The sequence below is a fragment of the Hibiscus syriacus genome, unplaced genomic scaffold (assembly GCF_006381635.1).
Source record: "Hibiscus syriacus cultivar Baekdansim isolate YM2019G1 unplaced genomic scaffold, ASM638163v2 tig00020138_pilon, whole genome shotgun sequence".
Lineage (NCBI taxonomy): Eukaryota > Viridiplantae > Streptophyta > Magnoliopsida > Malvales > Malvaceae > Hibiscus > Hibiscus syriacus.
The window spans coordinates 251,701-323,789 of NW_024062483.1; the positions used below are offsets into that span (position 1 = coordinate 251,701).

At 33.5% G+C, this 72,089-nt stretch overlaps 2 protein-coding genes and 1 pseudogene across 2 annotated transcripts; 2 read left to right on the top strand and 1 right to left on the bottom strand.

Moving 5' to 3' along the window:
• The first annotated feature begins 772 nt into the window (after positions 1-772).
• On the top strand, positions 773-2,541 carry LOC120209763 (annotated as a pseudogene).
• Positions 2,542-13,505: 10,964 nt separating this feature from the next.
• Positions 13,506-14,370, bottom strand: LOC120209765 (senescence-specific cysteine protease SAG12-like). Its single transcript, XM_039208684.1, has 2 exons — positions 13,938-14,370; positions 13,506-13,594 (listed from the first exon to the last, which is right to left on the bottom strand). Exons 1-2 carry the CDS (start codon positions 14,368-14,370, stop codon positions 13,506-13,508), a joined length of 522 nt encoding a protein of 173 aa, XP_039064615.1.
• Positions 14,371-52,308: 37,938 nt separating this feature from the next.
• On the top strand, positions 52,309-54,211 carry LOC120209760 (zingipain-2-like). Its single transcript, XM_039208682.1, has 2 exons — positions 52,309-52,804; positions 53,565-54,211. The coding sequence occupies exons 1-2, from the start codon at positions 52,369-52,371 to the stop codon at positions 54,155-54,157; spliced, it is 1,029 nt and encodes a 342-aa protein (XP_039064613.1). The 5' UTR covers positions 52,309-52,368; the 3' UTR covers positions 54,158-54,211.
• Positions 54,212-72,089: the final 17,878 nt, after the last annotated feature.

Consider the following 72,089-nt stretch of genomic DNA (forward strand, 5'->3'; position numbering starts at 1 on the left):
ATATAATATGTTAATTTGTTTTATTAATCTAAGGCAATTAAGTGATATTATTTGTTCTAGAAACTCTAGATCATTTGACAATGAATGCTGAAATACCCTGCAGTCATTTGTGCTCGAACCTGAGATCTCTAGAAATAATAACCATCCTTCTAACCACTGAGGTAGTTTCATTCGTGTTAATATATTAAATTTTTAATTTTTAAATTAAATTATTAATAATAATAATATTTTATATGTTTATTTTATAAAAAAAAGATGCAATATGAGGTTTTCATGTGCTTAAAATTTATGTTCGAGCTTGAGTTCGAGTTGGATCGAGATCATGTTCAAGTTTCAATCGAGTTAAGATTGAGAATATTTAGAGTTCAAAGTTTTTGAATTCGAGTCGAGCTTCAATTTTTTTATTTCCAGTTAGAGTCAAATTTAAAAATTTAAAATCGCGAACTTTCAAAAAGAACCAAACTCAATTTTAAACATTTCTAGTCGAGTCTAACTCGGCAATATTCCAACTCGGTTCTTCTTTTTTACATCCCTACACCCACGTTAGAGAGGACAACTCACATATTTCAAAACGTTTTTGCTTTATAACATTTATCGTCAATTATATTTACTAGACTTCTATTTTTCAATTTTGGATTTTACCAAGACAAAAAAGTGAACTTTTCTCTCAAAGAAATGACTTGACTTGAGATATTTCAAAGAAATGCTTCAATTAAAAATATTTTTAAATCAACTTTTTTGTAGTATATATATGCATGCATCCAATGCTAGCTCTTCACAACTTAGCAATTGGCAAAGAAAAAGATACCCGAACAGCTTCTTTTATCTTTGCATGTACTGCAAAACAATGAGTTCAATCCATGTCCTTCTGCTTTTAACTTTTGGGACATTGGCATCTCTTGTCATGTCCCGAGCAATCCATGAAACCGCCGTTGTTGAACAATACGAGCAATGGATGGCCGATTACAGTTGAAAATATGCTAGCAGCTCGGAGAAGGAGAGGCGTCTTGATATATTCAAGGAGAACTTGGAATATATTGAGAGCTTCAACAATGACGGGAACAGGACTTTTAAGTTGGGGATCAATGAATTTGCTGACATGACACACGAGATTCTTAGAGTCTTACACAGGATACAACATGCAAGACAACCTCACAGTGTCAACCTCAACATCGTTTTTGTATGAAAAGTTTTCGGATTCTCCCACAAGCTTCGATTGGAGGGACAAAGATGCCGTCACTCCTGTTAAGAATCAGGGCAGATGCGGTAAGTCTTAATTTGTATCTAAAATAATCAGATTATATAAATTTACGAGTAGACTACACCAAATATTTCAATACCATTGAACTGCATGCAAATATCTTATTCCACTTAACTTTTAATTTATCCAATTATAATAACTTTTATTTAACTTCAATTATGTCATTGGGCATTTATAATCTAAACGGTGTGATGGTAATGAAAAAACGACATCGTTTTGGTGCAGCTATTGATGCCCAAAATGATGTCGTTTTAGACACTGATTTAAAGGTACATCGATTTTTCTACTAAACTTTTAAATATTTTTGGCACAATCTTCACTTTTTAATGATTTTCGATATCTTGTCAAAGATGATTGGTAATAGGTGATGATTGGCCCCAAGATGATTTCTTTTTGTCGACATCATACTAGGACCAAAAGATTTATCCACATCATCGCACTGTTAAAATTTAACTACCCTGTTGTAGAAATTGAAAGTTGAACCGTATAAACAATAAAAGACCTATTATTCAGTGATATTTGATTTAGTTTACCCTAAATTTAAAATGTAATAAAACTTCTTATATAATTTATATTTTAATATTACCCTCCTTTGATTTTAATGAAACTTCCACCATATATACGTTTGCAGGATGTTGTTGGGCATTCTCAGCAGTGGCAGCCGTTGAAAGGATTATCAAAATCAAAAACGGTGAACTAATCTCATTATCAGAGCAACAACTGTTGGATTGCAGCACAGACGGAGGAAACCAGGGTTGCAATGGTGGATGGATGATTAGCGCTTTCGGTTACATAAAAAAAAAAACCAAGGGATAACCACAGAAGAAAGCTACCCATACGAAGAAATGCAAGAAACATGCGACCTCGAGAAACAGACAACAAAAGCCGCCACCATCAGTGAATACCAAATGGTGCCCGAAAACAATGAAGATGAACTGCTTAAGGCGGTCGCAAATCAACCCGTGTCAGTCGCACTCGACGGCAGTGGGCCGGACTTTAAGTTTTACAACGGTGGAGTGTTTACGGGAGAATGTAGCAGTAGGCTCACACATGCAGTCACTATTGTTGGATATGGAACGGATGAGAGTGGTCTGGACTATTGGGTGATTAAGAATTCATGGGGAAACACGTGGGGTGAAAATGGGTTTATGAGAATCCAAAGGGGTGCCGATACACCGGGTGGCTTATGTGGTATCGCCATGAAAGCTTCTTTTCCGGTTGCATAACTCCACATCTCTCTACCTGCAAAATAAAATTACTTGTACTACTATCTAGTTTTATTTTCAAGGATCTTGATAGATATGTTACCATAGGTCCATGATCGACATTTCCTGTGTCTTGCGTATATGGTTACACTTTGGTTAGCTGTTATTAAGGCATAATCGGCTACATAAGCCTCCTATTGTAACGGTTAAAGCAAAATCTATTTGTAATTGATTTTCTACGGTTGATAAAGAAACCTAATACTCTTCCATTTACTCGTTGTCACTGATTGTCTTTCACTTCTCTATTAAGAACTGTTGTTCAACAATGTCCGGTCATTGTGCCGGAGTCTCAAGATTTCATCATGGGATCATTCGTTAAATGATGTTGGCGTTGTTTCTCTTCCACCGTTGCGCCGACGATTGAGTCCTTTACTCTCACGTCGTTGCTATTGCAGAGTTTGTAGATTTTTCCGATCTCCAGTTTTGTTCTTGTTGTTCTGTTGCTTCTGCTACTAGTTGTTTCCATTCTCATCTATCTCATTACTTTTTCCGTGGTTCTCTTCGTTTTTCGTCGTCAACACTATTTTTTCTTGATGATTCTCATGCCCAGATTCATTTGCACTATCGATTCGCATTAATGATCTCTATCGTGAGTTCAGCACCAAAGCATGGTTGTCGAGACGTTTCTCAGTCCTGGCGACGGAGAGTGCAAATAGTACACCCCAGACGGTGTAACTAGTCTCGAAAAGGTAAGTGCTTATCCTCCATGAATCAGATTAAATACCAAATTGTAGAGTTGCCACCAATCTTTTATATGGTGAGATTGGTCACCAAAATGTCTATATTATTTTAATAAAGATTCCTCAGAATAATATTAAAATAATACAACTCGGGTATGCTTACCAGAAAAATGAGTTCGGGAGTCGGTTACATATGGGAAAGAATTAGCATTCCCACAACGTCCAAAATTGGTACCGGTATTTATTAATTAAATGTTTTTGTAGTAAATAATAGACTTGCATTCTAAATTCAAATTTAATATAGATAATTACTAAGTAATATTTAACATAAATATTAATCATTTTATTATAATATTTAATATTAAAATTAAAAAAAGTATAAAATATGTATAATAATAATCATAAAATAAAAAATACTACTATTAATTGTACTAATGATTAATGATTAAATAAATAATATAATAAAAAAATTAATTAACCCTATTTGAAATACGACTAAAATAATAGATTAATTATTTAATTTACCCTAAATTAATTTGGGACTAAAATATAAGCTTATTAACATAATAAGGACTAAACATGTGATTTAACCTTAAAATATATGTATTAATACAATAAGGACTAAAATAAAAATATAAAAATGCGAAAATCAAATTAAAAAATGCAAAACTTGATTTCGGGACCAAATCGTAAAGCTTACAAAACCGTAGGGATTACGCGCATAGTTGAGCCATGCTAAAATTACAAAAATACCCTCCCAAAATGACGTCGTTCGGGAGAGGGTATATATAGCCCAAAACCAGTCCTTTTAGGACCATCTCTCCCATTTCTCTCGTCTCTCTCTCTCTCTAAATCAAGAGATGCTCTGATATCTCTCTAAAAACCCTCACATGAGGGGTAGCTACCACCGGTCGGCAGCCTTACGCCGCCTAACTCCACCATCGCCGGCCACCACCCACGGTGGCCAAAAAATACCAAACTACCCCAAAACATAGATCCGAACACCCTTGTCTCGAATCTGAGTCTCTTTTTTGGTAAAAATCCTTCAATAAGCCTATATCTGGGATTTTTACCTTTGGTAAAATCAACTTTCCGACGACCCTTGGGCTTTGGCCATAGTAAGTGCTCTCTATCTCTTCTCTTTGCTCTTTCATTGCTTGCTTGGTGGTTGTTGGGATACTTGCTGCTGTCTGTCTCTGTTTCTCTCTTGCTGCGTTTTTGTTTTTGTTGTATGTTTCTTGTTCTTGTAGTCGTTGCTTGCAGGGCTGGGGTTTATATAGCACCTGAAGATCGGTGCAATGATGATGAGATCCGGTGAGTCACCAGACCTACGATGGTGACTCACCCTAGCTTGATATGTTGTGCGGTTCTCGTTCACCTTCTGGAATCTTCAAGATAGCTCTGGAGAGGCGGTGACCATCGTGGCAGTCTTCGGTTGGAGCGTCAGAGGTGGTGGTCGGAATAAACCCTAGGGTGATGATACCCTAGGGTTTCGTCTAGATGAGATATGGACCCTCCATTTTCCTCTTGATCGAACGAATGAGGAGAAGCGGTCCAGGAGAAGAGTTGTGGAAACCCTAGCTTCTGGTGGGGCTTCTCACGTGGGCCTACTGAATCTGGGTCTGGACTGGTTGTTGGGCCTGTGAATTTCTTTGTAACCAGCTCATGAGTTATCATTTGGGCCTCCAAACTTGTAAATGGGCCTCGAGCTATATAAATAATAATATATAATATAATAACGTATATAATAAACGTCACTCGGATGAAAACTAGTGTCGACAACAGCCCCTCTTTGCTTATTTTTGTGTTAACAAGAATAAAGCAAAGATAAAAAGACAAGTTTTCATATAGTGAACTTCTTACTTTGCTGGGAATTCGTTCCACTACTCTTTCGTGGAGATCAAACTTTGATATGATCTTGCTCCTGCTTCACTACTTTTCTGTGAAGGTTGAGGACGACTTACAAATGATTTGCTTCACTACTATTCCGTGAATGCCGAATTTGTATGTCTTGAACATAATTTGTTTCACTACTCTTTTGTGAAAACTCAAAGATTGTCTTAATGGGAATCTAATTTCACTACTATTCCATGAAGATCAGACTCGCCATTAGATTACTTCACTACTCTTCGGTGAAGATTTCATACTTTGCTGAAAAATCTGTTCCACTACTCTTTTGTGGAGTTCAGATTTGTGATTGAATTTGCTTCCACTACTCTTCCATGGAGTTTGATACTTTGCTGAAAAATTTGTTCCACTACTCTTCCGTGAAAATGAATTGAGAATATAATTTCACTGGTCTTTCGTGAAGATCAGACTCACCATTAGATTACTTCATTACTCTTCCGTGAAGATTTCATACTTCGCTGAAAAATTCATTCCACTACTCTTCGTGGAAAGCGAATTTTTTTCTTGCTTTTTGCTTTTGCTTCACTACTCTTCTGTGAAGTTTGAAAATGATTGACTTGACAAGAATCTAATTTCACTAATCTTCCGTGAATATTAGATTCAAAGTTGAATTTGCTTCCTCTACTCTTCCATGGAGTTTGATACTTTACTGAAAAATCTGTTCCACTACTCTTTTGTGGAACTCAGACTTTGGTCTTGTTCTTGCTTTTGCTTTACTATTCTTCTGTGAAGTTTGATTTGAGTTGAAAGAATTATCTTGCTTGAGATATTTTTAAAATTTTCATTGAATGAGAGACTTTTAAATTTTTCTCATTCTTCAAACAACTTGTTGGTTAGGCATGCCCCAATACTTCCTCTATATGGATTGCATTCATCTATTCTTCAGATGTTTCCCTCTCCAATCATGTTTCATGTATTCAGGATTTGGATTCTACCTTATACTCATAAGGTATTTTGTCCCTGCATCTTCTTATGAAATGGATTTATGTAAATGCAATCAAATATATCAATGAAATGCATGATGAATGCAAATAATGTTCTTATGAATGCATGACTGTATTAATCTTCATATGAATCCAAAGTTTGATCTTCTTTCACTTGATCATCTTTTTTCAGGGTTTCACTTCAATCAATAGTGTAGTTACTTATGCTTTCAAGCTTGCATTTTCAAAGAATCATCTGATCACTTTGTATTTTTGTATATTCTTTTACCTTTAGAAGAACTGTTTCATTTATGAGACTCTTGCCATACTCAGAATTATGACCTTGTTGCCCCACTTCTCTTGATAACACCAACTGTGTCTATCTGAACTTGTGTAGAAATCTGGTAAAGCTTTGGTCTTTGAAAAGAGAATCTATCATCTTTGAAAAGAGAATCTATCATCTTTACAAAATGTAGACATGACTATGCTAAATTCATCAGAGATTTAATCAAGATATCAGCCACGTCTGTTCTGATTTAACTCTTGAAACATATCACATGAAGGATTTATCCTAATTCCTTTCATGTCTCCACATCTAATCATATATTTTCATAAAAGGATTTATCCTAATTCCTTTCATGTCTTCACATATAATCAGATCTCGAATAAGGTTATTCAAACCATATCATGTTTAATCTTAGTTGACTCCACTAGTTTCTTGTTGTTAAAGTTCCAACGTTCTTTTTGTGGAAAGAAATCTTCACTATTTCTCATGTCTGATTCTTGGAGTGTGAATACAAACTTCATTTTATGTCAATCACATGATTGCAACATTGGTTCAACACCATAATTATTGGTTCGTAAAACATTTGACAACACATTCATCCTTTCATATGATTTCTATCTAGATTTCTCAATGATGTTCAAAGCTTTTTATATGATATCACAATGATATTTCAGTAAAGATACAAATGAGCGCATATTTGACAATACATTTATCCTTTCTCATGACTCCTATTGGGATGATGTAATCACATGATGTACAGAACAATGATGTACGATCAACTTGATTGGCTTTGTTTCAATATTTTCATTCTTCATATCTTCCTGCTTTAATGGAAATATTTGCTCAAATCGATAATCTTTCCAGAGGATGATAAGGGTTCAGCATACCCTAGCATTTTGCTAATACAAATGCTACTGACATGATCATTTGGAAAAACCGGTTGGATCATTTTTGTCTGAAATGAGCCTTCAATATGCCCCATATTTTATTTCTGACTAAAAAAGGCCTTCAGCATGCCCCACATTTTATTTCTGACTGAAATAGGCCTTCAATATGCCCCAACCTTGGCTAAGTCATAAAGTGCACTCTTAAAGTCTATTTGATCTAAATCTCATACTCCTCACAAGGTCCAACTTTAATACTGCCCTATCGTGGGTACTTGTGGCTTGATTCGTGCCCAAATCTATTTATCTTGAATGCTTTCATTTCAGCAACTTGAGGAAGTCTCTTCATGTTGTCACATCATAAGAGATAATCAATCCTTTTGACTAAGATATGTGCATCTTCTGAATGAAGTAATCACCTTTTCCTTGACTGGTTATCTTAAGGGAATATTATAAGTTCAATTTCCCTAGACTTTGGTTTCTCAGGCCATTTGCTTTCAAGAATGTGAAATGTTTGATCATTATGGCCTTACTCATTAATTTGCTTAAAGATCCTTTGTTATTTGAAACTATCCTGCTTAACAATGTTTTTCTTCCTTTCTCATCAAAGAATGAAAGAATTTCGTAAAATATTGCACCTTACAGGTTCACAATAGAATCAAATTATAAGCATGAATTCAAAGAATAACAAAAGAATCAACAACTTTTACTATTTCAGAGTTATAGTTCTTTGACAAGTATCAAGATTGAGGGTTTAGTTTCAGGTTGGCTTTCCCTATTTTCTATGGTTTCATCTTAGTGAAGATGTCACTCTTCTCTCGTGAACATTGTCACATGCCTCACTTTTTTGACTTGGTATCTTTAACCGGATATGTACAAAATGACACAATCTAGTATAACAGTTACTAGACCTTCTAAAGTATCTCTACTTCAATTCTCTAAAATCTTTGATTTTTATTCAAAGCAGTGTGAAAACATCGATGAGATTTCTGTGTGCACATGTGTGAAATAGACTATAACATACATTTATTTCACTTTTTATAATAATTTCTTTTGCCATTTTGGCTAGCTGAATTCAACTTTATTGACATTTGCCTTTAATGAGCTAATTGACATTTATCCATAAAGCCAGAGCTATTAACCAATTTCCTTAGAGAGACAGCTTTACTATACATATGACTCTTACTTTTATGAGAACCTGTTATAATCTATGTGTTTGGTGAAATTCAGAAAATCTCATTACCAAATTTTAATTTCCAACAGCTAACTTTAAACTAGATTTGACAAAGTTTCATCGTCAAATCTCATCAATAGAAAGGTAATCTAGTTAGCTTTGTAATGTTTCACAAGATGCCCCACGTTGTATGCTTCTAAATATCAATATGAAGCCTTTTCTCTAATTCTTTGTATTGGAGAAAGCTCTCTCATATTTGTGGAAAGGGTAATGTCAGGTATATTTCATTTGAGGTAAGGTTAGGGTCCTTTTTTTGTATTCAATCTTGATACTTTTGTCAAAGATGTATAAATCTAACTTTAAAGAGTTTTTAATCTAACGATATTTAAATAACTTCAAGATTGCAAAATTGATTCAATATTCATAACCTTAAAAGCAACACATTTTTATTACAAAAGGTGGAGAAGGGGATAAAAACATATTCAAATATGATGTTATGAAAGGTACAATAGTGGTAGATAACAACTTCTATTGTCATATTATTCCTTGGATGTTGGGTGTCTAATCAGAGCAGGATCTTTGTCGATACTTGCCCCCTATTTCTTGATCATTTCTTGGGTAACTTCTTTTGATTTGCTTTTGAGTACACAAATCTCAGCTTTCTCCTAAGCTATTTCTTGGTCAAATCCTGTCATTATCTTCCCTTACTAGCAATTGAGCTCAGTTTGAATTTCAAAACCAATCTCTTTGGTGGCAATAGTTGTATCCTGACTCAGGATATTTCTTGCAGCTGTACTTGGCATAGCATTTTCTTTTCTTTTTGAATTTCCCTCTACTTCTCTTGATTTCAGAAGATCTGACACGGATGTCTCCAAGGTTGTATCAACCTTGCTTCCTTTTAAACCTGTAGGCTAGTCTCAAATTACCTTTCCTTTTTCTTTTTCATTTCTTATTCTTGCATCATCTTTTAGCTTAAGAGAAGTATCGAGAATTAAATCTTCCATACATACTTCATCTTCCTTGGCTTTGTCTTGTCCTCCATTTGTTTTGACACTATCAACTTCATTTCTGTAGTTGACTCCCAAATGTTTGATCAAAATGGATTCAATGTTGGCATCCACTTCTATAACTCCATGAGTCACAAGATCTTGAACTCGTCGTTTGAATTTGCCATAATTTTTAATGGAGTGTCCTCGGATTCCAGCATGATACTCACAAAAGACCCTTTTATTATACCATCTAGGGTAAGGCGGTACCAAAGGTTTAGCCAGACATGGGGCAATAAGATGGACTTCATGTAATTTGGCATATAACTTGCTACATAAGATTGAAGGAAAACAGGGTAGAGATTCCCTTGGTATGATCGTTTCTTTACTATTGCTTTCTTGAAAACATTTTCTTTGAATGTCTGACTTTTGACCATTGTCTTGAGAGAAAATCTGACTTGAAAATTTCTCTTTTCCAACTAGCTTTGGTTCCTTGAGGAGTTTAGGTTTCCCGTTTTTGAAATATAATAACCCTTTTTCCATAAGGTCTTGGACTTTTAATTTCAACATTATACAACTTTTAATAGAATGACCAAAATCTCCAGAATGATAATTGCATGGATTCTTGATATTTTTCCAATTTGGATGCAAATAAGTACTAGGAGGAATGGATGTTACAAGATCACTTTCAAAGAGAAAAGGTAAAAACTCTTAATACGCAATTGGAATTGGAATGAAATGTGTCATCCTTTTTTCCTTCTTGCCTTTTTTATCCATTTTCAATGGGACTTGTTCCACGTTTCTCGTTTTTGTACCAGCTTCAATGTCCATGCTATCTGTCATATTTCCTGATTTGTGAGAATGGGTTGGATTTCTATATTCAACAACAGGTTCTTGGTTATTTGTCATCATATCAGTGAAATCCAAACTTTTTCCTTAGGCTTTCATCTTTTCATGCTCAATAGGGTCTTCTGACATTTTCTCCCCATATAGCAAAGTAACCATTATACTCCTTATCTTAGACATTTGTTCCCTGGACTCAACTTGGAACTTTCTCGTTTCTTCAAGCATTTCTCGTTGGATTTCCAAAAGTTGTTCTTGGATTCTCCCAACCCTTCTAACTCGAGCTAATATTACATTCATTGCTTTCAATCTTTTTTAAGACCTGCCCCTAATTTTCAGAACTCCTGATTTCAAAATCTTTTACTGATTACTCCCATGTTTTCATGATTGATGCATGTTATCAGGCTATGCAGAACATGATTGTGAATGTAATATGCATGTATAAAAAGGTGTAATTCAAGAGTGATTATCTCAAAACAACTTCCATTGAACATAAGGAGATTTTTCTAGTACATCTAGAGATCATTACATATAAGGGACAACTTTCCCTCCTAATTTTTCTATCTCCTTAAAAAGCCAAGTTAATTTCCATTTATGCTCTAGAATCAGATCATCATCCTGCTTCAGTTTCATTGTAAAACCAGCTAAGTTCACCAGCTTGTGGGCTACCTTGCTTGCTTGAGCAACATTTTTCTTCATGTCATATTCTTTTTCTTGAATCTTACCTGCCATTTCCTGAATTTGTAGACAAATTGTTCATTTTCTTTTATCATAAAACATTTATGCTCAAGAAGTTCTTATACCAGATCTCCATAATCATCCATCATTTTCAGTAATGTGTGGTTCTGAGCTCTAGTGGATTTTATTTCAACATTAATCTCACACTGATGAATCAGGTATGAAATTTCCATATTGGCTATATCCTTTTTCAATATCTGGCTTTCAGCTTGACATTTTTTCCAAATTGGTGATGGTTGCATTGTATATTTCTTCAACAATTTGAAAGTCATAGGAGAATTTCTTTGCTTGATCATCATTTTTCTTTTTCTAGTAATCTGTATCACTCTTTAGTTTAATGATTTATGTCATCCATTCTTCAGGAGTATTTCCTAATCCAACATCTTTGAAGGTTTGACTAACTTTTTGAAAATCATCAAGCATGGCTTCGACCTCTATGCTTTGTTTCTTGTTTTTGTCTTTCCAAAAACGGGCTTGAGCTTCATAAAAATTCTCTCCCTTGTGACTGTTTCTATTGATGCTCTTACCATAAAAGGCTTTCGGTACCAGTCTAACAGGATTTTTGCATGCATACCCCTCAATTACTTTAACAACATTTCAAGATATCCTTATTTGGCTGCTTCACAGTTTACTTGATCATGAAACCCTTTCTCCATAATGAAAGCCTTTGATTTTGATAATTACTCTTGAATCAACACCCTTGAGTATGTCATGATTATGAAAATGCAAATAGAATAATTAATATGTGCATTTGTTAGAATATATACAAAATTGGTTAGTAAGAAACAAATCATATCCTAACCTCATGCTTTCTAGTTTCATGCTTTGTTTGGAAAAATTACCTAACCACATGATTTCTAGTTCGCATGCATTTATTTAGAAAATAAAATAATATTAAATAAAATGAAAAGCTCAACATGCTTTCCCTTGTGTACTTAGTCTTACAAGACTCAATCAGGTTAGGCTCCACCTAGACTTCAGTTCTAAGTTTATTATATGCTGAGTTTTGGCTCTAAAGTAAGAAGGGTCAACGAATTGTCCTTCGTTGGTGTCCCCTTGGACTGCCAAGCCCTTAATCCTGGTCCATTACAGACTTTTGGATTAAGTTCAATTCGAAGGAACACACTTCCTTAAGTCCATACGGATGTGAAAACCACACGAGGAACATAAGGTGTGAGCTCAAAGAATGGTCCTCTATCCCATACGAAGGTGTAAACCACACGAGGGAATAGTTTCTGATTCACTTAAACAGGATAAGAGCGGGGTTTTAGCTCATGTCATGAATGCAGTGCACAGTGGGTGAGGAAAAGCATAAAATAAAAATAATATACAACCTATTATTTTATTTTAATGATCCAAAAATTAAATTTGTAGACATAAAAAAGGCAAATGTTAGCAAAGTAATAAAAATAATTAAAACAAATTTATTATTTACTGCAAAGACAACTAATTAATAAATTGGTAGTTGGACTCTCATTTTAAAAAAGTCCCCAGCAGAGTCGCCAAGCCGTCAAGACGTTTCTTTACCCTGGCGACAGAGACTGCAAATAGTACACCCCAGACGGTGTAACTAGTCTCGAAAAAGTAAGTGTTTATCCTCAATGAATCAGATTAAACACCAAATTTAGAGTCGTCACCAATCTTTTATATGGTGAGTTTGGTCACCAAAATGTCATATTATTTTAATAAAGATTCCAAAGAATAATATTAAAATAATACAACTCAGGTCTGCTTACCAGAAAAATGAGTTCGGGAGTCGGTTACATATGGGAAAGAATTAGCATTCCCACAACGCCCAAAATTAGTACTAGTATTTATTAATTAAATGTCTTTGCAGTAAATAATAGACTTGCTTTCTAAATTCAAATTTAATATAGATAATTACTAAGTAATATTTTAACATAAATATTAATCATTTTATTATAATATTTAATATTAAAATTAAAAAAAATATAAATTATACATAATAATAATCCTAAAATAAAAAATACTAATATTAATTGTACTAATGATTAATGATTAAAGAAATAATATAATAATAAAATTAATTAACCCTATTTGAAATACGACTAAAATAATAGATTAATTATTTAATTTACCCTAAATTAATTCAGGACTAAAAATATAAGCTTATTAACATAATAGGGACTAAACATTTAACCTTAAAATATATGTATTAATAATCATTGCACTTTAGGGTATTTTCAAATATTAGTCTTTAACTTCAACTATAAATACCCTAGCTCATTTAACTTCAAAATCATCCCAAATCATTTCTTTCTCCCAATACTAGAGAGTTTTCTTGTGAGTAGTGAGTATTTTGTAAACACCTGTAAATTTTCTCTTTTTAGTAAAAGATCTGCAGCAGTCCGGAGACATAGGCATTATTGGCTGAACTCTGTTATCATTTTCGGGTATTATTTTTCCGCTTTTATTTCGCATTCTCACTAATCTGGTTATAAGAAAATTACTCGTTCTCGTTTTAATTCCCAACAGCATCCACCATTACTCCACCGTTGCAACCTTGGTTTCCACCATTTCAGCTGCAATCCACCAGCTATTGCTCCGATAATGAGGTTAATTTGCCTGTGTTGATTTGGGTTAATGATTCGATGGCTGCCACTGCTGAAAATGCCCTACAACTATCTGCAAAAATATTTGAAAATAATATTGTTATAAAGTATTATCATTAGTATTGAATAATAAATAATAAAAGAAAGTAGAGATTGTCCCCAAGTCTTTACACAACCTTCAAAACTCAAAATAAGAGAGTGAAATTTCGCTTGTGTTGCGCTCTTCGATAATAAATCTTTCCATAAAGGAAAGAATAGAACCAAAGATAAAGCTAGGATTGAGCTACGAGGGGACAAGATGTTTAACTTTAAAATAAATAGGGTTCTAAAAACAATTAATCCATAAAAATTAAGAGATTAAGGGTTTAATAACAATAATTCTAGCAAAAAAATCAGTAAATAACAATAAAACTTACTGCATTTTCCCTGTTGTTTAACAGGAGTGACGGGACCTCGGTCCCTCCAATCGAAGCTTATATCCAGTGGCACTTGATCCATTGAAATATCTGAATAATTTGCATAACTAAACGATGTTGATTCAGAACTATCCATCTTATGATATCCGGTGTGAGCTGCAATGAATTCATCATGTATCAAATCTGCAAATTCATTCAGTCCCAACTTAAAACTCCTGTTTCCCACAGTATTGAAGCTCTCGATATATTCGAAGGTCTCCTTGAATATATTAAAACGCTTCTCCTTCTCCGATTCGCTGTTATATTTTCGACCATAATCAACCATCCATTGCTCATGTTTTTCAACAATGGCGGTTTCATGGATTGGTCGGGACGTGACAAGAGATGCCAATGACCTAAAAATTAAAAACGAAAACACATTCATTAAACCCATTTTTTTGTGTGCTAATTACTGATTTGTGAAGAAGCAGGAAGCAATGCATGTTTGTACATATACCACGATGCGTGAGAATTGAACAGGTCGTTTTAGAAGTTAATTTAGAAAAAAAACCAATAATCAAGACATTATACCTTTTTTGCTTTGTCTTTATCACTGAATTACCTCGTTTTCTTTCCTTTGACCGGATTTCATTCCTTTTAAGCCCTCCTTAATAGTCTCTTGATGACCCTCAAACGGAATCTATCAGTGCATGGAATATCTTCTTAAGATACCAATTAAGTAATTTTTTAAAGATCCGAATCCAAAATTAAAAAAAAGGAAAGATATTGATTTTGTTCAAGTGTGAAAATAATTGATGCAAAATGGAAATGGAAATGGAAAATGTCAACCTTTCTACATATTTTTATTTTGGATAATATCACATATACCATATGTATTTTAATAAAATATCTAATATGATTTATATTTAAAAGGTTTAATTTGACATTTTTTTCTTTGATAAGACCTAGGCAGGTCTATCCACTGGGTGAAGTGGAGCAATATTTGTGTGCCCAAGGAGTATGGCGGGTTGGGTATATTTGATTTGCATATTAGAAATCGATCGCTCCTGAATAAATGGATCGTTAGGTTCGGCGTTCAGCCTAACAGCTTGCGGAGGAAAGTTGTGTCTGCCAAGTATAACCCCGACCAGAATGCATTGCTCCCGAAGTCAGTCTCAAAGAAAAAAAGAATCATGGTGTTGGCGAAATATCACCAAGGTTCTAAACATGGATGATGATGTCCTATTGAATAATTTGATATGTGTTGCGGGCGATGGCAGCAAGAATGATTTTTGGAAGGGCTATTGGACTGTCGTTTCCTCACTGAAAGCAGCCTTCCCGAGAATCTATAGCATTGCGGTTCAGAAAAAAGATAAGGTTAAGGAATTTTGGTCATAAAGTCAACGGGTCCTGGGTCTGGGACATCAAACATAGACGATCTCTAATTGAGTGGGAAGTAAATGTTCGGAATAGCTTCTTTGCAGTTATCAAGAATGTAACGAATATTGGCGCAGCAGTGGATCGTGTTAAGTGGAGCGTGTCATCTGATGGACTGTACGTCCCAAAGAAGTATTGTATGAAAGCTTCGTGTGTTGGTTTAGTCGAGGATCAGTTCTGGAATCTAGTGTGGTCCAATTTGGCACCGCCCAAAGTCGAGGCTTTCGTTTGGAGGTTAGTGCAAAACAGAATTCCATGCTTTACGAAGTTACAAAGACGGGGCATACCAGGTACAGAGAACGCTCGTTGCGTATTTTACATATTAGAGCAAGAAACACCAAATCATCTATTCTATCAATGCGAGATTGTATGGAAAGTTTGGCAAAAAAATGGTGTGAGTCGTGGAACGTTTCCATTGTGTTCCCTGATAATGTTAAGTTCCTTGTTTGCCTGTGGGACAATCAGAAAATCAGAAAACAGGACAAACCCATCTGGAGCATGGCGTTCTTCGGGTTTATTTGGACCATTTGGATTCATAGGAACAATATTGTTTTCAAAGGGTGTGAATTCTCCGTTGATGGTATATATGTTTCAACTTTGCTAAGAATTGGTGGTTGGGCTAAAAGCAAATGGCCCTATGATATACCATCCATTTCTGATTTCATGAGATTTCCTAGTACTTTCACAGTTAGGGTGGTAAACTAGGGTCATTGTTCTATAGTCGGGGGAGTTTCTTTAGCAGGCTTGGAAGTCTATTAGCTATTTAAAATAATTCCGAGGTTTCTTCTGTTATTTCATGTTATATGTTGTATTATTGCAGGTTCTGTTGTATAGGGATAAAGTTTTTTCATCTTGGTGTGTTGAATTTGGTTATTGTTTGCGTATGGATAAGCTGGAATCTGTTGGTCGCAGCTTGTTAACGAAAGCCTAATCCTATAGACAGTCTAATGGGGTGGTATTTGCAGAATTGGTAGTAGTGTGAGTTGATATGAAAGGTTCTTTAGAGGTTCTCGCAATGTTTCATTAGTAGGTTCAGTTGGGGGTTCAACTACTGGTGTAAGTTGGTTTTCGATTAGGATAAGGCAACATGTTTGATAGATAAGTTGTATTCGCTCCAAGGGCTACCAGTGGAGAAAATGGTCCTGATCCTTATAGCCTAAGAATAGATCTTAGCACATCCAATAGAAGAGGTGGGTAGCTTCTCTAAATCCATCGTTCATTGCAGTAGTGGTTAGAATCGGACTTAACATGGTGCTCTTATCTTTGTCTGGTTTGTTAAGTTGAAGTTTGATGGTTTTAGGGCCCCCCTGGTGGTCTCTGACTTTATTGGTGTTCATGGTTATACCCTGGTTTTTCTATGGTGAGGCGTAAATTTTGGTTCTCGTCTGTGTTGGTTGAAGCCACTTTGGTCTGAGTTGTTGGGGCTGGCTAGACCACAAAGCAGACTGATCTAACCTGCTACCGAGTGGAGAGTAACTGTTCTCCATGTCAGTTGTGCTGCTCTTGACTTGAGTGTGGTGAAGTGAAAGTTCAGTGCAGTTGTTGGTTTCACGTTTTGGCGGTTTGTTGGTCTTATCTAAAGTTGGGGCATACTGCTATGATTGTGGTCAAGGTCTGAGTCGTGGCTGAATATAAGGGTCATTTGACGGGCGGATTGGTTGAGTTCTCCGGCATGGTACGCGAGTTTTGTCATTGGGGTGTAGTATAATAGTTTGCAGACTATCATGGCAAGGACGTGTGGAGCTCCCATACATTTATGTTACAGTACTCTTCCTTATTGTTGTAGACTCGTGGGACTAGTGATCCCTAGTTTATTAAGGGCAATATGTCGAGTTTGGTACCGACCCTGCTATTTGTTGTTGCAGGATTATGGCACTTCTATGATGCATTCTTTTTTCTCCCATCTAGGTTAGGAATGTTTTTTAATGAGGCTCATGACAATATTGTACTTTGTATTTGTTTTCGTTAATACAAAGTGCAACCCCTTTAAAAAAAAAGATAATTGTTTTGAGTTGTAGCTTATTTTGTTGTTAAATTAACAGATAAGTGTCTGATGTAAGGTTGAACGAATTTTAAAGAACTCATATATCTCGAATGCTAAAGTAAATTAATAATGTCTTTTTGAACTTTTGATGTAAGGTTAACCTACTCACTTGATTGTGGATCTAGGAAGGAAGCAAACACCATGTAGAATAAGTGAATGGTTACAAATCAAAGTGGCTTTGACGGTTGATGTAGGGTAAGAATGGAGGGCTGAAAGTGAAAAACTGAAGGTTGGTTTTAAGTGAAGTAGCGTGAGGTATGGCTTATGAAAGAAATGGAATATGAAGTTGGTGTTATGGTGATAGTATCTTGAAGAAAGGATCAAAGAAGAACCTATACTAAGAAGTATAGACCCAGACTTTATATGCTCTCTCCAAGGGGTGGTAAACAAGGACTTGGATCCACTAGATATGAGATTTAGGAACCACAAGTATCAATGGAAGATATAGGGATTGACGCCACAAGTAAGACTAGTTAATAAGTCAATGGAGTCACAAAGGATAAGGAGATAAAACTCACAAGGAATTATATTGATGAAAAGATTGTATGTTTTTACAAATGAAATGCCTAAGTATGTATAAGAAAAGAAAGGGGTTTGGACAAATGATTACATGTTTCGGTGAGCTCTTGTTCCTTTACATAAAGTCATAATTAATGCTTTACAAAGACAATTGAATGATTATATAGGTTCGGTTTAAATGAGAGGGCATGTTGTTTTGATGAAAGGTGATGAAAGGCTTCATTTTGGCGCCTTGGGTGAAGGGGAGTGTTGATTTGGCCGAATGGTGAGATGCTTCTTGGAGTTTGGCGCCCAAACGAGTGGATTGCATGCCTTGGCCAATCGGTTGGAAAACCCCTTGGTGTTTAGAGCCTAGCCTTAAGTCACATGAGGTGCACATGCTTTGTGAATGCACAAAACAACCTTCTTGCTTGCACATAGTCTTCCACACCTTAGGATGTAGAATAAGCTTGATGTCCATGATTCTCCACACCTAAGGAAAGTGGAGGTTGCTACCATGGTGCTCCTTCGGTGCTTTAGGAGACTTAGGTAGTGTCAAGTAGGTAGCTAGTTGAGTTAGAGCTGGCACACTCAAGCTAGCTAGCGACACTCCAGATACTCAACTACCATCTCAGCTTCACTCCAGCTGTCCTTAGTCATCAGCTCAGCTACCAAGTCCTCAGCTATCCTTTAGCTACCTTTAGCTCCTTCCCAGCTCCTTTAGCTAGCCTTTCATTTTTATTTTCTTTTTTTTACTATGGGGTACCACATTTTACTGCCTCTGTGACATTGTTTTCCTGGATATGGTTAGTTTACAGGTAGATGAATCTTTTCTATCAGATTATTAGGAAATACTTATATATAAATTGGATGTTTTTGGTAGATTGAACAAAGGATGGTTCTAAATGCTCGTGTTTTCGATTGTTCAACTAAATTGTCAATATTTTAAGTCGATATTGAACCGGGTTCGGTCATGTATGTTAATGTATGTTATTCCTTCTGATTTTAAACGCTATTTATTCATCAATCTTCCATTAACACAATTTTTAGATTTTGAGTGCATTGAGATACAATTAGATAAGACTTATATAATAAATAATTACCTAAACTATATCCTCCTTTTAGTTTAAGTACCTAAAGTATTTTTAGTCAAAATAAATACTTAAAGTTATATTTTTGTTTAAAATAGGTATCTAAAGTATTTTGTCAAAATATGTACTAAAGTATTCATTTTTTTATCGAAGTACCTAAAATATTCTTTAATTAATGTCACATGTCAACTTTTTATAACTTAGATGAAATTTTTTGAATAGTTTAGGTACCTATTTTGACATAAAATACTTTAGACACTTATTTTGACCAAAAATACTTTAGACACTTATTTTGACCAAAAAATACTTTAAATAATTAAATGAAAAAATGAGTATACTTTAAATACTTATTTGTGATATAAACCATTAGATAATGTAGACATTGGCCAATTAATTTCTAGTGATTTGACCAGGTTCAGATTCCATTTCTCTTATCCGTGCCATTAACTTTCTTTATATAAAAAAAGTTGGGGGCTTTGCAAGTTTAGATACAAGTTTTTTCAAGTCTTTAAATATAATCTTTTAAAATATATATTTATTGAATAATTGAACATAAAATTAATACATGTATATTGTTATTGTCTGATTCGTACTTGTGTAATTACGTACCTTCGACAAACACCATACACGTTAATTCTTTTTGAAAAAGTTTATATAATATTTTTTCGTACTTTTGACCTCTCTTTTCCGTTTTATGTCATTTCAATCTAATATGTTCTTGTACTATCACTACTACGTAGGCAGAAAACGTATGAAGAAGTGTTTGAGGTGTTCTCAGCGTACAGAAGCCTTATAAGAATTTCAGCCGGGTCTTCTTTTGCTTTTCTTGTGCTTTGGTGATCTGTTGCGTTTGAATGTGTGATGTTGCTCCTGTGTTTGTGTAATGCTTTGTGTGTTCATTGATGGCATTCCGGCAGGTGGTGGAGAGGCGATTTCAGCAGTAGTCGGTGATGTGATGTTTCCTAGGTTGCAAGAGGGTTTTGCTGTAAAATTTATTTTCGAGGCATAGAAGAAAGTTTCAATGAATCACTTAAAAAGAAAAGTAAGATGGTGCCCTGAAAAGATGGTATCCGCATGCAGTTCCTGTTGTGGGATTGAGGTGGCTGTATTCGTCGTGGTCATAGTGTCGAATGATGGGCCGTTTTGTTATGGTCTGAGATTACAGACAACTTCTGTAATTTGGGAGTTGTTTCCTTTGGAAATTCAGCAATTCTTTGGTTGTTCGAGTTTCATTGTGTGGGTGAGGCAGTGAGTGTCGTTTTTCGCAGTTTTGACAGGCGGTGATTCAACGATTGGGTGAATGAGCTCTTGGGTAAGCATTGTTTTAGGAAATAAGGAGGTTGTCGGAGATGGTGCTCTGACATGTGCGTTCTTGCGTGCTGTTCCTTTTGTGGAAATAAAGAAGTTTTCAGGTGAGTGCAAGTTATATTTCGAGCTTTAAGGCTATTTTTTATTGGATTATGGTCTGTAAGTGAGTTTTCATTTCTTAGTGCGTTGCCTTTGGTCATGTTATGGGTGTTCCTGCTGTTTCGTTCTGTTGTTTAGTTTCATTCCTCGGGTTTTGATGTCTGTGTATGTTTCTCAGTGTGTCCTTTATTCACTTTGTTGGTTTGTCTGTGGTGGGTTTATTATGTGTCGGAATGGGGCTTGTGGTAGGGCTGGGGGTACGGTCTGAATGATTTAAGAGTCTTATGTGTATTTGATCATTACCATCCCAAGGTACACTCTTTTTCCTCTATTTAGGATTATGGATGTTTTTTAATGAGGTCCTTGAGGTGGTGTACTTTGTTATCCTTTAATACAAAGTACCCTCTTTCAAAAAAAAAAAGTTTATTGCAAGAAGTATTTCTCAACAAATTGAGCCCATTAATGCATGCGTAACATTTATTTAACCCAATAGTGCAGTTCAAAAATTATTTTGGGATTTAAAACATTTTCTATAGTATAGGGCGAATTCGTTTCCCTCCCATGATGAGTTTGCACATATATTATTATTTAATAGATCTAGGCATGTTGGTCTCATAGGATCAATTTTTTGTATAAATTTTCTTGGAACTAGTCAAACATCACACCCACGTGACAAGTACCAATAAAATATAATAATTATAATACCCAAATTTTGTCCAACCAATTAAATGGCATCGAAAAAATATTAAAGGGATAATTTGAAGGTTGTTCGCGAATCGACACCAAATTGATTTGAATGACCTAGGTGGAATAGGTGGAAAATAATTCGATGACTATGGAAATTTTCAAACATTTGCTTATTTGGGTTATCTTACATGAGCTTGGTGGCCATTCATATTTATTTAAGAATCCAAAATTTTATCATTATCCTAAATAGATTCAAATCACAGCAATAAACCAAATTCAAAATAAAGTCCATTTATAAACCCAAAAGTCCAAATGCCCACATTACAATCCAAGACCCTATTTATATCCCAATTTAACATGATTCAACAAAATTCCATAATCTAAATTAGTTTGGGAAACAACCAAATCCCAGGGTTTTCAGTCCTAAGCATTAGCCGTCTGCCTCGATTCTTCAAATTCCAGCAACCACGTCAACTCTTCCCACATGAGAAACCAAGCAAGCATTGGTCCCCCGTTCAAGCAATGTTTCTAGCGAAGCAATGGCCCCCCTCCCTCGACCATGCTCCTCCAACATCCAGCTCGACCCCAAAAATCCATATCAGCAACACATGCAAACAAAATAGGAAATAAATTGTAATTTTGATTTTGTAATCGGGTTTCTATAAAACCAGAAAGCAAGCAATTGTAAAGCGATAAACATAAATATCATAAAGTAATATAACATAAAACTGTAGTTTAAACAAAAACATTAAAACTTTCAAACCGAGCCATCTAAGCCGTTTTCCTCTTGAAAACTTAAAAATCATTGTTTCACGATTTTATCAAAAATCATGGAAGTCAATATAAAATATAACAAACAATTCTTATTCTTTTCATTCATACATATTCTATAACTTTTATTTCATTTCCATATTCTTTACTTTCTTATACTTGTAATAATAACTTTCATATTTACTTTCATAGTCCAATGTATATGTAAGAGAATGCAAGGTACGTGAGTCAAACGAGTGTGCACAATAAGCACTTCAGTTCTAACATCGCAATCAGAATATGCACTCCAAGTGCATTCATATCATTTGCATCAACGGTGCTACACAGAATGTACACAAATGTACCAGATCATAATCACTCCACCTCATGTCATGTCAATTGTACCTAGAACTCTCAATGCAACATACAAGGGGCTTTCAGATCATATCTTATTCGTTTCATAATCAATGTTTCAAATTCATAATCATTTTTACTTTATCATCATCAAAATAGAACGTGGGCAGTTCATACCCTATCATTGATAAAACTTTATACAAACATTATGTAAATAATTCATACTTAAATTAAAAAAATACTTTGAAATAAAATGAGGTTAACTTATCACAAGTTGTCCTCAATCAGATTAATTAAATAAACTAAATGTTCTCACTTGGACACTTTAATTATAAATCAAAATATAAGCCTCACTAAGCTTTAGGTTTAATCCTTTGTTTTTCAATTGTTTCAACTACATTATTTATCTTAATTTCATATTATGACAGTTTACACTACCTTCAAAAAATATTATATATAAATATACATATTTAAAAATTATTCCATTTATACCAATAAAAACTAGACTCAAATACAAATCTAATCACATAACGCACTTCTTCTAACTCAACTTGTACAATTTATAGTAAATTTTCAAAGCTAACTTACAGAAACTGTTTTGAGTAAAATCTGTTGCCCTGTTTTCTAATCTATGCTCGATTAAAAATTCATATATTTTTTTTTTAAACAAAACTAGACTGATATACGAATCTAACGATATAGATTTCATTTTCTAATCACTTCTATATAATTTATGATGATTTTCTAAACTTATTGTTCATATCATAATTTCTAGGTAGCTTACCTTAATTAATGCCCTTAGCTTATTCAATAAATCTATTAGCTTACCAAATGAACTTATATACATGACTCATAAATCACATAATATTTAGTAGTCACTGCTTACCATAATAACTCGGTCACTGGCTCATTGCAAGCCAATGTTCGTTCGATAACATAAGTACAAATTAAATATGCAATTACCTTTGCCACATTATTGAACATTCTCTACGATAATGTTCTCAATCCCACACTTTTTCCTTCACTTTCGAGTTACTTGGATCACTAAATTTATTGTGGTTTGGCGACTTCATATAATAACATAAAATATTCAAATTATATGTTAATATTGAACTAACATAATCTAAGCTTAAATATAGGATTCGATAGAGATAAAATAAGCAAAATTTCCAGCAAAGTAATATTTTACCCAAATGATAGTTTCACATTTAATAAGCTTACAATTAAGTCCCTAAAGTGTCAAGACCTTTCAAATTCCAACTTGTAATTTACCAAATTTGGTTCCAAACAACTTTCCAACTTAAAATTTCAGCATTGCATAATTAAAATTCAACATTGAACACCCCAATTATCAAATTCTTGCTATAATGTCCCATAATTCTCAAAACTTGTAAATTAACCATTTTTCTATTTCAAGCTTCCAAATTAATCCAAACAAATCTCCAAATTACATAGAACACTTCTAATATCAATTCTAGACCATAAGAAAATTTTCAATGTTTCTCCCCCCCCAAATGTATCCCTATGTCTAAATCTACCTAGTATGTTAGGGCAAGGTTTTTTTTCATCTTCAAGCATGAATTCAGCTTCATTACACCAAATTCATGTTATTCTTACCATCACAACATCAAATTAAATAAAAATACAATCATCTCTTATAACCCTAGTTTAACTGAATTTAATACAAGGCTTTACATATAATTTTAATTATTACACAAGCCATATAATTAATCTCCAACATAAAAAAACATAAGAATCCTTCATCAATTCTTTAAAATCCATAAACCCTGATTTCCAATATCTTAAAATAAGCATGATAACCATGTAATATTTATATCAAATGATAGAGAATTTCATGTAGATTAGTTCTCTATTTCACAACTTAGTCCAAAAACCAATCATATAAGCTTAAAAATTAACTTGAAAATTTTCTTACCTTGTATAGAGACTCACGGCTTGGAGAAGAGAAATGGATGAAAATTATGTTAATTTTCTTGATTATTATAGTATAAATAATCCTTAACACATGCTTAATATAATACAGTTGAATTTAAAATTCAATTAATGAGAAATTCAATTTTTACCATTATTGAATCTTGATAATTACAAAATGCCATTGCATTATCTTCTATTAAAATATTTCTTAGTCAAAGATGATCCAATTTGGCTTTAACTTTCTACTTTTGCCATGCAATTTTCAAAAATTGCATTTTAGTCACTAAATTTCCATTGTTTGATCAATTCTGAAATATTACATTGATATATGCTAAATTTATCTGCTTTAAAACATGAAAAATAATATTTCCAATCCTTATCTATCATCCTTTAATTTTTTGTAAAATTATGGTTCGATCTGACTATCTAATTTATATACTTAAATTTATCGCTTCATAGTTTTTTAACACAAATCCCATACTGAAAATCTAATTACCACAAAAATTCTTGTTTTAGGCCAAACTGTTCATTTATAGGCTAAAAATATAATTTTTCAAAATTACTTTTTTAGTCCTTAAACTTTTACAAAGTTTATACTTTATCCACCAAACTTTTAAAACTTATATTTTGGACAACAATTGAAATTTGGGGTATTAGAGTAAGTCTTTCGAGCATGATGATTAAATCCTTAGGGTTATCTGTTAATCTTTCGAGTCAGATGATAGGTCATTCGGGCCATCTATAAGATCTTAGGGCATGATGTTTTCATATGATATTTGAGAAAGTGGTTTTCAAATTTTCTCATTTAAGATTTTTAGAAAATGAAATTCAAGTAAGTGATTTCCAAAGTTTCTTATTTAGTAGAATATTTCCAAAAATGAGTAAGTCATTCGGGCCATCAGTAAGTCTTTTGAGCATGATGATTAAATCCTTCAGGTCATCTGTAAGTCTTTCGAGCAAGATGATAAGTTCTCTGGGCCATTTATAAGACCTTTGGGTTGGATGTTTTAATATGATATTTTCAAAAAAAAAAAGATAAAAAAGATTAACAAAGGTTCTCATTTAATCCTTTGAAAATGAAAATTTTGAAATATTTGATCCCATCACCAAAAGAGATGGATCCACATTCGTTTTTTGGCTTGTCCATCACATAAGGAGTTGGATCATCATCGCCTTTTTTTTACGATTCTACCACATAAGAAGTTGGATTATCATCACTGTCTTGTTAGATTCCATCACAAAAGAAAGTGGATCAACGTTTCCTTTTTTGCTTGATTCCATCACATAAAGAGTTAGATCTGCATCGACCTTTTGCTTGATTTCATCATAGAAGGAAATGGATCAACATAATCGAAAGAAGAAAAAGATCATATAAGAGAGCTTGTTCAACCTTAACATGACCTTTTTAAAAGAATATGTAGTCTATATTAGAGAACTTCCAGAAAATCTCAAGATGGGAATAAAACCTTTGAATTATTTATCCGATATTATTTTTAGTTGATAGAATAAAAAGAAATAAAAATAGAAAAAATAAACAAATAAACAAATCCTCAGACATGTTAATTAAGGGTAATTGTGCCTTTTGCATGTCCATCATCTATGGGATTGAAGCAAACCCAAACGAGAGTATTTTCATATTCAAAGGGGGCAGACCATTCGATTGAAAGATGAGTCAATGGATCAATGAAAGATTGATGAAGAATAGTAGAATCATGAGTTATAGTTAGACTAGACAAAATTAGGCTATCTTTGTCTTTGTTCCATTCTTGTTTCACAATAACAAACAAAGAAGGACAGTTGTGATACCCTAATTTTGTTAGATCAATCAAATGGAATCAAAAATATTCGAGGGAAAATTTAAAGGTTGTTCGTTTATCGACACCAAATTGATTCCAATGGCCTCGGTGGAATAGGTGGGAAATAATTCAAGGACTTTGAAAATTTTCAAACATTTGCTCATTTGGATTGGCCTATTTGGGCTTGGTGATAACTCATAGTTATTTTAGAATATAAAATTTTTTCATTATCCCAAATATATTCAAATCACACCAATAAACCAAATTCAAAATAAAGCCCATTTATAAACCTAAAAGTCCAAATGCCCACATTACAATCCAAAACCTAATCTATATCCCAAGTTAACCTGATTTAACAAAAGCCCATAATATAAATTTCTTTGGAAAATAACCAAACCCTAGGGTTTTTAGTCCTAAGCATCGGTTGTCTGCATTGATTATTTAAATTCCAACAACCACATCAGCTCTTGAGACTAGGCAAGCATTGTTCCCCGTTCAAGCAATACTTCCAGGGAAGTAGTGGTCCCCTTCTCTCGACCATTCTCTTCCAACAGCCAGCTCGACGAACAACACATGCAAACAAAATAGGAAATAAATTGTAGTTTTGATTTTGTAAATGGGTATCTATAAACCCAAAAACAAGCAATTGTAAAGGAGATCCTTATCATTTCATTTTCCATTTTTTTAGAACAATAAAAATTTTTTCTTTCATTCGAACCACGAAGGAATCAAAAAATGGAGAGACTTTAAAATGGTATTAAAATCCATTTTCTTCCAAAACCCAAATTGATTTTCAAAGATTTGAGCATGATGATTAAATCCTTAGGGTCATTTGTCAGTCTTTAGAGCGAGATAATTAGTCCTTCAGGCCATCTATAAGAGCGTCAAGCGCGATGTTTTCATCTAAGATTTGATAAAGCAATTTTCAAAGTTTCTCATTTAATAATTTTTATGAAATGAAACATTCGAAAAGTAAGAAAATGGTTTCCAAAGTTTCTTATTCAGTAGAATATTTCCAAGAATATGTAAGTCATTCGGGCCATTAGTAAGTTTTTTGAGCATGATGATTAAATCATTCGGTTCATCTGTAAGTCTTTCGAGCAAGATGATAAGTTTTCTGGGCCATTTATAAGACCTTCGGGCTGGATGTTGTCATATGATATTTTTGAAAAAAAAAATGAGAAAGCGATTTTCAAAGGTTCTCATTTAGTCTTCTCCGAAAATGAAATTTTTGAAAGATTTGATCCCATCACTGAAGAAAATGAATTAAAATTCATTTTTGGCTCGTCCATCACATAAGGAGTTGGATCAGCATCACATTTTTCCACGATTCTATCACATAATAAGTGGGATTAGCATCACTCTTTTGTTCGATTTCATCACAGAATGAGGTGGATCAATGTTTCTTTTTTTTCTGCTCAATTCCATCACATAAGTAGTTGGATCCGTCACATAAGGAGTTGGATGTGCATCGTCTTTTTGATCGATTCCATCACAGAAGGAGATGGCTCAACGCAATCCAAGGAAGAAAAAGTTCATATATGAGAGATTGTTAGACCTCAACATGACATTTTTAAGAGAATATTAGTACATATAGGAGAACTTGCATAGCATCTTAAGAAAGGAGTAAAACCTTTTGAATCTATTATTCGATATTATTTTTAGTTGATAGAAGAAAATTAAAGAAAGAAATGAAAAAAGGAAACAATAAAAAAAGAGAAAATGAAAAAATAAATATAAATAAATGACAAAAACAACTCCTCAAATGTGCTAATTAAGGGTAATTGTGTCTTTTGTTGGTTCGTCATCTATGGGATTGAGGCAAACCCAAACGATAGTATTTTCATATTCAAAGGGGGTATATAATTCAATTCAAATACGAGTCAATGACTCAATGAAAGATTGAGGAAGGACAATAGATCAATGATTATAGTTAGACCAGATAAAATTAGGTTATCTTTTGTCTTTGCTTCATTTTTGTTTCACAATAACAAGCAAATAGGAACAGTTGTGATATCCTAATTTTTATGATAAATCAAATTGGATCGAAAATATTCAAGAGAATATTTAAAGGTTGTTCGCACATCGTTCTTGAATTGCTTCGAATGACCTTGGTGGAATAGGTGGGAAATAATTTTTGGAATTTGAAAAATTTCAAACATTTTTTTTATTTGGATTGGCTTATTTGGGCTTGGCGATCATTCATACTTATTTTATAATCCAAAATTTTATCATTGTCCCAAATAGATTCAAATCACAACAATAAACCATATTCAAAATAAATCCCATTTATAAACCCAAAAGTCTAAATGCCCACATTATAATCCAAGACCCAATCTATATCTCAAATTAACCTGATTCAACCAAAGCCCATAATCTAAATTTGTTTGGAAAATAACCAAACCCTAGGGTTTTTAGTATTTAGCATCGGTCAACTACCTTCATTCTTCAAATTCAAGAAGCCACACCAACTCTTCCCAAGTGAGTGACTCAGCAAGTAGTGGTCCCCTTCGCTCGGCTATTCTTTTCCAATAGCCAGCTCGACCAACAACACATGTAAACAAAATAGGCAATGAATTGTAATTTTGATTTTGTAAAAGAGTTTCTATAAAACCCAAAAACAAGCAATTGTAAAGGGGATCCTGATCCATTCAATTCCTCTTTTTTGAGAACGATAAGAAAGTTTTTGTTTCATTCGAACCACGAAGGAATAAAAAAAGATAGAGACCTTAAAATGGTATTAAAATTCATTTTCTTGCAAAACCAAAATTGATTTTCAAAGATTTATTGTTTGAGTAAGTCCTTTGGGCCATTAGTAAGTCTTTCGAGCATGATGATTAAATCCTTAGGGTCATCTGTCAGTCTTTCGAGCAAGATGATAAGTCCTTCGAGCCATCTATAAGACCATCGAACATGATATTATCATATAATATTTGAGAAAGCAAATTTCAAATTTTCTCATTTAAGATTTTTAGAAAATGAAATTTTTAAAAAGTAAGAAAGCGTTTTTTGAAGTTTCTTATTCAATATAATATTTCAAAAAATATGTGTAAGTCATAACGACCATCAGTAAGACTTTCGAGCATGATGATTAAATCATTGGGGTCATCTGTAAGTCTTTCGAGCAAAATGATAAATTCTCTCAGCCATCTATAAGACCTTTGGGCTGGATGTTTTCATATGGTATTTTCAAAAAAAAATGAGAAAATGATTTTCAATTTTTCTCATTTAATCTTCTCCGAAAATGAAATTTTTGAAAGATTCAATTCCATCAACGAAAGGAGATGGATCAACATTCCTTTTTTGGCTTGTCCATTACATAAGGAGTTGGATCAACATCACTTTTGTTCGCTATTCTACCACATAAGAAGTTGGATTATCATAATGCTTTTGTTCAATTCCATCATAGAAGGTGGATCAATGTTTCCTTTTTTGCTCGATTCCATCACATAATGAGTTGGATCCATAACATAAGGAGTTGGATCTGCATCGACCTTTTCATAGATTATATCACAGAAGAAAATGGATCAACACAATCGAAGGAAGAAAAAAGTTCAGATAAAAGAGCTTGCTTGACCTCAACCCGAATTTTTTAAGAGAATATGCAGTTTATATATGAGAACTTGCAGAACATCTCAAGAAGGGAGTAAAACCTTTTGAATCAATTATCTGATATTATTTTTAGTTGATAGAGGAAAAAGAAAGGAAAAAATAAAAAAATAAATGACTTAAACAAATCCTCATACTTGTTAATTATGTCTTTTATAGGTCCATCATCTATGGGATTGAGGCAAACCCAAACGAGAGTATTTTCAGATTCAAAAGGGACAGACCATTCGATTGAAAGACGAGTCAATGGATCAATGAATGATTGACGAAGGATAGTAGAGCCATGAGTTATAGTTAGACCAAACAAAATTAAGCTATATTTTATCTTTGCTTCATTCTTGTTTCACAATAACAACTAAACAGGGAAAACTGTGATACCCTAATTTTGTTCGACCAATAAAATCAGTTAAAAATATTCGAGGGAGAATTTGAAGGTTGTTCACGTGTCGACACTGAATTGATTCGAATGACCTTGGTAGAATATGTGGGAAATAATTCGAAGAATTTTAAAATTTTCAAACATTTACTTATTTGAAATGACTTATTTGGGCTTGGTGATCATTCATATTTATTTTAGAATCCAAAATTTTATCATTATCCCAAATAGATTCAAATCACAACAATAAACCAAATGAAAAATAAAACCTATTTATTAACCCAAAAGTCCAAATGCCCACATTATAATCGAAGACCCAATCTATATCCCAAGTTAACCCGATTCAACCATAGCTCATAATCTAAATTTGTTTGGAAAACAACCAAACCCTAGGGTTTTTAGTCCTAAACATCGATCGCCTACCTTGATTTTTCAAATTCCAGTAACCACGTCAGTTTTTCCTACGTGATAGACCAGGAAAGCATTGGTCCCCGTTCAAGCAATGCTTCCAGCGAAGTAGTGGTCCCCTTCTCTCGACCATGCTCCTCCAACAGCCAACTCGACCAACAACAGATGTAAACAAAATAGGAAATAAATTCTAATTTTGATTTTGTAAACATGTTTATATAAAACCCTAAAAGAAGCAATTGTAAAGTGGACCCCTATCATTTCAATTCCAACTTTTTGAGAACAATAAGAATGGTTTTCTTTCATTTGAACACGAAGGAATCAAAAAAGAGAGAGACCTTAAAATGGTATTAAAATCCATTTTCTTCCTAAATCAAAATTGATTTTCAAAGATTTCTTGTTTGAGTAACTCTTTGGGCCTTCAATAAGTCTTTTGATCATGATAATTAAATCCTTAGGGTCATCTGTCAGTCTCTAGAGCAATATGATAAGTCCTTCAGGCCATCTATAAGACCTTTAGGCTTGATGTTTTCATATGATATTTGAGAAAGCAATTTTCAAGTTTCTCATTTAAGATTTTCAGAAAATGAAATTTTCGAAAAGTAAGAAAGCAATTTCCAAAGTTTCTTACTCAGTAGAATATTTACAAAAATGAGTTAGTCATTTAGGCTATCATTAAGTCCTTCGAGCATAATGATTAAATCCTTCAGATTATCTGTAAGTCTTTCGGGCAAGATAATAAGTTCTCCGGGCCATCTATAAGACCTTCGGGTAGGATGTTTTCTTTTGATATATTTGAAAAAATGAAAAAGCAATTTTTAAAGGTTCTCATTTAGTCTTCTCCGAAAGTGAAATTTTTGAAAGATTCGATTCCACCACCGAAGGAGATAGATTAACATTCATTTTTTACCTCGTTCATAACTTAAGGAGTTGGATCAATGTCACATTTTCCCATAATTCTATCATGTAAGAAGTTGGATTGGAATCACTCTTTTTGATTCCATCATAGAAGGAGATGGATCCACGTTTCCTTTTTTTCTCGATTCTATCACATAAGAAGTTGAATCCATCACATAAGGAGCTTGATCTGCACCGACATTTTGCTAGATTCCATCACAGAATGAGATGTATCAACACGATCAAAGGGAGAAAAAGTTCATACAGGAGAGCTTGTTTGACCTCAACATGACCTTTTTAAGAGGATATGCAGTTCTTATAAGTGAACTTGCGCAACATCTCAAGAAGGGAGTAAAACCTTTTGAATCAGTTATCTGATATTATTTTTAGTTGATAGAAGAAAAAAGAAAGGAAGAAACGAAAAAGGATAAAAATAAAAAGAGAAAATAAAATAAATAAAAATAAACAAATAGCATAAACAAATCCTGATATGTTCTAATTAAGGGTAATTGGGTCTTTTATAAGTCCATCATCTTTTGAGTTGAGGCAAACCTAAACGAGAGTATTTTCAGATTCAAAGGTGGAATATAATTCGATTGAAAGATGAGTCAATGAATTAATGAAAGATTGAGGAAGGACATTGGATCCATGAGTTATAGACAGATAAGACAATATTGGACAATCTTTTGTCTTTGCTTCATTCTTGTTTCACAATAACAGGTAAAGAGGGACATATGTGATACCCTAATTTTGTTCGACTAATCAAATCAGATAAAAAATATTCGAATGACAATTTGAAAGTTGTTCGTGCATCAACACCGAATTGATTCGAATGGCCTTGGTGAAATAGGTGGGAAATAATTTGATGACTTTGAAAATTTTCAAACATTTGCTTATTTGGATTGGCTTATTTGGGATCGATGACCATTCATATTTATTTTAGAATCCAAAATTTCATCATTATCCCAAATAGATTCAAATCACAACAATAAACCAAATTCAAAATAAAGCCCATTTATAAACCTAAAAGTCCAAATGCCTACGTTACAGTCCAAGACCCAATCTATATCCCAAATTAAACCGATTCAACCAAAGCTCATAATCTAAATTAGTTTGGGAAACAACCAAACCCTAGGGTTTTTAGTCCTAAGCATCGACCGCCTACCTTGATTCTTCAAATTCCAGCAGCCACGTCAGATTTTCCCACGTGATAAACCAGACAAGCATTGGTCCCCGTTCAAGCAATGCTTCCAGCGAAGTAGTGTTCCCCTTTTCTTGACCATGCTCCTCCAACAGCCAGCTTGACCAGCAACACATGCAAAAAAAATAGGAAATGAATTATAATTTTTATTTTGTAATCGAGTTTCTTTTAAACCTAAAAGAAAGCTATTGTAAATGGGATCCCGATCCTTTTGATTAATTTTTTAGAACAATACAAAGAGTTTTTCTTTCATTCAAACCAAGAAGGAACAAAAAGAGAGAGAGACCTTAAAATGGTATTAAAATCCATTTTCTTCAAAAACCTATATTGAGGGATTGTATTCAAAACAAATAAAGAGACTAAAAATGGTGAGTTTTTTTACCTTCAGGTGTCACTCTCGTCGTCGGGGCGTGCAATGGTTGTCTATCATCGGGATTATAAGTTGATGCATCTAAGCATCATCGATCGTTGAAATTTTGTAGGTTAGTTCCTTTATGTTTAGTTTTAGGTTAATCGATCGCTTCTAGTGGCAGTCAGTGTTAGAGAAACGTTGATTTATGGCATCGTTGGTCTCAGAAGTCTCAGTCTAAGATAAATAGAAGAGATAGGGTCATTTTTTTGGGTTTGAAGGCTTAAGTTGCATGGTTTAGAGAGGAAAGCGAAGTGGTTTATGCTTTTTTGACCGTTATTGATGGCGGTCCAAGAAGAGATGGCCATTGTTGAACGGTGATCGGCGAGCGAGGTAGTGGTGGCCTTTAGGATTCGATCATGAATGTGTAAGAGGAGATTAGGGAGAATTTCTAAGGGATGATCGTGTGTTGTTATTTTTAGGGTAAACTATATAAATTAACACGTAATTATGAGCGAGGTATTTGTGGCATTGGCACCCTGCTTTGTTTTCTTCCATTTTGGTTGCTACTTGTATATGATTTGTTTCCTTGGATTTTCATTTAATCCAATTTGATCCTGATTTTGTTTTTAATTTGTCCAAGGCCTTAATTTGGTCATTAACTTTAAAATCTTTTATTCCAGTCATGTATTAAATTTGTTGATTAAATCCCTTAATTAAAAATTAAGAATTGAAATAGTATTAACTTTAAAATCTTTGTTCGACCTTCAAGCATTCTTACAACTACAAACAAGGTTGGTTTAAGTTATTGTTGGACGCAAGTCGACTTCAGGGTAGACACATACTTACATTGAAATCTAGATGCAAGTGGGCTTCTGGGTAGAAACATGGTTGGTTTGGGATTTTTTTTAAAAATTAAAATAGTTAAAGGAACTCATCTCGCAGAGGTGACAAATTCCTCTAATAATTTTTTATTTAAAAAATCCATTATAATTGTTTTGCAAAAGTGTTTCATCTTAAGTAGTAAGTTGATCCTTACAAGCATTAACTCCTACATTATAATAACATTACAAGCATGAACTTTTACATTACATTAGAAGCTTTAACTCGTCCCTACCACATCTTAATCTTCGCAGTCAGTTAACTCATTAGATGTTAAATTCAAACATTAATCCTCCATTTTTTCTCTTGTTTCCTTCTATATATAAATAATTTTAGTTCCTGAAATTCAACTTCTATATTATCAAATGCGTCTCCCAATTTAGTAATTGAAGTGGAAGAAGTTGTGACTTGTTTATGATACTCGACAAATAGGTTAACGCTACTCATCAAATTAGTAATGCATGTGTCAATCATGGTTCGAATTGTGGAATCATTGTTCAGTTATCCCATTGATGAATGTTATGGGAGAAAAGAATGAAAAAACTTGAAGTGTAGTGAAGATAATGTTGAATTTTGATTATCTCCAATCTTGTTTGAAATTTTCATCAATAAGTCACGTTGAATGTCTCTGACGAATAAGGTGGTGAAAGATTTTCCCTCACAATAAATTGTTACTGAAATTGTTGCCATGACAAAGCTAAAAATAGGAACTTCAACAATAGAATATTTTGATGAATATGTTATTTGAAATGTTATGTACACTCATATAGGCATGACTATATTTGGACATAATGAATATAAACTCGTAATGACCAAATGATGATTTATATAACAGTAATTGCATATAATCATTTAGATTTTTGAACATATACATTACATTACACATTATAAAAATTTAACTCCGATGATTTATAAAATCAGTTATAATATTGTCTTCATTTTTCTAAAGACAATAAAAACAACCCTTAACACTTTCACTACATGTGCATATTCGTCCCTCATCCTTAATGATGGCTGCAAATAAGAGAATTTTGGATATAGTTGTCATAGTGATTTTTAATGATGTTGAAATTATCTTTGGTTCTACAAATCATGCATTGGAGGGAGATTCTCTAACATTTTATATCCTTCTCGAAACCTTCTCTCTAAATGCAATAATTGTATTCATATGCATACGTTGCCTTGATTTTACCCATCGTAGGTGATTCTTTCAAAATTTAATACTCAATAACAAAATTGACATATTATTTAAAAAAAAACACGTCAATATTCCTTTCCTATGTAGTGCTTCAAAATTTTTCAAAGTAAAAGTTTTTCGGAAGAACAAAAATTTAAAATGAGACAGAGGTTTTAATGGGTTCAAACAAAAGTTAGATTTTGAAAATACCAACCTCAACTTTGCCACCAAACAAAAATCCCAACAAGCTAAGCCAAGATTTAAAAAATCCTTAATATTATCACCGACAGAACAACATAAAATCCTCGATCTGACCCGAAATCTGGAGGATTAGAATATTACACGGAACCATTGAAGTGGATAACTATTTTTCATTTAAAACGCCATATATTTATGAAAAGTCATCAATAATAGTCATAAAATACTTTTACAAAATGGAGCTCCACGACACGTAGTTTAAATCAAATAATACAACTCAAAGTTTACAAATCCAAATACATAATTAAGGGTCCTATGAATACACATTCCCACTACAAGTAACCAAACAATACTATGAGAGAAAAGTTGGAAATCCTATTGTGACGGTGCTTCTTGAATATCTCAATATACTAAACTACGAACGAAAACATCCAAACGCTAAGCTTATAAAGCCTAATAGTATAATCGCTAATCTAGAGAAACATATGAATATTATAAACATGAGCATGCTAGAAGACATGATAATAAGCAATAGGTACATCCATGATCATAATCAAGTGATACCTACTTAAGGCTCAACAGTTCTATCGCTATAGTGTAAGTCTCATGTTTCCCTTAGCTTTGCTAAAGGACTCGCTATGAGTAAATATGTACTAGATATCTAACCTTAATATCATCTTACAATGCATCATGATACAACATATAAAGATGACAGGTACAATCACATAACAACAAGTAAGCATCATGGTGTAGTTCGGGGGTTACATAGCAACATGAAACTCACACCTCTATTTACTTACTAGAGGTACCTTGATTAAGATCTAGGTCACACATCATCAGCATATCACAAGTTCCTTAGGCGAGGTATGGGTCACATAACATCGGCAATTGACAATCATTTTAGGCTACATTTAGGTCACATTACGTTGACACCATGCCAGGCTAGTATACTCCTTATATACACAAGTAACTCGGGCGTCCTCATTGTTTTTGGAGTAACAAACAAAGGTATAATCTTATGGATCACCTCATAAGGTTCTTATGATTATCACACAAGTTATTCAATGTTTTCATTTGTAATCTTTATTGAGAGGTTTCAACAATCTTAGACCCCTTCTTGAGTCCTTAAACTAAAACGAGGCTTCTAGCCGATTTCAGTTACATGGTACCGATATTAATCCATTTAGTATTGATACCAGCACTTGAGTATCGGTACCCTCCCTTGGAACCAGTCCCAAATATTATTATTGAAATTTAAGACTTAACGATGGTATCGATACCTCACCTTTGGTATCGATACTCGATGAATAATATCGATACTCTATGTAACGTTATAAAGTCAGGCGTAGTAGTTAGGGTCAGTTTCGGGTCAATTTTTGGATTTCCGATAAAAATGAACAAAATTTTCTAAAATTCATATTTTGGAAAGGTTTTAAGTGATTTTAGATGATTAATTTAAATTATAGAAGTTTAATTAAATGATTTGGTGACTGAATTGAAAGAATTGGAAATTATAATTTCGGTGATCATTTTGTAAATTTTCAGAATGTCCAAAGTCTATGAAGCAATTATACCAAGGCTTATGATTAGAGGTTTTCCTTCTAAATTAAAATGTTTTAATTTTCCCTTTTTACCATTTTTTCCATCTAGATTCATTTTAATCTAAATTACATTTGCTTGTTTCCATCCACGTGTTTTTCATTTCCTTCTTATTTTACATTTTAGTAACTTCTCTTAACTACGTCCATTTTATCTTGTTTTCTCCCAAACAAGCTAATCGATTCTTTCTCTTTTTCTTCTTGATTTCTAAATTCACTCATCTCAATATTGATTTTAATTTTCAAGTTTCTATTCTCTTCTCTTATTATTTTTAAAGCTTGATCATAATGGAGTTTCATTGATGATCTCAATTTCAATCTATTTCCATAAAGGTAAAGATCTTTTCCTTGGTTTTCTTTCAAGTTTTGAGGGCAAGTGACTAAGTGTTAATGATTCTTTTGAATTGTTGATTTAATTGAGAGGATTTCTAAGATTTCAATAAATTTTCAGAGCTAACTAATGTGCTGGTTTATTTAATTGGTTTTTAGGATTTTGTTAATGAAATTTAGTTGTTTTTGTAGTAATTATAATGATATTAAATCAGGTTTTCGATTGCAAATGATTTGGATATTGATTTCTTGAAAACAATATTGATTTTTAGTATTTTTGGGAATCCGAGAATTTAGGTTTGTAGATGTTCATTTGTGAGATTGTAGCTGAGTTAGATGTTGATTATAGTTTTTATTTATCAGATTTTAGTTTGGAGATTCATGAGTTTTTGTTTGGAGATTTCAGAGTGACTTTTCAGTAAGGTTTTCCGTGTTTTTAACGTTTGCGCTCTATTTTGGAAATAGATGATTTGACTTTATTTTATATTAGATTTTGATGTGTTAATTTGCTTTGTTAGTTTCTTATTGTGTTGTTAGTTGAGGGAACTTGGTGCTTTGTGTTTGGTGAACTTTGTGGCAGTGTTTGGAAGCATTTTTGGCTTCCGGACAACAAGGTGAGTGGCTCTCATTCTTAGGGAATGAACATGGTTCAAGGTTGAGGTATGTGTAGTGTTGCATTTGTAATTATGATATATTGTTTTATTTGGTTAATTATGATGATGGAATATGAGTTATGTTGATTTACATATGATACCACTTATGTCGGAAATGAGAATGTGAATTATTAATATGATGTGTTGTAAATGATGCATAGGATTTTGGAAATTATTTGTGAAAATCTATATATATTATGAATGTGAATTGGATGAGCTAAACTTTCTCACTGTCCGAATATGTGGGTTGATAATCCATTTGTAAGTGTGTTTCAAAATGTATTTGAATAAATATGTGAAAATTATGCATCATTGACAATCATTCTTGGTGAATTGGATTAATTCGCTATTGTTATTGATAGAACCTTTGGATATTAAAGGCATGCCTAGGAATGAGTGCTCTATGTATTTTTTATTAGTGTGTGATTCAAGATTATATGAGGTTCGGATGGTACATTGAGCTTTGCTCCAAGAAGATACGAGGTAAGGTTGGGCATTGAGTTTGCTCCGTAATTCATGGTTTTGGACCTATGTGAGTCCGTATACAAAGCGGGAGTTGTATGGAGTCCATTTATCCAATGATTGAATTATGTTTCAAACAAAAGCCATTGATCATAAAATGAAAAATGTCTGTGATTGTGTGATTTGCCAAGGAAGGTAATTGTGCATGCGTGTTTCTGATTGCTTTGAACTATATGGTCCTTGATGTTTGTTTAATCTGGAAATCAAGTGATTTGGAAAACATTAACTAATCATTAAAGCATAAGATGTTGCATTATATGTGTAGAGTGAATAACAAGTTAAGTATGAACATATAGGATTGATATTTATCCTGGTTATGTGCATTGCTTTGAATGTTAGTTGTTCACTAGGCTTTATAAGCTCACACTCATTGTTAACATTTTTCAGAGTATTAAAATCGAGTTTGGAGGTGAGGAGCTAGGCATCGGTGTGATCAAGCAAGGATAAGGCATAAAGCTATACATATGTGGTTTTCAGAAACTTTGTGTTGCAATTTGGAGACTTTTGGGACTTATACATATTATTCACTTTGTTGGACTTATAATTCTAGATTTTGGTTTGTAATAAGTGGATTTAGGTTTGGGATTTGATGTTGGTTTGATTTGTTGAATTTGAATTTATAAGTATGAACTTGTTGCTTGAAGCATGAGATTACTCAATATTGTTTTAGACCATAAAGAAGTGTTTGGAGTGTTTTGCTAAGTGTAACTTGGTAAACTAAACATGTTAGACTCTTAGGTTGCATAAAATGACCTTAAACGCCAAAAATGAGTAGGTGACTTGTGTCCGCAATTTGTGAGTACTAAATATGGTCATGAAATATGTGCCAGTATACACAAGCAAACAAATAATACAATGATGAGTGAGTATCATAACCACATGTATTGGAGGAAATTTTTATGTTCAATCAAAGCAAATAACTACTTTATCTAAATATAGTTAGTGTGATGGTATGTACAAATGAGAATGCTGAGGCAAAATGAAATGTATGTTGGTGGGGATAGGATGATAGTGTGATGTGGAAACAAATGGAAATGTCGTGACTAAATAGATTGTGTTTAGTGCAATCAAATGAAAATGTAAAGGCAAAACTAAATGTAAACACTGTACTTGAATAAAATGACTTGACAATCCTCACACAACAAGCTACTACAGGAATGAATGATAGGAGTCACTTAGGAAACTTAAGTCTATCTTCTCAGGATGGTCTTACTTATATGCGTTAATTTCCCGACAGAGTTTAAAAAAAATGCCTTATTCTATCTCTAGTCAAGGGACTCGACAAGTTGTGAATGTCATGGCAATACCTTTTGGCGTTAGCAAGTGCAGGGATTCTATTGGTTCATATCAACAGAATATGTCACAATAATACCACTCAACGTCAGCACTAGCATCTAACCACTTGACCGATCACTATTTTAGTCAATTGAAATCCTATCCTTATGTCTAAGGGTGGATTACGTCTAGTTACTACCTAGAACCCCTTGCTTATGTGGATCCTCCTTAGTTTCTCTCAAACACTAAAGATATGTTACTTAGTCATTCTCTCAAACACTAAGCATTCTCCTAAGGAATGACTACTCTCATAGCTCCTACAACCTTATGGCATTAAGCATCATAAGCAAAACAAATAACATCATACAAAAACTACCATCTATTAAAATAAAACTTAAGCATCCATAATGAACTCCCACCAAATAAGGTTAGTTCATGGTGGGGTTTGAATATTCCAAGTAAAACGACATGAAGATCATTCGTTTCATACAACCCAAATATGATAAGCGATAAAAGCAAAAAAGGCATGAAAGAAAAGACTTCAACGTACACTATCAGAGCTCCCCTTGGACCCCACGAACTACCCTAGCTCGCTAGTTCCTCTCGAATGTCTAGTTCACAAATCCCTGTAGCTTTTTAATGTAGAAATGCCACGAAAACAATTATTGCCAGAAAATTGAGAGACCTTTTATTTAGAAATTAAGCTCAAAATGAGGTGAAAAGAAGTCTCTCATCCGATTGCCTCATCTCCTATTTATAGTGGGGAATAAACCTACGGATTTATGTCAAAGTTCCTATGATACCCCAAGTTTGTTTCCATTCACATGAGGGGTGATACAGAGGTGGTAGTGGTCCATCCTAGGAGGCTGGCAATTGGGCATACGTGTAGACAAGGTCGGCCGATAAAGGTGGCAGATGTTCCCCGCTGGGTGTCTGGCACCTGAAGGAACATGAAGACAAGGACAATTGGCTCTTGAAAATATCTTCATTTTTATTTTATGCTTCCAAAATGTCATCCGAGTTGGTATTTGCATTATGCTCATCATTCTAATTTGTCATGTCAATTCTCCTCACTCATCCTTCCCCATAACGCAACACCGTTTTCAAATTAAAATACCATGGAAAAATATATTTACACCACATTCAACTATATGCTCATAAATGCATCTATATAATCCTATATGAGCTCTTAGAAAGTCAATAACATAAGTTAAAAGGCCCTAAATATGGCCTTTCTACAGAGTTATCACACCCCAAACTTAAGCTATTGCTTGTCCTCAAGTAATAGATAGTAGTAAGCAAAATAAAAATACCATGGAAAGTTAAGGTTCAAGATATTTATATGGGATAGAATTTTAGCCCTTAGAACAGTTGGCTTAAACATGCTAGAATAATTTGAGAAATCAAGTATTGTCCCCTAGGGCAAGATCTTTAGTGTACGTGATTGTATCAAGTCTATGCTTAAAAAATCTATAAAATTTCTAAACAAGCACTCTTGTTTTGCAATTGCATTTACAAGTTTACTCCCACATTGTTTTCTTCTACTTCTTTTTTTAACACTACTATAAGGGGAGTCGGCTCATCACACCTACTATTCTAGACTTGATAATGAGGTGCAGCAAACACTCCATTCCCTAGCCTATTAGGTAGAGTCATCCCGTGACTACTTTTATTAACTCATATGCTATGGCTACCATTTATTTAAATACAATATCTAGGTAATGCCATGACATAGAGGAGTTTCGCTCTACAGATATGCCAAAGTATTTATTTGTAATTTCTCTTTTTTCATCATTTTTCATTTTTTGAAACATATGGGGTTATCATCATTCAAGGACATTGTCAAGGTTTTATGCCTAGATATGGAAGAGTTCTCTTATAAAAAATTTCTAAGTTCCTTAAGCATATAGAACAAAAAATTGTGTATCAAAAAGTTACAAAGAAGCAAGTCATCTTCATCGGGCATCATTAATTTATTTCAAAGAACTAACTCAAACACTTACTGATGTCATGTTTTTTCATTATACTAAAACTATAATGTAATGACTTGAAAACACTACCTCCCCCAAACTTGAGAGAAGTATTATCCTCAATGGTAAATAAAAACTAAGTAAAAACTAGACTACATGCTATGCAATGCAAGGTACCTTTACTATTTATGGTGGTGTTAGGGCTTCCAAGCAACGTGGGAACTTGTGCAATGGTGTGAAGCTGGAGTGTTCATAATCTGTTGGTGGTGCAGTAGGGGTCCTAAGGTATTCCAGGACTGAGGTAAATTGAGGTTCCTCATGTTCAGACACATTCTTCAAACGGCATCGATACTTATGCAAAGGGAATTGTTATAGCATTTCTAATTGTGCTGCAACGTGTGACTTCGTGGGTTACAGTGGTGATGTCGGGGTTAGTAGTTGGGGCTCAATCTCTTGTCTCTCAGTTGTGAACACTGTGTAAATTGGGTTAACATCTTTTAACTTATCCTCATTATATGGTTGTTGAGCATCCGGTGATGCTATGTCATTCATAGATGTTCGTAAAAGTGCATCAGGGAAAGCTGGAATATCAAGAGCTACATGTGGAAGGAGCTCTATGAAGGTCGTTGCCACATCCTTATCTAGTCACTTGATATAGGAAAAGAAGGTTATCAGGCGACTGATCAGATTCCCCACTTGGTCCTGGGTCTGCTTGGCCATAAGTGTTACAATTTGTCATCGTATTTATGAATATGGGTAGACATCATCAACAATATCAGAGTTTGTACCAACACAAATTGAGTCTTTTTTTTAAAGTTGGTGCAACTAATGTAGGGGCTTTCCTCTTGTCCACGTGTTTGGGAGTCTGTTCTTTACAAAACATCTTAAATTGTTATGGTAGTTTTCTCACATTCGATCGGAGTACTAGTATAGACCAAAATGCCCTACACATATAACAGTTTCACCTTCAAAATATTTTTCCCTTACATTTTGTGTCTTTCACATCTGTATTGTAGGACCTTTATATTAGTCCCCTCTCCTTTATAGTGCTCTCTTCATGAAACTGAATGGTAATGGAATGAGATTTCTTTTCTCTCCTCTTTGATGTGGTAACTTTTAATCATTTGGGCAGAAAATTCTTTGAAGAGGTCGGGGTCATCCCTATAACAGTAACCGCCATTATGTATGACCATGTTCTTTCCCTAGATATTCAAGAAAGGAAGAAAAACAATACTAATGAGAAAATTGACAATGTTAGCATTCCATAAAATTACTGCGGAAAATAATAATTTTTCGTTAGGGAATTTTTCCTTAATCTCTATTTCATTCCTAAATTCTTTCAGAATTTCTAGCCTAGACAGATGGGCAGTTATTTAGGGTTTAGGATGAGTAAATTAAATAGAATCCAAAGGTTCAAATTTCGTACCTGGTTTAGCTATGGGTAAGCTAGACTGACTCATCTCCTTTGGAATATCCTCGAGCTCCTCTTCGTCTTCTTCATCAAGCTTTAGGTTATTATCAGTGCATAAAAATTTTTTGTGGAAAAATTCTACAACTTCCCTTTTGTCATCAACTCCTGTTGTGGGGGCTTTTCTTTTACCGTGGAAAAATTTTTCTTGTCTTCATTGGTTGCACTCTTCGAACCCTCATCCATTTTTCCATTGAATACGAATCTTCTAGTATCTTTGAATCTTCGTGTACAACCTCATGACTAGGCTCTCTGAGTAGATAAATCTATTTTAGGCCAGTTGCCTGGGAATTGAACTCTAACGATGAGATTTGCTAACCTTCAAACACATGGACTATAACAGGTTCTTCTTGATAAGATTAAGAAATGGAATTCGTATACCCAAAATATTTATATGTATACAATAAAGCTGAGCTATTCCGCTAAAGCAATTGGTTATAGAATAAACTCGAAAGCCCTAAATTTATAAATATATTACATTCAAACCATGACATTGATCGGGTACTTGGCAATTTGGTGTTTGCTCCATTGTGATTGTCAAGTCAAAGACTTTGTGACAACATGAATCCTTCAGCTAGCTAAATAAAGGAAATTATAAAATATATATGTACAATAAAGTTGAATTCATCTAGCCAAACAATGGTAAATTAAATCAAATTTACTAAATAAGGAGTTTTGTTGAATATTTACTAAGGGAGTTGATGAACACCTATTAAAGTCAACTTCACATGAGCACTTATAAATCTTATTTTTAGACCGATATTTCTATATTGGCTTGGCTAGAGGAGTCTACAAAGATTGAACAAATGAAAGATTTTAGAGAACAGGAATAGAAGTGTTCTAAAAAGTCTAGCAATTGACTATGTTGGTTGCATCATTTTGTCCGCCTCCAATTAAAATACGAAACCAAGAAAGAGGGGCATATCCTAATTTTCATGATGATCGAGAAAGATAAAAGGACAAATCGATGAAACAAACCTTAAAATATAGGTAGCCAACTTCAAAACCAACCTGTCGATCCTTATATTTGTCAAAGATTTGTAGCTATGAAAGATTAAAAGAGCAGTTGATTCTTTTGGTATCCAATGAACTCATGTTTTATGATTTGTTTCAATTGTGAAACTTAGAAGGTGACAATATTGTTTTCAAAATTCTTTTTGATATAAAAAGAAGAAGAAACATTTTCAAACAAGATAATCTCTCAGGAAGCATATCTTGGAATTCAACAAATATCTATCAAAAATTCATGATCAAAGCTGGGGCAAGGGAAACCAAACTTTGAGGGAAAAATGGGGCAAGGAAAACAAATTGTCTCAGATTGAAGTTTGCAAGAGTATACCCTAGTGGAAAATGAAGACAACTGAATCAGGGATATAATGAACACTGCTCATGCAATCATTCCCGTTACAGATTGAGAAAACATACATCAACATATATATACATTCCACATGAGTTTGTATCTTTGCATCATACATTCATCATCACGCGCAATAAGGACTTTGATTTTCCCTCTCATGAGGATACTTTTAAGAATTTCACTTGAAATCTTGTCTTTCTTAAAGACATTTTCCCTCTCCTGAGGAAAAATTCAATAACTCATCAAATCAAATACAAACTTCATTTGGGCATCCATCATAGCATCCAAAATGGTCATTCATAACCGCATCATTTATTGATCTTGTAGGAAATAAAAGTTAGAAATGACATGATATCTTTAACATGAAGAAATAATGTCATCTACAGATTCAACATCCTGAAGTGAAGACATCTAGATTTCCTCAACATACAGGAGAAGATTGTCTGTCGCCTTTGAGATTTTTTCTCTCGAAACAAAGTGTCGTCTCGCTAGAGACAATTTTCTTAAAAACAAATTTTGTCTTGCTTGTGACAATTTCTCTTAAAACAAATTCCATCTCGCTTGAGCCAGTTTTCCCTTGAGATGCAATTTTGAATTTGTTTCACTTGAAACAAAGTTGATCTCACTTGAGATTGTTTTTCTTAAAACAAACTTCGCCTCACTTGAGACAATCTTCCTCAGCACACAAACATTTGAGATTGTTTTTTTTTCAAAATAGATTCGTCTCACTTGAGAGAGTTTTTCTTTAAAACAAAAATTCTGAAATTGTTTCATTGGAAACAAAATTGATAAGCTCTGAGATTGTTTCTTTCAAAAAAGTTTTGTCTCTCTCGAGACAATTTCTCTTGAAACAAAGATCTTTGAGATTGTTTCCCTTGAAATGATTTTTCTCTCTTGAGACAGTTTCTCTTGAAACATCATCTTTGAGATCGTTTCCCTTGAAATGAATTTTGTCTCTCTTGAGACAATTTCTCTTGAAACATCATCTTTGAGATCGTTTCCCTTGAAACGAATTTTGTCTCTCTTGAGATGGTTTCTCTTAAAACCATTATCCCTAAAGATGGCCAGGCATCCTCATCTTGTAGGACCGTGTCATCCCCTAACCAAATCTCATCATCACGTAGGAGCCGCGTGACCCGTAGATAACCATCCATCCTCATCACGTAGGAATCGTGTTATCATCATCACTAAAGATGGCAAGCCGTCCTCTTCACGTAGGAACTGTGTTATCCACTAACCAGATCTCCTTATCACGTATGAGTCGTGTCAACCTTAAATAACCAGTTGTCCTCATCACATCGGAACTGTGTCATCCACCAACCAAATCTCCTCATCACGTAGGAGCCGCGTCAACCTTAGATAACCAGCCATCCTCATCGCGTAGGAACCGTGTTATCATCATCCGTAAATATGGTCAGCTATCCTCATCGCGTATGAACTATGTCATCAATCGACCAAATCTCCTCATCACGTAGAAGCCGCATCAACCTTAGATAACCAATCATCCTCAATGCGTAGGAACCATGTTATCACCAATTATCCCTAAAGATGGCCAAGACATCCTCACTATGTAGGAATAGTGTAATCCACCGACCATATCTCCTCATCACGTATGAGCCATGTCACCCATAGATAATCAGACTTCCTCATCACGTAGGAACCGTGCTACCTCCAAATTTACCTAAAAATGACCAGAACTCTTCAGCATAGATGAGCAGTGTCGTCCTCAACTATCAAATTTCAAAATTAAAAGAATCGAACAAAAACTTGTTGTCTTTTCATCTTTGCCCAATCTAGTTAACACAAGAATGGGAAAAGACGGGCAGTCGTAGACCCCCATTTTTATCTGGGTTCTAAATTTTGTTAAATTATTATTATTATTATTATTATTATTATTATTATTATTATTATTATTATTATTATTAGAGGCCAAATATAGCCCAATTAAAACACAAGCCCAACACCAACCCAGACAGCCCAACTACAAGTGACCAAACCGAAGCCCACTCAGCAACCCAACTGGGACCCGATCTAGTAGCTCAACAAGAAACTAGACCCAAACCTGCTAGGGTTTTTCCACATTAGCTGCCATCCACCCATTCTCAGCCCTTGGATCTGGACCCATCCAACGGTCTAAATCGCCTAAGGGTTAGGGTTTTAAACCCTAAAAATATAAATAGTCAACACTCAAACCAGACTCTGCAGCTCTCACAGGCGCGTGAGCTTCATCGTTTATCACTCCAGCCGCATGAGGCGCCACTGCAAGTTCTCGAGCCACCTCTATTATCCTACAGTGACAATAAAGCATGTCAACATTGAAGGAATAGACAACAAATTAGGAAAAGTGGAAACAAAATCCATAAGATATCCTGAGGATATCTACCATGTCACAGAGCAGAATAAGGGCAGTCATACCCTATGTTTTGGGAACCAAGACATCAAATCAAATTCATCCTACCAGTATATTAAAAGGAAAATGAACAAACAAGGAGGGGGAGTCTTTTCGTAGAGAACCTAGAAAAAAAAAAAGAAAACCACAAAGAAGAAAAAAATATATCCAAAAAACAAAGGAGAGAAGCCGAGAGATCTAGAACCCGCAAAAGCAACAAAGAATAGAAAATCATAAAAAAGGGCATACCTTTGTTCTTGGTCGGATCTGTGGTCTCCATCGAGATAAAGCTCTCGATTTTAGAAGGTAACCTTTAGTCTTTTTTAGATCTAGGACGAAGGGTTGTGTTTTAGGAGGTTTAGACTTGATTTTCAGGTTAAGGGTGATAAGAGGGAGCTTTTGGGGTTGTTTGGGTCTCTCTAACCACCGTGGGTCGTCGTTGAACGGAGCTGGTGAACGACGACCTCCTTCCCCAGACGAGGGGAACGTGAGAGAGTTCTAAGACTCTCTCTCACTGACTGTCTTTTGAAATGAATCAAATGAGGGAAATAAGAGAAGAAGCTTCGGTTTTAAGCTTAAATACCGAAGTGAAACGACGTAGTTTCATAGGGGGTGATGTTGTATTTTCGTGCGTGGGATAATCCCACTTTGGGTCCCTCTACCTTTGTAATTTCATTTTTCAGCCATTTAATGAATTTTTATCTTCTTTTATTTCGAGCACTTATGTTTCAATATTTGTAATTTAGTCATGTTTTTACATATTATGTATTTTGTTAATATTTGATTTTGGTCATGATATTTGTAAATCTTTTATTTTAGTCACTGCTTGGCATTTGGTTTAATTATTATTTGGTCTTTTATGTTTCTGATTTATTGTATTTTAGTCCTCAACATCATTTATGGGTTATTTTCATTTCTAGTGTATGTATTTGTTTAAAATGTAGTTTGGGGCTCTGATTTGTTCATAATTATTGTTTAACTCCTTCAAGTTCCTGTTATTCTCATTCTGGTCCCTTAGATTACTGAATTTGTTCATTTTAGTTCTTTGTAATTTGATATGTAATGTTTTTTTGTTATGATTGAGTCCTTTACATATGTATATATTTTACATACTTTTATGTAAATAAATATGCTTAGCTCTATTTATTGTAAATATTTTATTTTGTTTGTTTCTGATCGCATTTGTTTCTATTTCCTTAAATATTAATATTATTCGAATCTTTCAAGAGCACAACTCGTAGAATGAGCGTGGAAAGTATCACTTGGTCGAAGTGATGCAATCCGATACGGCATTTTAACGAAATGGAAACTTGGAATAAATCAATTTTATTTTGCTAATTAATTCATTTTTATTTTAAGTTGAACACTGCAATGCATGTTTCTAAATAGCAATTTATTTTATTTTCCAAAATGGAGATATGCAATTTATATTCAATTTGTGTTTTTATATATTCAAAGATAGACTATTCTTTTACTATTGAGAAATAGTTGAAATAGTTTTCCCGACGGAGGATTGCAAATTTCAAGATTTCTTATCGAGTTAAAGGATTTTCTTTAAATAATCAATTCGAAGCAAATTAATCAAACTTTAATAAATGGATCATATTTTAACTTTATATTCGATTTATACTTTCCACCATTTACGACAATTTGTATGCAACTAAGTACCAATTTTTTTTGCGTTGTGGGGGTGCTAATCCTTTCCCACATGTAACCGACTCCTGGACCCATTAAATCGAATTTTTGGTAAACGCAAACCAAGTCATAATTGTCAATTTTAGGTATTAGACCTACCTAATCCAAAGGTCGATGGCGACTCCCATCTAAATTAATTCAAATCAATTTCAAAATCGTCAATTTTCCAAATAAAAATCATAATTGTTTTTAAAATAATATTTAATTGTTTTCTAAAAAATGGTTATGCCACCCTCCATTTGAACTAGACCCAACCCAAAAAAATATATATATCCTCCACCAAACCCTGATCTAACTCGGATTTTTAGAATATAAATACGACATGACCTAACCAATACGATATAAAATAAAAATTTAATTAAAAAATAATAGAGAGAATGTGTATTATAAAAATTATCCATAAATTTATTTGAAGAAATTATATTATTATCCTTGGGTCGGGTTGGGTTGGAGTTTTTTCACCCTCCACCTAAAACTCGACTCGACCTCACATCTTCATAAAATTCAACTTGACCCGAACTTAAGTTTGTTTTTAAAAATATCTTATCCTAACGGATCGAGTCAAGTAGAAATCCTTTAGTTTCATATTAAATTGTCATCCCTAACTTCAACTAAGGAAGAGTGTTTGATGGAGTTCAGTCAACTCATTAAGTGGTTTGAATGGTTAATGGGAATATTGTTATCGTTAAGGTCTTGGGTTTGAGCAGTTGCGTTTATAGTGTGTGTGCGCGTTATTAATTATTAAGGAAGATTATAAACATATACTACCCTTGTAATCGTTCCAGGCTATTAAAACAATAAAGGTAAATTACACAAGATACCATCAAACTTTAGGCGTTGCATTGTTTATACCATTGAACTTTCAATTTTGTCAATAATAACACTGGACTTTGATTTTCGTTTCAATTATACCATTGAGTCGTTAAATCATTAACAACTAGATCAAAACAATGTCATTCTGGTGAGGTGTCTATGTCGACAGTCGTCAACCACATCAGCACTCGTTAGCCATACCATCATGTTGTTAATGATTTAATGATTTAGTGGTATAATTGAAACAGAAATGAAAGTTTAGTGCTATAATTGAGAAAATTCTAAGTTCAGTTGTATAAACGATAAACGCCTAAAGTTTGGTGGTATCTGATGTAGTTTACCCGAAAATAATTAAAATCAAATAGAACAATTTATTTTTAAATTAATTCCGAAATTTAACTTAAAATATCGTGAACTTGGCTTGATTGAATCCATACTAAACTTTTTTATTAGAAGAAAAGGTTAATTTTAATAAGAGAAAACACCCAAATAAATGAATCACCCATACTCTCTTGCAATTTGTAAAGGCAGTTGACTGAGACTAGAATTTAGTCTATCTTGGTCATCTATGTACCCAACGAGGAAAATTAAGGAAAAATTAGCGCATCCTGCTGGTCAATCAGATGCACCAGCTGAGTATTGTGTGGGAAAGTCATTTCTTCTTCTTTGGATCGAACTTAGAGAAAACGAGGTCACAGATTTACCTAGAGTTGGAGACTGTGATAAACGTCTAGTCCTACCTTTAAAAATTTTAAATTTCACATAATTTAGATATTTTTTATATTTTTATTAATTATATAATTTTATATTTTTAAATTTTTATAGTTTCACATCGTTAATATTTTTAATATAATTTTTTATGTTCGTACATCTGATAGTGAAAGTATATATTTTTGGATTGAACTATAAAAATTAAGAAAAATAGATTTAGTGCAAATCCAGCTGGACTTCATTTGCTCAATTAGTGCGCCAATTAAGTAATGAAGTATCGTGCGCGCGAGAGGCAATTACTAGAATATTTCTGTCTGAATTCCCAAGTGAGGACGTTTGCATGCAAATAGAAAAGCTGAAACCGTGATCAGGGATTAAAGTGAAGGGGTAAACAGCAACCATCGTACATTTAAAAATTTTAAATTATTATATATTTTAGATATTTTTTATTAATAATTTGTATTTATTTAGATGCTTATATTCTTTTGAAATTTTATAAATTTATCTCTAATATAAAATTTTTGATCCATCTTATGGTAATATTCTCAAACATAACAATGATTCAGTTCCTCCTCAAATTACAGGTCAACCCTATCAACATTTCCACCCCAACATAGGTTCAAGCTAACAACATCCTATTAAAAGCGTTCCCTTGCCTAATAATTATGTTTAATAAATCAAAATCTTATATGTATACAATTTAAGTTTTTTTTAACAATGTCAACTTAATTTCATTAATGAAAATAGAGTAATCAAAATTACAACGCATCTAAAGAGAAAATTGGATACAACGATCACAAAAAACTCATACATAAAATAAACATATTAAACCCAAAGATACGAAGAGAATGAAACCTTCCAAACATCAAAACAATTCTGTAACCTTTTATAAAACTCTTTGTCTCTGTCGAACGAGACGATTTATAATGTTATAAAGGAGTGGTGAGTGAACCAAACAATTTGACAGACTGCTTCGCTACAAAATTCTCATTATATCGACAAACAATCGTTTACAAAATAGAGTATCTGACAATACGTACCCACCGACAAGCCAATCAGAAAACAATTGCCGTGAGGATCTTTGTGGAAGCACCAAAACGATCGCAAAAGTATGTGAAAAAACTTACCGAAAACCATAAGGAACGTACCACAAGAGTTGATAAAAAGTGTGCCACAAGAACATAAAAAAACGTGTCACAAGGATATATATTCTTATTTAAAAGTGAAAAAAGTCAAACAAAAAAATCAAACAAACAAATAATACTATGAAAAAGAATAATCACAGGCGCGACAATCAGTATTAAGATTGGTGCCACCGTCGACTAAACAAAAAACAAAAGAAGAGAAGAAAACGACACAAGAATATTGAGAGAAAAAAATTAGGTTAAAGAAAAGAATACGGGAAAATTCTTAAGGGTTTTTTTATATTAAACTGAATGAAATTAACGTATAAATAATTTAGAAAGAGTAAGATTTTTAACCTAGAACTTATTATTTTTTTGATAAAAGAACCTAAAACATATTATTAATATTAATGTTCCGTGTTTTCCTAGAATCGTGTTCCACTACAAACGGAGAAAATGTAAGAAAGGTTAGAAAAAGTAGACGATTCATGCGCGGAGGGTTATGAATAAGAGACGATAGATTATGAGTTATTTAAGTTTAGTTCAATTAAAGTTCGATTAATATTCAAATAAATTTTAATGATTTAATAAAAAAAGTTTACGAGCAATTCGAAAATATAATTTGTTAATTTGTTTTATTAATTTAAGGCAATTAAGTGATATTATTTGTTCTAGAAACTCTAGATCATTTGACAAAGAATGCTGAAATACCCTGCAGTCATTTGTGCTCGAACCTGAGACATCTAGAAATAATAACCATCCTTCTAACCACTGAGGTAGTTTCGTTCGTGTTAATATATTAAATTTTTAATTTTTAAATTAAATTATTATTAATAATAATATTTTATATATTGTTTATTTTTATAAAAAAAAGATGCAATATGAGATTTTCATGTGCTTAAAATTCATGTTCGAGCTTGAGTTCGAGTTGGATCGAGATCATGTTCAAGTTTCAATCGAGTTAAGACTGAGAATATTTAGAGTTCAAAGTTTTTGAATTTGAGTCGAACTTCAATTTTTTTATTTCAAGTTAGAGTCAAATTTAAAAAATTTAAAATCGCGAACTTTCAAAAAGAACCAAACTCAATTTTAAACATTTCTAGTCAAGTCTAACTCGACAATATTCCAACTCGGCTCTTCTTTTTTACATCCCTACACCCACGTTAGAGAGGACAACTCACATATTTCAAAACGTTTTTGCTTTATAACATTTATCGTCAATTATATTTACTAGACTTCTATTTTTCAATTTTGGATTTTACCAAGACAAAAAGTGAACTTTTCTCTCAAAGAAATGACTTGACTGGAGATATTTCAAAGAAATGCTTCAATTAAAAATATTTTTAAATCAACTTTTTTGTAGTATATATATGCATGCATCCAATGCTAGCTCTTCACAACTTAGCAATTGGCAAAGAAAAAGATACCCGAACAGCTTCTTTTATCTTTGCATGTACTGCAAAACAATGAGTTCAATCCATGTCCTTCTGCTTTTAACTTTTGGGACATTGGCATCTCTTGTCATGTCCCGAGCAATCCATGAAACTGCCGTTGTTGAACAATACGAGCAATGGATGGCCGATTACGGTCGAAAATATGCTAGCAGCTCGGAGAAGGAGAGGCGTCTTGATATATTCAAGGAGAACTTGGAATATATTGAGAGCTTCAACAATGACGGGAACAGGACTTTTAAGTTGGGGATCAATGAATTTGCTGACATGACACACGATGAGTTCTTAGAGTCTTACACAGGATACAACATGCAAGACAACCTCACAGTGTCAACCTCAACATCGTTTTTGTATGAAAAGTTTTCGGATGCTCCCACAAGCTTCGATTGGAGGGACAAAGATGCCGTCACTCCTGTTAAGGATCAGGGCAGATGCGGTAAGTCTTAATTTGTATCTAAAATAATCAGATTATATAAATTTACGAGTAGACTACACCAAATATTTCAATACCATTGAACTGCATGCAAATATCTTATTCCACTTAACTTTTAATTTATCCAATTATAATAACTTTTATTTTAACTTCAATTATGTCATTGGGCATTTATAATCTAAACGGTGTGATGGTAATGAAAAAACGACATCGCTTTGGTGCAGCTATTGATGTCCAAAATGATGTCGTTTTAGACACTGATTTAAAGGTACATCGATTTTTCTACTAAACTTTTAAATATTTTTGGCACAATACTTCTTCACTTTTTAATGATTTTCGATATCCTGTCACGAAAGATGATTGGTAACAGGTGATGATTGGCTGCTGACCACGGTTGAAAAAAATGTAGTGTTAAAAAGTGAATTGTTTAAAAGTTTAGTAGCAAAGCCGATACACCTCTAAAGTTTAATGCATAAACCGTAGTCCCTTTGGGCATCTATGGTCGTCCCCAAAATGATTTCTTTTTGTCCACATCATACTAGGACCAAAAGATTTATCCACATCATCGCGCTGTTAAAATTTAACTACCCTGTTAGAGAAATTGAAAGTTGAACCGTATAAATGATAAAAGACCTATTATTCAGTGATATTTGATTTAGTTTACCCTAAATTTAAAATATAATAAAACTTCTTATATAATTTATATTTTAATACTACCCTCCTTTGATTTTAATGAAACTTCCACCATTATATACGTTTGCAGGATGTTGTTGGGCATTCTCAGCAGTGGCAGCCGTTGAAGGGATTATCAAAATCAAAAACGGTGAACTAATCTCATTATCAGAGCAACAACTGTTGGATTGCAGCACAGACGGAGGAAACCAGGGTTGCAATGGCGGATGGATGATTAGCGCTTTCGGTTACATTAAAAAAAACCAAGGGATAACCACAGAAGAAAGCTACCCATACGAAGAAATGCAAGAAACATGCGACCTCGAGAAACAGACAACAAAAGCCGCCACCATCAGTGAATACCAAATGGTGCCCGAAAACAATGAAGATGAACTGCTTAAGGCGGTCGCAAATCAACCCGTGTCAGTCGCACTCGACGGCAGTGGGCCGGACTTTAAGTTTTACAACGGTGGAGTGTTTACGGGAGAATGTAGCAGTAGGCTCACACATGCAGTCACTATTGTTGGATATGGAACGGATGAGAGTGGTCTGGACTATTGGGTGATTAAGAATTCATGGGGAAACACGTGGGGTGAACATGGGTTTATGAGAATCCAAAGGGGTGCCGATACACCGGGTGGCTTATGTGGTATCGCCATGAAAGCTTCTTTTCCGGTTGCATAACTCCACATCTCTCTACCTGCAAAATAAAATTACTTGTACTACTATCTAGTTTTATTTTCAAGGATCTTGATAGATATGTTACCATAGGTCCATGATCGACATTTCCTTGTGTCTTGCCGTATATGGTTACACTTTGGTTAGCTTGTTATTAAGGCATAATCGGCTACATAAGCCTCCTATTGTAACGGTTAAAGCAAAATCTATTTGTAATTGATTTTCTACGGTTGATAAAGAAACCTAATACTCTTCCATTTACTTGTTGTCACTGATTGTCTTTCACTTCTCTATTAAGAATTGTTGTTCAACAATGTCCGGTCATTGTGCCGGAGTCTCAAGATTTCATCATGGGATCATTCGTTAAATGATCCTGGTGTCGTTTCTCTTCCATCGTTGTGCCGACGATTGAGTCCTTTACTCTCACGTCGTTGCTACTGCAGAATTTGTAGATTTTTCCGATCTCCAGTTTTGTTCTTGTTGTTCTGTTGCTTCTGCTACTAGTTGTTTCCATTCTCATCTATCTCATTACTTTTGCCATGGTTCTCTTCGTTTTTCGTCGTCAACAATATTTTTTCTTGATGATTCTCATGCCCAGATTCATTTTCACTATCGATTGGCATTAATGATCTCTATCGTGAGTTCAACACCAAAGCATGGTTATCGAGACGTTTCCCTACCCTGGTGACGGAGAGTGCAAATAGTACACCCCAGACGGTGTAACTAGGCTCGAAAAAGTAAGTGCTTATCCTCCATAAATCAGATTAAACACCAAATTGTAGTGTCGCCACCAATCTTTTATATGGAGAGATTGGTCACAAAAATGTCATATTATTTTAATAAAGATTCCTAAGAATAATATTAAAATAATACAACTCGGGTATGCTTACCAGAAAAATGAGTTCGAGAGTACGTTATGTATGGGAAAGAATTAGCATTCCCACAACGCCCAAAATTAGTACTGGTATTTATTAATTAAATGTCTTTGCAGTAAATAATAGACTTGCTTTCTAAATTCAAATTTAATATAGATAATTACTAAGTAATATTTAACATTTATATTAATCATTTTATTATAATATTTAATATTAAAATTAAAAAAATATAAATTATGTATAATAATAATCCTAAAATAAAAAATACTACTATTAATTGTACTAATGATTAATGATTAAAGGAATAATATAATAATAAAATTAATTAACCCTATTTGAAATACGACTAAAATAATAGATTAATTATTTAATTTGCCCTAAATTAATTTGGGACTAAAATATAAGCTTATTAACATAATAAAGACTAAACATGCAATTTAACCTTAAAATATATGTATTAATATAATAAGGACTAAAATAAAAATATAAAAAATGCGAAAACCAAATTAAAAAATGCAAAACATGATTTTGGGACCAAATCGTAAAGCATACAAAACCGTAGGGATTATGCACGTAGTTGACCCACGCTAAAATTACAAAAATACCCTCCTAAAACAATGTCGTTCGGGAGAGGGTATATATATAACCCAAAACCGGTCCTTTAAGGACCATTTCTCCCATTTCTCTCATCTCTCTCTCTCTCTCTAAATCAAGAGATGCTCTGGCATCTCTCTAAAAACCCTCACCTGAGGTGTAGCTACCATCGGTCGGCAGCCTTACGCCGCCTAACTCCACCACCGCCGACCACTACCCACGGTGGAAAAAAAATACCAAACTACCCATAAACGAAGATCCGAACACCCTCGTCTCTACTATGAGTCCCTTTTTTTTGTAAAAATCCTTCGATAAGCCTATATCTGGGATTTTTACCTTCGGTAAAATCAAATTTCCGATGACCCTTGGGCTTTGGCGATGGTAAGTGCTCTTTATCTCTTCTCTTTGCTCTTTCATTGCTTGCTTGGCGGCTATTGGGATACTTGCTACTGTCTGTCTCTGTTTCTCTCTTGCTGCGTTTTTGTTTTTGTTGTATGTTTCTTGTTCTTGTCGTCGTTGCTTGCAGGGCTGGGGGTTATATAGCACCTGAAGATCGGTGTAATGATGATGAGATCCGGTGAGTCACTGGACCTACGGTGGTGACTCACCCTAGCTTGATGTGTTGTGCGGTCCTCGTTCACCTTCTGGAATCTTCAAGATAGCTCTGGAGAGGCGGCGACCATCATGGCAGTCTTCGGTTGGAGCATCAGAGGTGGTGGCCGGAATAGACCCTAGGGTGATGATACCCTAGGTTTCATCTAGATAAGATCTAGACCCTCCATTTTCCCTTTGATCGAATGAATGAGGAGAAGCGGCCCAGGAGAAGAGTTATGGAAACCCTAGCTTTCGGTGGGGCTTCTCACGTGGGCCTACTTGATCTGGGTCTGGACTGGTTGTTGGGCCATTGAATTGCTTTGTAACCAGCTCATGAGTTATCATTTGGGCCTCCAAACTTGTAAATGGGCCTTTGGGCTATATAAATAATAATATATAATATAATAATGTATATAATAAACGTCACTCGGATAAAAACTAGTGTCGACAGCAGCCCCTCTTTGCTTATTTTTATGTTAACAAGAATAAGGCAAAGATAAAAAGGAAAGTTTTCATCGAGTGAACTTCTTACTTTGCTGGGAATTCGTTCCACTACTCTTTCCTGGAGATCGAACTTTGATATGATCTTGCTCATACTTCACTACTTTTCTGTGAATGCTGAGGATGACTTACAAATGATATGCTTCACTACTCTTCCGTGAAGGCCGAATTTGTATGTCTTGAACATAATCTGTTTCACTACTCTTTTTTGAAAACTGAATGATTGTCTTAATGGGAATCTAATTTCACTACTCTTCCGTGAAGATTAGACTCACCATTATATTACTTCACTACTCTTTCGTGAAGATTTCATACTTTGCTGAAAAATTTGTTCCACTACTCTTTTGTGGAGTTCAGATTTGTGATTGAATTTGCTTCCACTACTCTTCCGTGGAGTTTGATACTTTCTGAAAAATTTGTTCTACTACTCTTCCGTGAAAATGAATTGAGAATTTAATTTCACTACTCTTTCGTGAAGATCAGACTCACTATTGGATTACTTCATTACTCTTCTGTGAAGATTTCATACTTCGCTGAAAAATTCGTTCCTCTACTCTTCGTGGAAAGCGAATTTTGTTCTTGCTTTTTTGCTTTTGCTTTACTACTCTTCCGTGGAGTTTGAAAATGATTGACTTGACAAGAATCTAATTTCACTACTCTTCCGTGAATATTAGATTCAAAGTTGAATTTGCTTCCACTACTCTTCCGTGGAGTTTGATACTTTACTGAAAAATATGTTCCACTACTCTTTTGTGGAACTCAGACTTTGGTCTTGTTCTTGCTTTTGCTTCACTATTCTTCTGTGAAGTTTGATTTGACTTGAAAGATTTATCTTGCTTGAGATATTTCAAAATTTTCATTGAATGAGAGACTTTGAAATTTTTTCTCATTCTTCAAACAACTTGTTGGTTGGGCATGCCCCAATACTTCCTCTGTATGGATTGCGTTCATCTATTCTTTAGATGTTTCACTCTCCAATAATGTTTCATGTATTCGGGATTTGGATTCTACCTTATACTCGTAAGGTATTTTGTCCCTGCATCTTCTTATGAAATGTATTTATGTAAATTCAATCAATTATATCAATGAAATGCATGATGAATGCAAATAATGTTCTTATGAATGCATGACTGTATTAATCTTCATCTGAATCCCAAGTTTGATCTTCTTCCACTTGATCATCTTTTTTCAGGGTTCACTTCAATCAATAGTGTAGTTACTTATGCTTTCAAGCTTGCATTTTCAAAGAATCATCTGATCATATTGTATTTTTGTATCTTCTTTTACCTTTAGAAGAACTGTTTCATTTATGAGACTCTTTCTATACTCAGAATTATGACCTTGTTGTCCCACTTCTCTTGATAACCAGCTATCTCTATCTGAACTTGTGTAGAAATCTGGTAAAGCTTTGGTATTTGAAAAGAGAGTCTATCATCTTTGAAAAGAGAGTCTATCATCTTTGAAAAGAGAATCTATTATCTTTACAAAATGTAGACATGAATATGCTAAATTCATCAGACATTTAATCAAGATATCAACCACGTCTGTTCTGATTTAACTCTTGAAACATATCACATGAAGGATTTATCATAATTCCTTTCATGTCTCCACATCTAATCATATATTTTTCATAAAAAGATTTATCCTAATTCCTTTCATGTTTTCACATCTAATCAGATCTCGAATAAGGTTATTCAAACCATATCATGTTTAATCTTAGTTGACTCCACTAGTTTCTTGTTGTTAAAGTTGCAACGTTCTTTTCGTGGAACTTCACTGTTTCTCATTTCTGATTCTTGGAGTGTGAAGACAAACTTCATTTTATGTTAATCAAATGATTGCAGCATTGGTTCAGCACCATAATTACTGGTTCGTAAAACATTTGACAACACATTCATCATTTCCTGTGGTTTTTATCTAGATTTCTCAATGATGTTCAAAGCTTTTTGTATGATATCAACTTGATTGGCTTTGTTTCACCATTTTCATTCTTCATACCTTCCTGCTTCAGTGGAAATATTTTCTCAAATCGATAATCTTTCCATAGGATGATAAGGGTTCATCATACCCTAACATTTTACTAATACAAATGCTATTGATATGATCATTTGGAAAACCCGGTTGGATCATTTTTGTCTTAAATGGGCCTTCAGTATGCCCCATATTTTATTTCTGACTAAAATGGGCCTTTAGCATGCCCCACATTTTATTTCTGACTGAAATAGGCCTTCAATATGCCCCAACCTTTGCTAAGTCATAAACTGCACTCTTAAAGTCTATTTGATCTGAATCTCATGCTCCTCACAAGGTCCAACTTTAATACTGCCCTATCGTGGGTACTTGTGGCTTGATTTGTGCCCAAATCTCTTTATCTTGAATGCTTTCATTTCAGCAACTTGAGGAAGTCTCTTCATGTTGTCACAACTTAAGAGATAATCAATCCTTCTAACTAAGATATGTGCATATTCTGAATGAAGTAATCATCTTTTCCTTGACTAGTCATCATAAGGGAATATTATAAGTTCAATTTCCCCAAACTTTGGTTTCTCAGGCCTTTTGCTTTTAAGAATGTGATATGTTTGATCATTCTGGCCGTACTCATTAATTTGCTTAAGGATCATTTGTTATTTGAAACTATCCTGCTTAAAAATGTTTTTCTTCCTTTCTCATCAAAGAAAGAAAGAATTTAGTAAAATATTACACCTTACAGGTTCACAATAGAATCAAATCATAAGCATGAATTCAAAAAATATCAAAAGAATCAACAACTTTTACTATTTCAGAGTTATAGTTCTTTGAAAAGTATCAAGATTAAGGGTTTAGTTTCAGGTTGGTTTTCCCTATTTTCTATGGTTTCATCTTAGTGAAGATGTCACTCTTCTCTCTTTCTCTCGTGAACATTGTCACATGCCTTACTTTCTTGACTTGGTATCTTTAACCGGATACATACAAAATGACACAATCTAGTATAACAGTTACTAGACCTTCTAAAGTATCTCTACTTCAATTCTCTGAAATCTTTGATTTTTATTCAAAGCAGTGTGAAAACATCGATGAGATTTCTGTGTGCACATGTGTGAAATAGACTATAACAGACATTTATTTCACTTTTTATAACAACTTCTTTTGCCATTTATCCATAAAGCCAGGGCTATTAACCAATTGCCTTAGAGGGACAACTTTACTATACATATGACTCTTACTTTTTATGAGAACCTGCTATAGTCTATGTGTTTGGTGAAATTCAGAAAATCTTATTACCAAATTTCAATTTCCAGCAGCTGACTTTAAACTAGATTTGTAAAAGTTTCATCGTCAAACCTCATCAATAGAAAGGTAATCTAGTTAGCTTCGTAATGCTTCACAAGATGCCCCATATTGTATGCTTTTAAATATCAATACGAAGTCTTTTGTCTAATTCCTTGTATTGGAGAAAGCTCTCTTATATTTGTGGAAAGGGTAATGTCAGGTATATTTCATATGAGGTAAGGTTAGAGTCCTTTTTTTGGTATTCAATCTTGATACTTTTGTCAAAGATGTATAACTCTAACTGTAAAGAGTTTTTAATCTAACGATATTTAAAAAACTTCAAGATTGCAAAATTGATTCAATGCTCATAACCTTAAAAGCAACACATTTTTATTACAAAAGATGGAGAAAGGTACAATAGTGGTAGATAACAACTTCTACTGTCATATTATTCCTTGGATGTTGGGTGTCTAATCAGACCAGGATCTTTATCGATACTTGCCCCCTATTTCTTGATCATTTCTTGAGTAACTTATTTGGATTTGCTTTTGAGTACACAAATCTCAGCTTTCTCCTAAGCTATTTCTTGGTCAAATCCTATAATTATCTTCTCTGACTGGCAATTGAGCTCAGTTTGAATTTCAGAACCAATCTCTTTGGTGGCAATAGTTGTATCCTGACTCCGGATATTTCTTGCAGCTGTACTTGGAGTAGCATTTTCTTTTCTTTTTGAATTGCCCTCTACTTCTCTTGATTTCAGAAGATCTGACACGGATGTCTCCAAGGTTGTATCTACCTTGCTTCTTTTTAAACCTATAGGCCAGTCTCGAATTACCTTTCCTTTTGCTTTTTTATTTCTTATTCTTGCATCATCTTTTAGCTTGAGAGAAGTATCAAGAATTAAATCTGCCATACATACTTCATCTTCCTTGGCTTTGTCTTGTCCTCCATTTGTTTTGACACTATCAACTTCATTTCTGTAGTTGACTCCCAAATGTTTGATCAAAATGGATTGACTGTTGTCATCCACTTCTATAACTCCATGAGTCACAAGATCTTGAACTCGTTGTTTGAAGTTGCCACAATTTTCAATGGAGTGTGCTCAGATTCCAGTATGATACTCACAAAAGACCCTTTTATTATACCATCTAGGGTAAGGAGGTACCAAAGGTTTAGCCAGACATGGGGCAATAAGATGGACTTCATGTAATTTGGCATATAACTTGCTACATGAGATTGAAGGAAAACAGGGTAGAGATTCCATTGGTATGATCGTTTCTTTACTATTGCTTTCTTGAAAACGTTTGCTTTGAATGTCTGACTTTTGACTATTGTCTTGAGAGAAAATCTAACTTGAAAATTTCTCTTTTTCAACTGGCTTTGGTTCCCTGAGGAGTTTAGGTTTCCCGTTTTAAAAACATGATAACCCTTCTGCCATAAGGTCTTGGACTTTTAATTTCAACATTATGCAACTTTTAGTATAATGACCAAAATCTCCATAATGACAATTGCATGGATTCTTGATATTTTTCGAATTTGGATGCAAATAAGTACTAGGAGGAATGGGTGTTACAAGATCAATTTCAAAGAGAAAATGTTGCAACTCTGAATACGAAATTGGAATTGGAATGAAATGTGTCATCCTTTTTTCCTTCTTCCCTTTTTTTATCCATTTTCAATGGGACTTGTTCCATGTTTCTCTTTTTTGTACCAGCTTCAATGTCCATGTTATCTGTCATATTTCCTGATTTGTGAGAATGGGTTGGATTTCTATATTCAACAATAGGTTCTTGGTCATTTGTCATCATATCAGTGAAATCCAGACTTTTTCTTGAGGCTTTCATCTTTTCATGCTCAATAGGGTATTCTGACATTTTCTCCCCATATAGCAAAGTAACCATTATACTCCTTATCTTAGACGTTTGTTCCCTGGACTCAACTTGGAACTTTCTCGTTTCTTCAAGCATTTCTCGTTGGATTTCCATAAGTTGTTCTTAGATTCTCCCAACCCTTCCAACTCGAGCTAATATTCCATTCATTGCTTTCAATCTTTTTTAAGAACTGCCCCTAATTTTCAGAACTCCTGATTTCAAAATCTTTTACTGATTACTCCCATGCTTTCATGATTGATGCATGTTATCAAGCTATGCAGAACATGATTGTGAATGTAATATACATGTATGAAAAGGTGTAATTCAAGAGTAATTATCTTAAAACAGCTTCCATTGAACATAAGGAGGTTTTTCTAGTACAACTAGAGATCATTGCATATAAGGGACAACTTTCCTCCTAATTTTTCTATCTCCTTAAAAAGCCAAGTTAATTTCCATTTATGCTCCAAAATCAGATTATCATCCTGCTTCAGTTTCATTGTAATACCAGCTAAGTTCACCAGCTTGTGGGCTACCTTGCTTGCTTGAGCAGCATCTTTCTTCATGTCATATTCTTTTTCTTGAATCTTACATGACATTTCCTGAATTTGTAGACAATATTGTTCATTTTCTTTTATCATAGAACATTTATGCTCAAGAAGTTCTTATACCAGATCTCCATAATCATCCACCATTTTCAGTAATGTGTGGTTCTGAGCTCTAGTGGATTTTATTTCAACATTAATCTCACACTGATGAATTAGGTATGAAGTTTCCATGTTGGCAATATCCTTTTCAATATATGGCTTTCAGTTTGAAATTTTTTTCCCAAACTGGAGATGGATGCATTGTATATTTCTTCAGCAATTTGAAAGTCATAGGAGAATTTCTTTGCTTGATCATCATTTTACTTTTTCCAGTAATCCGCATAACTCTTCAGTTTAATGATTTATGTCATCCATTCTTCAGGAGTATTTCCTAATCCAACACCATTGAAGGTTTGACTAACTTTTCGAAAATCATCAAGCATGACTTCAACCTCTATGCTTAGTTTCTTGGTTTTGTCTTTCCAAAAACGGGCTTGAGCTTCATAAAAATTCTCTCCCTTGTGACTGTTTCTATTGATGCCCTTACCATAAAAGGCTTTCGGTACCAGTCTAATAGGATTTTTGCATGCATACCCCTCAATTATTTTAACAACTTTTTCAAGATATCCTTATTTGGCTGCTTCACAGTTTACTTGATCATGAAACCCTTTGTCCATAATGAAAGCATTTGATTTTGATAATTACTCTTGAATTAACACCCTTGAGTATTCCATGATTATGAAAATGCAAATAGAATAATTAATATGTGCATTTTCAGAATATATACAAAACTGGTTAGTAAGAAACAAATCATATCCTAACCTCATGCTTTCTAGTTTCATGCTTTGTTAGGAAAAATAACCTAACCACATGATTTCTAGTTCGCATGCATTTATTTAGAAAATAAAATAATATTAAATAAAATGAAAAACTCAACATGCTTTCCCTTGTGTACTTAGTCTTACAAGACTCAATCATGTTAGGCTCCACCTAGATTTCAGTTCTAAGTTTATTATATGCTGGGTTTTGGCTCTAAAGTAAGAAGGGCCAACGAATTGTCCGTTGTTTGTGTCCCCTTGGACTGCCAAGCCCTTAATCCTGGTCCATTACAGACTTTTGGATTAAGTTTAATTCGAAGGAACACACTTCCTTAAGTCCATACGGAGGTGAAAACCACACGAGGAACATAAGGTGTGAGCTCAAAGAATGGTCCCCTATCCCATACGAAGGTGTAAACCACACGAGGGAATAATTTCTCATTCACTTAAATCGGATAAGAGCGGGGTTTTAGCTCATGTCATGAATGCAGTGCACAGTGGGTGAGGAAAAGCATAAAATAAAAATAATATACAACCTATTATTTTATTTTAATGATCCAAAAATTAAATCTGTACACATAAAAAAAGACAAAAGTTGGCAAAGTAATAAAAATAATTAAAACAAAATTATTATTTACTGCAAAGACAATTAATTAATAAATTGGTGGTTGGACTCTCATTTTAAAAAAGTCCCCAGCAGAGTCGCCAAGCTGTCAAGACGTTTCTCTGCCCTGGCGACGAAGACTGCAAATAGTACACCCCAGACGGCATAACTAGTCTCAAAAAAGTAAGTGCTTATCCTCAATGAATCAGATTAAACACCAAATTTAGAGTCACCACCAATCTTTTATATGGTGAGATTGGTCACCAAAATGTCATATTATTTTAATAAAGATTCTTAAGAATAATATTAAAAATAATACAACTCGGGTCTGCTTACCAGAAAAATGAGTTCGGGAGTCGGTTACGTATGGGAAAGAATTAACATTCCCACAATGCCCAAAATTGGTACTGGTATTTATTAATTAAATGTCTTTGTAGTAAATAATAGACTTGCTTTCTAAATTCAAATTTAATATAGATAAATACTAAGTAATATTTAACATAAATATTAATCATTTTATTATAATATTTAATATTAAAATTAAAAAAAGTATAAATTATGTATAATAATAATCCTAAAATAAAAAATACTAATATTAATTGTACTAATGATTAATGATTAAAGAAATAATATAATAATAAAATTAATTAACCCTATTTGAAATACGACTAAAATAATAGATTAATTATTTAATTTACCCTAAATTAATTCAGGACTAAAAATATAAGCTTATTAACATAATAGGGACTAAACATGTGATTTAACCTTAAAATATATGTATTAATATAATAAGGACTAAAATAACAATATAAAAAAGGCGAAAACCAAATTAAAAAAACACAAAAACCTGATTTCGAGACCAAATCATAAAGCTTACAAAACCGTAGGGATTACGCGCGTAGTTAACCCATGCTAAAATTACAAAGATACCCTCCCCCAAAACATCGTCGTTCAGGAGAGGGTATATATAGCCCCAAACCAGTCCTTTAAGGACTATCTCTCACATTTCTCTCATCTCTCTCTCTCTAAACCGAGAGATGCTCTAGCATCTCTCTAAAAACCCTCGGCTGAGAGATAGCTACCACCGGCCAGCAGCCTTACGCCGCCTTACTCCACCACTGCTTCCACCACCCACGGTAAACAGAAAATACCAAACTACCCTAAAACATAGATCCAAACACCCTCGTCTCGAATCCGAGTCCTTTTTTTAGTAAAAATCCTTAAATAAGCCTATATCTCTTTGCTCTTTCGTTGCTTGCTTGGCGGTTTTTGGGATACTTACTGTTGTCTGTCTCTATTTCTCTCTTGCTTCGTTTTTGTTTTTGTTGTATGTTTCTTGTTCTTTTTGTCGTAGCTTGCAGAGCTGGGGTTTATATAGCCCCTGAAGATCGGTGTAATGATGATGAGAACTCGTGAGTCACCGGACCTACGGTGGTGACTCACCCTAGCTTGATGTGTTGTACGGTCCTCGTTCACCTTCTGGAATCTTCAAGATAGTTCTGGAGAGACGGTGACCATCGTGGTAGTCTTCGGTTGGAGCATCAGAGGCGATGGCCGGAATAGATCCTAGGGTGATAATACTCTAGGGTTTTGTCTAGATGAGATCTGGACCCTCTATATTCCCTTTGATCGAACAGATGAGGAGAAGCGGCACATGAGAAGAGTTGTGGAAACCCTAGCTGCCAGTGGGGCTTCTCACGTGGGACTACTGGATCTGGGTCTGGACTGGTTGTTGGGCCTGTGAATTGCTTTGTAACCGGGTCCCAAGTTATCAATTGGGCCTCCAAACTTGTAAATGGGCCTTCGGGTTATATAAATAATAATATATAATATAATAACGTATATAATAAACGTCACTTGGATGAAAACGATTGTCGTCAATGGTCATTATTATCTTCAGTGTCTTTTCCGGTAATCAGATTCGTCATTGTCTTATTCATCGGTTTTATTGATATTTCTCGTTGTCTCATATCGCTTCACTTTTTACAATCTCTGGTTTGCTACTATTTCAACTCATTTCATCGTTTCTTCGGTTTTTGATCGAAATTGATTCTTGTTGGATCTTCTTGGTTGATTTTGTTAGTTCTTGAAGACTGGATCTTATGTTGTTTCGAGTGTTAAGAAAATTACAACTTTTTTGTTCATGCCTTCGACTAAATGTTTCAGTGATCTTGCTGGAGGCTTTGTTTCATCTCTTCCTTATAATATGGGTTAGTTTTCTGGAGTTTGTTGAATGGTTTGTTTACATTTAGAGTTGTTGGGAGTTTAATTCCTTGCTTCCATTGGAAACAAATTTTGTTACGTGTTGCATTATTATCGATGTGCTACATGGTATTGAACCATTGGTTTTACTAGATTATGCATTCTTCATGGTTTGTTACCAGCTCCATGGGTATGAACAACAAGAAAAACAACGATTCAAGTAAAATGAAAGGAGGCATAACACTTTTGATTCTCGTCAAAAGTAGAATGGAAAGAAGCATCACACTTTCGTTTCAAGTAGAATGAAAAGAGGCATGGCACTTTCGATTCTCAATGACAGAATGATGAAGGAAGTGAAAGCATATTTTTTAATCAAGAACCAACTCAAGTGCTATATTTACTTCAAGAAAGTTGAAGAAGTAGGATGAATATTGGAATGTTAATAGAATTAGTTAATATTTGTTATTAGGTAGTTACACTTTGGTTAGCTTGTTATCAAGGCTTAATGGGCTATATAAGCCTCCTATTGTAATGTCTAAAGCAAGATGTATTTGTAATTCATTTTCTAAGGTTGAGAAAGGAACATAATAGTCTTCCATTTACTTGTTATCACTGATTGTCTTTCACTTCTCTATTAAGTACTTTCGTTCAGCAACACCCGACCATTGTTCATCAAATAATAGTATAAATGAGTAAATATATTTGGCTGGTTAACTGAGTTTCTCATCTTTATTCACTTATATTTTTTAGGTCTTGAGTTTTAGACCTACTAGGAGTACTCCCCTTCATTCCCCTAAAGTCTCCTCCCCTTGCAGTTAGGTAAAATCAAGATTAGATATAAAATTTGTAAAAACAAATAATAGTATAAGTGTAACACCCTGAACTCATATACATACATTCCATGGTTGAAACTCAGTAAAAATTTGAATTTTTAAAATTTATCCAAATTTAATCACTTTAATAAACTAATATAATCATGTAAAATCATCATATAGTATTTAAAGGTCCAAATCCATAACAGATTCAAGCATCAAATAGATAGTTCTATATTTTTCATATCATAAAATAAATTGTCTAATTTAAAATATTTCTATACTCTGATAAAATATAAACTTTATCAAATACACATAACTTAATTCATATTTATATCTATAATGACATATCTTAGACATTTCTTAATCGTATACATGCCATCTAGTAAATTTAAAATAGTAGGATGTCACTATTGATACCTATAACGTTTTTTGTTTATTGATGCCCACTCAGCTCCTTACTTAACTTGCTCTTCTTTTCCTAGGCGTGAAAATCATGACACACTAAGTATACACTTAGTGAGACATTATAAACAAACTAAAGTGATATAAATATCAAACAACTTAACAACATCTAAACTACATATTCATTTATATAAAACTTAATAATATCATAACAATTTAAAACATTAACTTAAATTCCAATAAAATCACTAAATATCCAAACCAATTTATTCTAGTCATTTTCCCTCATGAATGACTTGAAAATCACCATCTCATGATTTTATTAAAACCATGATAAAAAATATAATACATAATAGTCATATTAAAATCATGATAAACAATATCATAAATAATAGTCATATCATATTCTTTTTTCATTCATATACAATACGAAACATTCATACCTCATTTTAATCTTTCACTTTCATATTCACTTTGACATTTCATTTTCATAATCCTAACTTTCACATTTCAGAACTCATTCTTAGATTCAGAACATGTTTATGGACTCTTAACTTATTTAAGATTTATAACTTAATTTCACATTTCATAGTTTATTTTCAATTTCATAGCCAATGCATATTTATGAGAATGCATGTTACGTGAGTCAGATGAGTATGCGTAATAAGCACTTTAGTGCTATCACCAAAATCAGACAATGCACTCCAGGTGCAATCATATCACTTGCACCAATGGTGTTATACATAATGTACACAAATGTACCATATCATAATCATAATCACTCCACCTCATGGCATGCCAATAGTACCTACGACCTTCAATGCAACATAAAATGGGATTTTCTATTAATTATTATATGTTATAGAATTATCAAAGATATAAATATCTCAACATATCCAACTTTTCATATCATAACATGATGTGCAATTCATACCCTAAATCATTTATAAAACTTTATACAAATATCATGGGAATAATCCATAATGAAAATAAAAACATATTTTAAAATAATATGAGGTTGACTTATCACAAGTCATTCATGATTAGAATAATTAATTAAATAAATGCTCTAACTTATTATTACTTTCTCTTTTAAACATATAAATATCATATTTCTTGTATAATAAATATCATAATTTATCATGCCAATGTAATAACATTGACTCATTTCGAACATTCTAAGATAACATATATCATAAGAGTATCATAACATACATAGTTTACCACATTCTAAATTTTATTTCATATTCTGGAAGTTTGCACTACCTTCAAAGAAATATTATTATGTTATTAATATACAGACTTAAAAATTATTCAGTTTATACGAATGGAAACTAGACTCAAATAAGAATCTAACCATATAAGGCACTCATTTTAGTTCATATTGTACAATTTATAGTGAATTTTCTAATCTGACTTACAGAAGTTGTTTTGAGCAAAATCTACTGCCCTGTTGTTTGACATATCCTCAATTAAAAATTCATATCTTTTTGTATACTTCTTGAAATCAGTTTAAGTTTGTTGTCAACGAAACTAGACTGGTATAAAAATCCAAATACATAAAAATCACCCCTAATAATTTCTATAAAATTTATGGTGATTTTCTAAACTTACTATTCAGAACATAAATTTGGGCATATTTCACTAACTTGTATTTCTAGCTTAATAACTAATAATTCTATTCGCATACCAAATGAACCTATATGCATGAATCAAAAAATTTCATAACATTTAGGAGTCAATTCTTACAATAAACTCCATCACTGGCTCATCGCAACCCAATGTTTGCACAATGACATAAATACAAATTAAATATGCACTCACCTGGAATCTTTAGCTTGCAACTTTCCTTAGAAATCCACTTTCATCCTTAGGCTTCTCCTTATTTTTAATATTGTTTGATCTTGATTTCAAGCACACAATCTAAATGAACATCATTCACAAAACATGTAAATTTCAAACCACATGTTAGAATCTCACTAACATAGGCACACAATAGAAACTAAATTCCTAAAAATATTTCGATGCTTATTCGATACTAATCCCATGTCACAACATAAATGTTGACTTTAACACTTCAAGTTGGCCATTCAATTCCCTTTTTATCCAAATTCACCCAAACTTGACATAACCTTTTTCAACTTTCCATTTTAATTAGTAATTATGAATTCTTTTAGAATTCATCTCAACTTTTCCATTTTATTCTAAATAGTCCTTTTCCCTTTTACTTCAATTCAAGTCTTAAAAAACTTAATTAAATTTCTGGCATCTAATTTCCATCCTAATACCTCAAAAATTCCATAGTTACCACTTAATTTACTAACTTTATATTTTCCATTTATTAAACTTTGACAACTTCCCAAAATAGTCAAATTTCACATTCTAACACCAAATTCATCAGTCTAACATTAATTTCCATTATAGTACTTCATGTATTGAATAAATACATCATTTCTAACCCCTAACTTTAACAAAATTACAAATTGGTTCACATAATTTTCTAAAGCTTGTAGCATCCTTCTTACATCATTTCTAACCCTTGTATAATTTTCCATAATTTGTATCACTTCCAAAAGCTTAGGTCGAATGTTAAGGGGGTAGGGTTTCATGCTTTCACTTGATTTAAATTTGATTTGAGCATGAAACCAACATCTATTAAACATTTTAGAACCTCTACAATCAAACCCCTAACTCAATTTATTCAAATCACAAATTTCCCCAATCTAAGGTTTAGATCGAAAATCAATATAGCATTTTGGTTTTGAACATCAAACACGATTTGAAATGATTATACAGCCTCAACAACCTCAAAATCTCTAATCAATTCATAAAACCCTAACATGAACATAAACCTTAAAGTTTGGGAACTTAACATTCAAGCAAGATTAGCATGAAATAATGGTACCAAATGATAGAGCTCTTCGAATAGAACAATTTTCTATTACATGGTTCGATCCAAAATCCAAAAGAAATTGCTCAAAAATGAAAAATAAAATTTCTCTTACCTAGGTTATAAGGATCACGAAATGGGGGTTGAATAAGGTCTTATTTTCATGAATTTCTAGTTAATTTAATGTGAATTTGTTAAGCTTAAATGAATTTAAAATTCATTTAATTAGGAAATGACAATTTTACCATTAATGAAACTTGATAATTGCATCCATACCAAGCCACATGTTGGTTATCATCTTCCAAAGTCAAAGATGAACAAAATATTATACATTTGACAACTTTTCTTTGATTGCGCCACCTACATTTGATGAAGATAATTATCCAGTTTGGGAAGTACACATGGAGACTTAACTGGAGGCTATAGATCTTTGGGAAGCAGTTGAAGAAGACTATGAGATTCTTGCATTACCTACCGGCCAACCCACCATAGCAAAGATCAAAACACAAAATGAAAAGAAGACAAAAAAATCAAAGGCAAAAAACATGTTTATTTGTTGCATCATCATTGACTATTTTCACCAGACTTATGTCTTTAAAGTCATCAAAAAAAAAATATGGGATTATCTTAAGGCTGAGTACGAGAGAGATAAAAAAATTCGAGGGATGCAAGTATTGAATATTGTATGTGAAATTGAGATGCAGAAGATGAAGGAGACCGAGACAATCAAGGAGTATTCTGACATGCTCTTTCGCATAGCCAATAAAATCAGACTGTTAGGTTTGACTCTATCAGATGTGTAAAAAATCCTTCTAACAATACTTGAGAGGTTTGAGGCCACCATCAACACCTTAAAGAACACGAAAGATATGTCAAAGATTACTTTCGCATTACTCTTAAGTGCTTTGTAAGCACAAGAGCAAAGAATTGTAATGGGGCAAGAAAGGGACATTGAAAGTGCTCTACCGGCTAAACATCAAGATGATGAAAGAATATAAGGCCAAAGAACAAAAAGTTTCACGCTACGAGTGGAGAAAATTTTGCATTGAGGAACAAAAACAAAGCTTGGAATAGAAGACCATAAGTAAAGAAGGACTATCCTTTGTGTCAAAATTGTGGAAAGAAAGGCCATCCTCCTTTCAAGTGTTAGAGAAAACCATATGCAAAGTGTAGCAAGTGTAACCAAATGGGACATGAAGCTGTTATTTATCAAACGTTCGATTAAAATCCATAATTATGGGCACATATTTATAATGTATATTGTTATCATAAAATATGACATAAATTAAGTGACCAATTATGTTATAAGGTCATAAGGTATTAGAAGTGTCATGGAATAAAAGTGTAAATACTATTAAAGTTGTATTTATAATTTGATAAGAGGCAGAGTTAAAAGTACATACAATAATTGATTCTTAAATTAGCTATATAAAGGGGTTATGGTCCTCTAGAAATAAACATTCTCGTATTTGCTCTTATCCCCATCATAGAGTTTACACTTAAAGGAACTCTATCTTCTAAGAAGATCACAATCAAAGATATACTCAATGATTTCAACCTATCGATTAATTAAGGTACGCTTCCGCAAATCTAGTATTTATTATTCTTGATGAATTGACATGATTAGATCCTGATTATTGTTCATATTTATTATAATTTTGGTTCTAACAAGTGGCATCATCGCCAGGTCATGTTGAATCATTGAGAATCAAATTTTTCTTTTATTTTTTTCGATTTGATTTGTTTCTAAGGTTTAAAGGGTTTGATATTTGAATTAAGGTATATCGATTTAGGGTTTTAATAAATTTATAGTAATCAAATCTGATATATCGTATTCAGAGCTTATTTGATTGATCATGCGATAACCTTGTTACGACAACAGTGTTTTTGTGTGTTCGTCTTTTACGTTTCCTTTCTTCTATCAAAAAGATATTAA

What these genes read in the sequence shown, in the direction of transcription:
- LOC120209765 (XM_039208684.1), bottom strand. Translation starts at nt 14,370, where the DNA reads ATGGGTTTAATGAATGTGTTTTCGTTTTTAATTTTTAGGTCATTGGCA. An exon ending in TAAACAACAGGGAAAATGCA is followed by an intron (nt 13,595 to 13,937) that starts GTAAGTTTTATT and finishes ATATTTTTGCAG; the next exon opens with ATAGTTGTAGGGCATTTTCA.
- LOC120209760 (XM_039208682.1), top strand. Translation starts at nt 52,369, where the DNA reads ATGTACTGCAAAACAATGAGTTCAATCCATGTCCTTCTGCTTTTAACT. An exon ending in TAAGGATCAGGGCAGATGCG is followed by an intron (nt 52,805 to 53,564) that starts GTAAGTCTTAAT and finishes ATACGTTTGCAG; the next exon opens with GATGTTGTTGGGCATTCTCA.